At 58.3% G+C, this 68,132-nt stretch overlaps 4 protein-coding genes and 1 long non-coding RNA gene across 6 annotated transcripts; 1 reads left to right on the top strand and 4 right to left on the bottom strand.

Annotated features, from left to right (window-relative positions):
* Positions 1-901: 901 nt before the first annotated feature.
* Positions 902-3,911, bottom strand: SLC7A4 (solute carrier family 7 member 4; the record flags this gene model as incomplete). The annotated part of the gene is made up of 4 exons (XM_080628530.1): positions 902-1,098; positions 1,541-1,649; positions 2,154-2,830; positions 2,930-3,911. The coding sequence occupies 4 exons, from the start codon at positions 3,909-3,911 to the stop codon at positions 902-904; spliced, it is 1,965 nt and encodes a 654-aa protein (XP_080484656.1).
* Positions 3,912-7,921: 4,010 nt separating this feature from the next.
* Positions 7,922-12,139, bottom strand: LOC308226815 (protein DGCR6). 2 transcript variants are annotated; one of them, XM_080628853.1, is made up of 5 exons: positions 12,002-12,139; positions 11,774-11,934; positions 11,193-11,293; positions 9,790-9,930; positions 7,922-8,087 (listed from the first exon to the last, which is right to left on the bottom strand). In XM_080628853.1, the coding sequence occupies exons 1-5, from the start codon at positions 12,124-12,126 to the stop codon at positions 8,004-8,006; spliced, it is 612 nt and encodes a 203-aa protein (XP_080484979.1). In that variant the 5' UTR covers positions 12,127-12,139; the 3' UTR covers positions 7,922-8,003. The 2 variants fall into 2 exon arrangements, with proteins under 2 accessions (XP_080484979.1, XP_080484978.1); XM_080628852.1 differs by lacking the exon at positions 7,922-8,087 and adding an exon at positions 8,146-8,333.
* A 7,131-nt stretch (positions 12,140-19,270) lies between these two features.
* Positions 19,271-36,781, bottom strand: SCARF2 (scavenger receptor class F member 2; the record flags this gene model as incomplete). Its single annotated transcript, XM_080628923.1, is given in 12 exon segments — positions 19,271-20,475; positions 20,821-20,973; positions 23,843-23,964; positions 25,258-25,375; positions 25,468-25,571; positions 27,307-27,435; positions 28,209-28,427; positions 28,747-29,266; positions 29,548-29,649; positions 31,290-31,348; positions 36,410-36,604; positions 36,606-36,781. Coding segments are annotated over 12 exon segments (3,102 nt in total).
* A 2,037-nt stretch (positions 36,782-38,818) lies between these two features.
* On the bottom strand, positions 38,819-50,646 carry PRODH (proline dehydrogenase 1). The gene is made up of 14 exons (XM_080628303.1): positions 49,994-50,646; positions 49,545-49,753; positions 44,342-44,376; positions 43,868-44,017; positions 43,674-43,738; positions 43,176-43,292; positions 42,977-43,056; positions 42,653-42,734; positions 42,295-42,387; positions 41,922-42,068; positions 41,587-41,762; positions 41,398-41,496; positions 41,159-41,247; positions 38,819-39,750 (listed from the first exon to the last, which is right to left on the bottom strand). Exons 1-14 carry the CDS (start codon positions 50,642-50,644, stop codon positions 39,563-39,565), a joined length of 2,181 nt encoding a protein of 726 aa, XP_080484429.1. The 5' UTR covers positions 50,645-50,646; the 3' UTR covers positions 38,819-39,562.
* Positions 50,647-50,657: 11 nt separating this feature from the next.
* Positions 50,658-56,517, top strand: LOC308226523. Its single transcript, XR_013957910.1, has 2 exons — positions 50,658-50,894; positions 52,197-56,517. It is a non-coding gene; the product is annotated as an uncharacterized lncRNA (long non-coding RNA).
* Positions 56,518-68,132: the final 11,615 nt, after the last annotated feature.

Below are 68,132 nucleotides of genomic sequence, written 5' to 3'. Positions count from 1 at the left end.
GCCAACTCACAGAGAGCCTGGGGGGGCATTACAGGGAGCTGAGCCCCCCACAGCAGGGCAGGGGAGGGCAGGCTGTACTGTTGGAGTGCAGGGGAAAGAGGGAGCCCAGCCCCGGGCACTGCTGGGGACCTTTGGGGACAAGACAACAAATCCAGGGTCCTGAGCACCCACACGCAGGGCTGGGGCAAGAGCCTGGCCCTGGCATCACCTTCCAGCCAGGCACGGCCAATGCCAGCCAGGAAGGTGCAGTTGGGATTCTGCTGCGGGGTCCCTGCCCAGCCACTCACTCTGACCATGTTCCTTCTCCATCCCATGTCCCCACATGCTTCTCAGCCCCTTCAGCTCTAGACATTCAGGAGCGTGGCCCTGGGGATGGGGACAATGGGAATGCCAACAGGGAAGCATGTTTGTCCCCTATCTCCTTCCCCAGGTGGGCACAGCATCAGGCAGAGGGGTCTGCAGGGCTGCAGCCAGGATGAAACCCAGGATGGGCAGTGGTGGGGTACCTGTCCCAGTCCCCAGGGGTCCTCAGCATCCCTGGCTCTGTGGATGGGCTGGCAGAAAGGAGATCTGTTGCACAGTGCCTGAGTTTGCTCAGGGAAAGGTGGTGAGGATGCAGCTCCTTGTGAGCAGGGCAGGCACTGGGCTGAGGGGGCTGAGACCCAGCTCCTGGGTGCTGGGGATGGGCAGGGAGGGAGCCAGCCCCACACGCACACACTCTGGGGGGCACGGGTAGGGAAGGGTGAGCATCCTCCTCCTCTTCACATGGAGCCATGTGCCCAGGGCAGACCCGGCCGCTCCACTACCGAAGGGACCAGGAGGAGGGGGGGGGGGTCTCTGGCCCTGCCATGGGGAGGGGCTCAGGAGCTCCCGCAGCCCGGTGCCCCCGTGCCCCGGGGGGTCATCTCTTGCCGTCGGCGGTGTCGGTGTCGGTGTCGGGCAGGCGGGCGGGCTGGGCGCTGGGCTGCACGGGCTGGACCCTCTCCTCCAGGCTGCCGCTGGGGAACACCACGTAGCGGGCGCTGAGGCGCTGCTCTCGCGGCTCCCGCAGGTTCTCCTTGCTGTGCCAGATGCCGTAGCCGAAGTACACCAGGAGCCCTGCGGGGGGACAGCGGCTCCAGAGCCCTGCCGGGACGCGGCCGGCGGCCCCGCGAGCGGCACAAGCAGCGGCTCCGGCGGGGGCTGCGAAGCTGCTTGAGGGAGAGAGAGGATCCTGCAGATCCTGGGCACCCGCGGCCCCAGGGAGGGGGAGCCCCAGCGAGCTGCCGCGGGAGCAGGGGGTGGTTCTGGCCCAAAGCTTGAGGGAGGATCCAAGCCTCACAGGGACAAGCCAAAACGCTCCATAAGCCTGAGAGAGTCAGGGAGGTGCTGGGAGATCTCAGCTCGTGCCTCCAAGGGAGAACTGGAGGCAGAAAGGGGCACAAAGTGCTTTATAAACCCATCCCCGGGGGAAAGAGCTGCCAAAGCCACCAGATGGCTTGTCCAGCACCAGGACCAGCTCGGTCCCACTCCCTGGCTCGCGCTGCGCAGGAGCACTCACCGAGGAGCAGCCAGATGGCGAAGCGGAGCCACGTCATGTAGCTGAGCTTCAACATCAAATAGACGTTGAGGAGGATGCTCAGCGCTGGAGAGAGGGGCACGAGGGGGATCTGCGGGACGAAAAGAGCCGGGGGTGATTGAGACCTGCAGGACCATGCTCCCCCTCCTGAAAACTACAGACACAAAAGGTGGCACTGGTGAACGTGGGGGACAAATGACTGTCACGCTGGGCTTCCTGAAAGGAAGGACAGCCAAAAGGAACAGTGGCAGTTGGGGAGCCAGAAGCTGGGAGCCAGGCTGGTGGGGTAGGCATGGCTCTGGACTGAACAAGCTCCTGGTGCGACCCAGAGCCAGCATGGTTCTTGCTGGAGCAGCCAGGCCAGGGCACGGCAGGGAGGTGGAGTTACCACTGGTGTCACCATCCACATTGCTGCGCTCAGGCTGGAACTGGAGGGGGGGGCATAAGGGGCATTAGAGTGGTTTGGAGGCTGGAGAAAAGAGCCTCAGTGCTTTCACCAGACCAGTGTGACCAGGACCTCCTGCGGATCCATCAGAGCTGCTCCCACCCCACCGAGCCCAGCAGAGGGATTGTTCCTGCCTGGTCCCCAGCGTACCTGGAAGGTCTGTGTGCTGTGCTGCTGCTCGTGCGCCCAGATGAGCAGGAGGCTGAGCAGGAAGCCCAGGCTGAAGAGGACCAGCAGCAGAGAGTAGCTCCAGGTGGGCAGGTGGAGGTGGACACTGCCAAACACCAGGACGGAGCATAGGCAGATGGCTGACACCATCAAGGTCACCACAGCCACCGTGACCACCTCCCCCGGGTAGAAGTCGCTAAGGAACTCCAGGTAGGGCTCAAAAGTTGCCTTCAGCTGCCCTGGCTCTCGGTGCTCTTTGCTTTTGTCCCTGTCCACCAGCTGGAGCTTGTCGGAGAAGGACTCGTACTCCTTCAGCTCACCGGCGGACGGACCCTCGTGGGGCTCAGGGCTGGGCCGGCCACCAGCAGCCGGCACAGGGACATCCCCCTTCTGCTGCTGGAAGCGGAGGACGATGATGCTGGCGGCCACGAAGGTGTAGGCCAGCAGCGTGCCAATGGACAGGAACTGCACCAGGGCCTCCAGGTCAAAGACAAGGGCCAGCAGTGCCATGAGCAACCCGAAGACTACGATGCCAACGACGGGCACCTGCGTGCGGGGATGCACTCGGGAGAAGACGTGGAAGAAGAGCCCGTCCTCGGCCATGGCGTAGACAATGCGTGGCAGGGAGAAGAGGTTGCTCAACAGGACCGTGTTCATTGCTGAGGGGGGGGCAGGAGAAGGAGGACCATGTCAGAACCACACCACCCTGGATCCCAGCCCCCGTAACGAGCAGCGCTCCCACCACTGCCTGTACTCACCACAGATGGAGCCAGCAGCCACCAGGAACCCTGCCCAGGCGTAACCCCTCCTGTAGAACGCATCTGCCAGGGCAGAATCCGGGTCCAGCGTGTGCCAGGGCACCATCAATGTCAGCACCACTGACACCAGGATGTAGGCGCCAGTGGCCAGCCCCAAGGAGAAAGCAATGGCCCTGGGGACAGCTCTCTGCGGGTTCCTGGCCTCTTCACTGGAGGCCGCGATGACATCAAAGCCCACGAAGGCGTAGAAGCAGGTGGCTGTGCCGGCCATGATGCCCGACAGCCCGTACGGGGCAAAGCCACCTTCCTGGGCACTCCAGTTCTTGGGCTGCGCGAGGATGAAGCCCATGATGAGGATAAAGAGGATGACACCCATGCTGATGGCTGAGAACACGTGGTTGAGCCAGGAGGACACTTTGGCCCCAAAGGAGATGAAGGCAGTGGCGACCAGCAGGATTGCGGCCGCCAGGAAGTCAGGGTAGTGAGCCAGGAATGGCACATGCCAGGTGCCCACGTGGGTCTCAGTGAAGTTCTTTATCTTGTGGTTGAAGATGGAGTCGAGGTAACCGCTCCAGGCCCTGGCCACTGCGGCTCCCCCGATCATGTACTCCAGCAGCACGTTCCAGCCGATGAGGAAGGCCCAGATCTCCCCCACGGACACATAGGTGAACATGTAGGCAGAGCCCGTCTTGGGAACACGGGCTCCAAACTCAGCATAGCACAGAGCAGCCAGGAGTGAGGCAAAGCCAGCAATGATAAAGGAGACAATGACGGCAGGGCCGGCCATCTCCTTGGCCACGGTGCCTGTGAGGACGTACAGCCCGGAGCCCACCATGCCCCCGATGCCCAGCAGCGTCAGGTCAATGGTGGAAAGGCATCTGTTGAAGGATGTCTCCATCATGTCGTCCTCCAGGGTCTTCACCCGGTTGAGTTTTTGGCAGAAGCGGGTCAGGTCGGTGGAGCGGGGCAGCCATCGCGCCATCCTGGAGGCAGTGGGTCCTGCCCTCGGCCAGACCCTGCCTGGAGACCTGGCAGAGGAGCAGGAAGGTGTCAGCATCCCCCCTGCAAGGAGGCACTGGGTGGTGGGGACAGGGTGGAAAAGGCACCAGGGCACATTCAAAGTGTCTCTCGCTCCTCAGCCAGCACTGGGCTCAGCACTGGAGCGTGTCCTCCCACGGGTGGTGGCTCAGGACACCCAACCACCCGTGGGGACCCATGCTTGTGTGCCAGGAGGGAAGGAACCCACAGCACCTCCGAGACAGCATCTCCGAGGCTTTTGTTTTTAACCAGAGCTGCATTAAACCCAAACCAGGCTGCTCTGGCCCTGCTGAACGTTTCTTTGCTGCTTCCCTCCCACCTTATTCAACATCTCCCTGACCTGGTGTGCCAGGAGCCTGAGGAGGGTGGGATGCAGCATCCTCAGGGACACTGCTTAATGGTGGACTTAGCAGTCTTGGGATAATGGTTGGACTTGATGATCTTAAAGGTCTTTTCCAACCTGGTTGATTCTACGATTCTATCTCCCCTGCTTGCCCAGGGATAGCCCAGGCGTGGCTTGGCGTACAGCAGGAAGTCCAGAGCAGCTCCAAGGGAGGACGTGGAAGATCCTGGCCAGACCAGGAAACACATCAGGCTCCTGGAGAGCAGGAGGAGGCATCTGGCATCCTCAGGTGCTGCTTTACGGCTGCTCCATGGGGCAGCCAGTGATTCCAGGGATGCTCTCCCCTCCTCCCTGTGCTGGGATACGTGTATCCCAGATCCCCAAGCCCCAGGTCCTCCTCAGAGGGCTCTCGGTGCAGCCCTGCTCCCTCACTCCATTGGTCCCAGAGGCCAAAAGGTCCTGGAAAAGCCTCCGTGAGCTGCCGATATGACACTAGACCATGGGGACAAGGGGCCTGTTGGCACCAAACGCGCTGGAGGCACCCCCAGCCCCTCTCCGGACACCCGTGCACGGGTTGTGGGGGGTCAGTGTCGGGGTACCCGACTCCAATGCACCCAACAGGGGACACGGAGCTGGACGGGGCGGTCACCGTCCCCCGGGCCGAGGGGCGGGATTCGTGCCCCGATGCCCCCGCTCCCGGCCCCGCCGCGCCCCGCGCCGCGCCCTTCTCCCGGCCCCGCCGCCCCGGAGGGTCCCGCTCCCCGGCCCCGCTCCCCACCTGCTCCGCGCCGCCGCCGCCGCCGCCGCCCGGCTCCGCCTCCCCGGCCCGGCGGAAGGGCGGGACCCGCGCGGCGGCCGCGGGAGTCCCTCGGGGCGGGGGGAGCCGGCGGTGCCCCCGCGGTGCCAGGGCCGGGGACATCGGAGGGGGCGGGAAGGGGGGAGAACCCCCCGGCATGAGCCCCATTGGGCACCGGGGGGTGCGGAGGGGACAGCGGGGATGGAGGTGAGAGCCCAGCTGCGGAGGAAGGGCTGAGCCCCGGCTCCGGGGGGATCCTGCCCCTCCCTGCTGTGCTCTGCAGCTGGGGCCTGGAGAACAGGGACCTCCTCCGTGCTCAGGTTCTCGCCGTGGAGAAGCAGCCGAGGGTGAGCTCTGGAGTCACAGAATCAACCAGGCTGGAAAAGCCCTTTCAGCTCACCCAGTCCAACCATTCCCCAGCACTGCCAAGGCCACCCCTAACCCATGGCACTGAGGCCTCGTCTCCACGGGGTGTGAACCCTTGCAGGGACGGTGCCTGCAGCCCTGCCCTGGGCAGCCTGTTCCAATGCCTGAGCACCCTCTGGGGCAGGAATTGTTCCTCAGCTCCATCTAAACCTGCCCTGGTGCAGCTTGAGGCCATTTCTTCTTGTCCTATCACTTGGCTACTGAGCACTAAAGCTGATGCTTCACCCCAAATGTCCCTCCTGAGTGGTAAGCCAACTCAGAGCCCACCGTGAAGCACACAGGGCTCTCACCTGCGCAAATACATCCTCATCCATGCTGGACCATCTCCTTATGCAGAGGGGACCTCACTATCCCCCTCATCAGCCCAAAGTACATGAAAAGGAAGCAGGAACCAGGACTCGTCCCTTTCTACCACCCATTATTGCCCTTCCTCCCGCTGATGGGTGACTGTGGGGCTGGCACAGAGATGTAGCTCTCTTGTTGGTCACCTCACACCACACCACGGAGCTCAGTTGGCTCATGCATCCCCTCTCCATGTGGCTTCTGGCACACAAGGGGACTCAGGCAGGAGCTGCCACCAAAGTGGTCCCCAGCCTGGGGCAAGAGCTTGGGAGCTCCACAGGTAGTTGAACCATGGAGCTGACAGCCCAAAGCCAGTGATCCTCTGCAGCACTTCCAGCTCCTTTGGGTCAGCCACGAGGTCCATCCCCAGCCCAGCCATCACCAGCAACACCACAACTGAGGGGGCTGAGCTCTGCTGAAATCATGCTGACCCAATGCCCCTGCTGTGTCCTGGTGCTTTATTCCCTTTCCCAGCAATCAACCCCTCCTGCCCGCACCACTGCTCCCACCTCACACACGAAACCTTTCCAAAACCCACACCGAGCACAGGTATGAGAAATGCCCGCGTGAATGGGCTGCCTGGCACAGCATCCGCAGCCAGATGGTGGGAGCCGGAGGCGGGAGAGCTGCCGTTGTCATGGCAGTGCCGGAGCAGCCTCCCGGGATCCCGGCAGCAGGGGGGATGGCAGCTGCCAGCTCTGCAGGCAACCTCTGGGTCCAGGTGGGCTCCGCTCCTCATGGCACAACCCTGACCTCCTGCACCAGCTGCTCCTGAGCTGCTCCAGCCCCACCATGGGCTCTGCTGCAGGAGAAGCTGCTCCAACCCCGGCATCAGGCAGGCTCCCTTCCTGCAATAGGAGCCATTGTTCATCCCCGACCTCCTCATCCTCGCCCCTTGGCAAGCAATTTCCTTGCAAACAGCTCTGGCCACTCACAGAGGAACAGATTCAGCACCAGGGACTGCTCCGGCCTGCCGTGTCCTCACAGGCCCTATGGTGTCTCCAGAGGGGAATGTTGTCCACTCTGTTCCTCGACAGTTTAGCAATAGGGTGCAGGGCTCCCAGCAGAGGGTCCAGAGGCAACACAGCTCAAAATGGTTCATGGGGATCCTGTGATGGTGCAGGGCCCACATCAGCCCACTTTCCAGCTGGACAAGGCTTGAAGCAACCTGCTGTAGTGGAAGGTGTTCCTACCCATAGCAAGCGGTTGGAATCGATGAGGTCCCTTCAACCCAAACCAGTCTGGGATTCTATGATGACTTTATACAAGCCTTGCTCTGGGAATGCCAGAAAACCCTGAAATGGTGACCCAGGTACAATCATAGCTCTCCAGCACACAACGGCCCTGGGTCTTCAAGCAACCCCCAACAGCTTCTCTGACCTGAACTTCACCCGTGAACACCAGAAGTGCTCACAGCCTCCCCCTGCACCAACCCATCCCTATGGGCAGCCCACACTGCCCGGCCCCACCACAGTGCCTCCACACTTGAAGTGATCCCTTACCCAGCTTCCAGCCAGTGTCCCCACTCTCCCATGCACTGCATCCTGGTGTCATCAGTCCTGACAGGTCTTAGAGACACTCAAAGTTCCCCCCCAGTTTAATCCAGTGCCCCAGTGCCCACTCACCAAGCAGGGCTGCGGCAGAGGTACTCGCAGCCATGGACACTGGGAAAACTGCAGCCCCCGAGACAGAAGAGAATGATTTTATTTCTCTGCATTTGGAAACTGGTTTAAGGAAAAGCCCTCAGGATGTCTCTGCTGCCCAAGTTGAGTGGGACACTGCAAACACAGCCCAGTAATGCTGGGCAGAATCCCAAAATCCTCCCCTGATGCTGGTACCTGCTCAGTGTCTCTGGAAGAACCTGTTCAAGAGGCTGTTTGTGCCTCAGCACACACAGAACCATCTTCTTGTAGAGAAACTTGGACATTTTTCCCAGCTGCCAACCATCCGTGGATGGTGAGTCCACCTCTAACTCCTCACCTCTCCCGTTCCTTACCCCCAGAGACATCAAAGTGTCTCCTCAAATCCAGAGGATTTCCCCACACAGTAAAAAGCAAACGCATGAACAGTCTATTCATTAGAGGGAAATGAGAAGGAAACTCCAGAAAGAAACCAGCAGATTTGCTTGTTCAGGAAAAAGCCTTCTCAGACTCGGATTCCTTCTGCTGTAGCTTCCGAATCAACTCCAGTAAATTCATCTGTAAAGTCAGCTCCTGCAAAGGGAAGAGATGATTTTGCAAGAACAAGATGATCCCATTCCCTGCTGCAGGAAGCAGAAAGGACGGGTTTGAACCACCCACTCAAGAGCTGCTCATCGTCAGGGAACAAAAGAGAAACCATGGAAATACCAACCAAAGCCTTTCTCTGGTGCAAGTGCTTCTGGAAGATACAGGGCAGTAATTTCTCAAGAGATCTGCTGCAAAGTACGGCTCTTGGGAGTTCCAGGGCTTTAGGATACACTGAGGATTCAGAAAGGTTCTTCTTGACCATGACAAATGCAGCAGGAACCAGCTGCAGGTTTCCCCTTCTGGAGCAGCAGCACCCCCTTGCACACCCACACCCCATGCCATCCTTCAACAGCATTTTCCACACTCTGATCCTTTTCCAGCATAGAAAGGCAGGAAGCAGGAGGGATCACTATGCATCCTAATTGGAGTCTGTGTGCAGCACACTGCTGTGCTGGGGCATCAAACTCCTTTTAGGTGTGCCACTCCCCTTCAAAAACTCCCCTTTTCCAGGAGTGAAGACCACTGTTTCCTATAGTCAACACACTCAGCGTATGGTTTCCTTACCATCTGCTTGTTCTTTAGTTACATTTAGCTCACAAGCCACTTAGACTACCCAGTGGAGCAGCAAATCCCATGAACACTGCTCCGTGACTCAGGCTTGCAGACATTCCCTTATGGAAATAAAAGAAGTCTATTTTGGTAAAAACCTATTGCTTGCATAAGCAGGTATTTTATACAACAGACATAGAGGAAACACCCCAGCATGTGGAGAACAGATTCCAGGAGGGATTTCTTAGCCCAAGGTGGCGTTCACAGGTACATGCCAAGGTCTGCATCTGCTTTGCCAGCTACTGTAAAGGCAAACTTAAACCTCAGCAAATAGGAACCCTGTGAAGAGTTATCACTTCTAAAAGGCAGGGGCAGGAAGGGAGAGAAAGAGCTGCTTTCATTGTACCAGTGAGGAACAGCAGCACAGGAAAAACAAGAGGCTTGTTCATGGCTGCACAGCAGAGACTCACGTGGGGTTTAGAGGGTGCCTGTTTAACTAACTTGGTTTAAGCCACTTTTTCTCACTAGCAGGTCTTTATGGAAGTGAGATTTAATCAGCTACACCTCCCTCCCTGTTAAGAACAGCCTGCTTCTGCATTCCCTGCAAATTCCTGCGGCATTCCAAGGAGACTTTCAAAGTTCTATTTCCTCTGCTCATGAGTTTTGGAGCAGATGCACTGGGGAAACCACAACCAATGTTCTAATCTCAGCCTGAGATCATCATCTTCAGCAAGTCACATGCAAGGATTAACAAGAGGCTTCATAAAGACTTTGCCAAGGCAGTTTGCACAGTGAGCGAGGTACAGAAGTGATAAACCTATGCAGCTTCTTATTTAGGTATTATTCAGCCCCATGCAGGAGCCACAGGATTGCAGCACAGCCTTCCTAACCCATCCACTAGGAAAAACACAGCAGAGAGCTGGGATGTTGCCATGCCTCATGGTTTTCTCCTTCTTTGTTACAAACCCAGTACTAGGTCCACAAAGGGCACGTTGCCCATCAGCTGACGTGGCAAAGGATGGGTCATTCTCTCTGATCCAGTGATTCAGAATTCATTAAGAGCAAGATCTTGTTAAACAAATGAAGATGCTGATACAAGTGTGCTGCCAGACCTTACACTCCCTGCCCAAACACCAACCTGTGGGTTAGTGGTGATGTAGAAGCCAGACACACCAGCCTTCTCCAGAGTGCTCTGTTGGTCTATCACTTTTTGGTCCAGTTCCAGGACTATCTTCTCATCCATCATCCGTTGTTCCTCTCGAATTCGTTGCTCCACAGCCTGATAAAGATGACAATCAATGGAAAACCGTGGAATATCTGCCTTCCTCCTACCTTCTCTCACCTCCAAGTCTGTTACTGGAAATGAAGAGCAACACAACCCTGAAGCACTCCTGCCCCAAGGACAGCAGAAGGGAGCAATTATGGCCCTGGGTTTTGCCTCCTCCAGTTGCCATGTCTTAGCAAAACTACCACTCCAGAAAATGCAGGGAAATCTCTGGGACCATCCTCCTCTCTGTGTCTGGAGGCCAGAAAAGATCATGAGCAGCAGATCAGTATCTGAATAGCTCTTCCTGAGGAGCCAAGGTCTGAGCTATGGCTGAGGATGGGCTCTGGAGAAGTCCAAGGAACGACTTGGAGGAGCAGCAGAACCCACTGAAGCCCATCAAGGTGCCAGCTCAGACACTCCCCTCAGCCTCTGTGTTCCCTGGACACCAACACACAGAGCTGGGGCTGAAAATCACACCCAGATCACAGCTACTCACTGTAACTCAGGAGCTGAACTCCTCAAAAACCCAACTTCAGAACTGGAACCCACTTTATGTGGTACTGACAAGAGCAAGCTGAAGCCTGGCTTAGGCCTATGGTGTGCTGAGGCCCTACTTGTGGCAGGCTGGACATTACCCTGGACTTCAGGAGTGGTAGCACACTCTGGGAGCGCTCCCATGGTGCAGAACGGAGCACTGCCACCCGACTATGGAGGAAACCTCAACCAGCCAAACATGATGGAGAGGTAAGAAGAAAGAAGAGGACTGCAGGGGATGAAGAGAGCCCAGCTCACATCAAAAGCCATGTGTGTGTGGAGGCAATACAACCTTACCAGGCTGCACTGAGCAACAGAACCCACATGCAAGCCACAGGGAAAGTTAGTAAGTGACAAATCCCATCTACAGGAAAGACATGGATCTGCTGAAGAGGGTCCAGAGGAGTGACACAGAAATGGTCAGAGGGCTGGAGCACCTCTGCTATGAGGAAAGGCTGAGAGAGCTGGGCTTGTGCAGCCTGGAGAAGACTCCAGGCAGTTTTATTGCAGCCTTTCTGCTACTAGAAGAGACATAAGATGGGGATACTTTTTAGCACAGCTGGTTGCAGCAGGACAAAGGGTGATGGGTTGTGAGCACGAGGAGGGATTCAGGATGCGAGGAAGACATTTGTTACCATGAGGGTGGTGAGACAGGGGGTTGGAACTGGATGAGCTTTACGGTCCCTTCCAACACAAACCATTCCATGGCTCTATGCCAGCAAGCCCAGGCGGGACCTCACCTCCATCTCCCGCTGCTGGGCAGCGCGGAGCAGCGGCAGGTTGTGGGGCCTGCAGCACTGCTGCGCCTCCTTGTGCCGGTGGAAGAGCTCCTGCTTCATCCCTGCAGCAGGACAGGCAGCGGGTCAGGGCATGGCACCCTCACCTCTCCCCCCCCCGCCATCCCTCCTTGTGCCCCACAACCTGCCAGAACCCAGCACCACACCCGCCTCCCGTATACCCCGGACCCATGTACCCCCGCAAGTACCCATCGACCCCCTCCCAGTACCGACCCCACAGCCCTAGTGCCCGCCCCCAGTGCCCTGGGCCTCCCCTGGTCTGTGCCCGCCCCATGTCCTTCCCAAGCGCCCGGACGCCCCCCGGATGCTCTGCACCCCCCCCGGTCTCCCTCCCCGGTGCCCTTCCCCCGTTCCCCCTCCCCACAGCTCCCCCTGGTCTCCCCCCGTTCCCCTCTGCCTCCCCCAGGTCCCTCCGCGTTACCCTACGCCCGGTTCCCCCTCGCGCCTCCCGGTTCCCCGCGGTGTCCCCCGCCGGTTCCCTCTCCCCGTTCCTCTCCGCCCCACCCCGCCCCGTCCCCGCGGACCGCGGTGCTCGCTGTGCAGCTGCAGCCGCTGGCTGTAGAGGTTCTTCTCGGTGAGGTGCTGGATCTCCAGCAGCCCCTGGACGATCTCGAACACGGTCCCGTCCAGCAGCGCCAGCGCCAGGTCACTCAGCGTCGTGTAGGAGAGGCGCTGCTGACAGGGGCTGCGGGCGCGGGTCAGGGTCAGCGCCGGCCGCCGCGCCCCGCCCCGCTCCGCCGCGCCCCGCTCACCTGGGCAGCGCCTTCACCAGCGCCTGCAGCTCGGACAGCAGCCGGTAGTGCCGCTCCTGCTGCCGGGACCGCGCCCGCGCCTCCGCGGCCTCCAAGCCCCCAGCTCCAGCCCCGAACCGCGACATGGCCCCACCGCACCGCGCCTGCGCCGCACCGACACGCCTCCTTCTGCCCGGCCACGCCCCCTTCCCCGTGCGCGGTCCTAGTGCCCTCCGCTCAAGCCGCTTTCCGGGGTAGCCGTGGTTGCAGCGTGAAACCATGGAACCATGGAGTTATCTGGGTTGGAAAAGCCCTTTAAGCTCATCCAGTCCAACCATTCCCCAGCACTGCCAAGGCCACCCCTAACCCATGGCACTGAGGCCTCGTCTCCACGGGGTGTGAACCCTTGCAGGGACGGTGCCTGCAGCCCTGCCCTGGGCAGCCTGTTCCAATGCCTGAGCACCCTCTGGGGCAGGAATTGTTCCTCAGCTCCATCTAAACCTGCCCTGGTGCAGCTTGAGGCCGGTTCCTCTTGTCCCATCCCTTGTTCCTTGGGAGCAGAGCCCAGCCCCTCCTGGCTCCATCCTCCTCTCGGGCAGTTGTAGGGAGCCATCAGGTCCCCCCTGAGCCTTCTCTTCTCCAGACTGAACCCCCCAGGTCCCTCAGCCCTTCCCCATCACACTGTGCTCCAGGCCCTGCACCAGCTCTGGTGCCCTTCTCTGGCCCTGCTCCAGCACCTCAATGTCTCTCTTGTAGTGAGGGCCCAGAGCTGATTTGAGGTGCGGCCTCACCAGTGCCCAGTGCAGGGGGACGATGATGATTATCATCATCTTCATGAGCAGAAGAAGCCACCACCTCCCACCTGCCCCCAGGGCCCTATGTGTAGGTGGTGCCCAAAGGCTGGGGTGCCTCTGAGCACTGCTGTGGTCAGTGCTCTCCTGGGGGTTCCTCTCCACTCCATCCCTTGTGTATGCATCACTGACATCAGAGGAATTCCACTCTCCAGCCTCGTTGCTTCATTCATTCACATCTCAGCTTCATGGTTTCAGTCCAGCCCGTGAGCTGGGGGCCATTACCTATGGACACCTTTTGTAACCTTATCTGGGTGTTCCTGCTCTGGCAGGGGGATTGGACTAGATGATCTTTGGAGGTCCCTTCCAATCTCTAACATACTGTGATACTGTGATACACCAAGTCAAGCCATGTTTGTGGGTTCACTGGGGAGCACTGGGAAGGATGAGACACCCCCCCCAAGCTTCCAGGATCCCTTCCAATCCCTTAAACATGCGGAGTTTATTAAGTGCATTTCGACTTCAATTGCACTGCTGGGGTGGCCACGGTTCCTTTCAGTGAGCGCTCGGTGCAGGTGATGAGATCAGTGCTCAGCACAGGCCGAGTTGCAAACTCATTTCAGCAGCGTGCACAAGAGGCTCCTGGCTTGAATTAGCACAATGAAAGATCTGCCGAAATGTGCTAAAATTGCTTTAGAAGCAGAAGGTTTAACATGACTTCAAAGCGTGCTGGAGGGGAGTAGAAATGGCTGTGTTGGGAGAACGTGGAGCATCCCCAAGCAAACAGGGCATCCCCAAAACATCCCTGGACATACATTTCCTTTTTTTACTTTCCTCTGCTTGTGCTGGGGCACTTGATGATCTGAAAGATCTTTTCCAGCCTGGCTGATTCTATGATTCAATGATTCTATGCCTTTTCCCCTCCCAGTGTCACATCCCCATCACCATGGTATGGAGCAGACCCTGCCTTGATCTTGCCATCTTCACCGTCTTGCTGGGGCTCCTGCTCTCTTCCCAAGGCTGTTTCAAGGGTCAGTTGAAGCCTTGTGCTGTCTGGGCATGGGAAGGCTGTCTTGACACCAGACCCTCAGCAGCAGCGTCTTGACCTCGACCCTGAGAAGCACAAGACTGGAGAGGAGTGACCGTGCATGAGGCTCTGCTGTGGGGTGCCCGGGAGGCAGCAAGGGGCTCAGCCATGGAGCAGGGAACATGCTCCAGGGACAGCTCCAAAGGCACGATCCGGTGCCTTTGTGCCCCTGTTGAAGGTGTCGCGGCTGAGGGGTGCAGGGAGGGTGCCGCTGGGGCCCCTGCTCCACTGCGGACATTCCTCTCCCTTGCTTTGTGCTGCAGGAAGTCTGTGCTTCCTCCCTTCCCAGTGCTGCTCCCGCTCAATCGCTACCAGATGTGGTTCCCATGCGCTTCTCATTACCCTGGCCGGCTCCAGGCGCTGCCTGCTGCAGGCTGGTGGGCTGGAGCCTGCAGAGCCTGGAGATATGGGGGACCTGGAGCAGATATGTGAGCTGGCATGCATGGCAGCAGGCAGCTGGCTCCGGTTTGTATAGGGCTCATGCTGCCTTTGGTGTTGAGATGGGATGCTGGTGGTGATTGCAGGGTGGACTCGCTGCGGTGGATGGAGCTGGAGCTGAAGGCCAGGGCACTCTGATGACACATGCATGAGTGGACATTGGGCTCTGAGTTGAGAAAAGAAGCTCAAGGAGCTGAAGTGCAGCCCTGTCGCTCACTGGGGACAATCTGCAGCCCCAGGCAGGATGAGGCCTCATGCATGTGCTATGAGGAGTGAGGAGTCATCGGGAGAGCAGGATGCTCCTTGCCGCAGCACAGAGGGAGCCAGAGGAAGGGGTTTCAGCACCAGCCCTCCAACTCCATTTGGCACTGGGTGCATGGTCACCCACCACAGCGGCTTTGCCACCCATCCCCAGCCTCCTTCCCCCTTTTTTGGTCCACTTGAACCTTGTGTCTGGCCTCAGCCTCGTGCAGCTCATCCCTGGGTGAGCGTGTGGCTAGGGCCGCCGGAGCCTCACAGCCTCAGGCTCACCGGATTGATTCCAATTTAAACAGTGCAGAGTAAAAGTGTTTCCCCCACTCTGGCCTCTGGAGCTGAATATCTGAACGGGAATTTCACCCCTGAGCTGCAGCTAAAATAAGATCTGGATTGAGGTGGTCGCTGGCTCGGTGGTGCCGGGTGAAAGTTTCATGCTCCCTTCCTGATGGCTGCTCATGGAGCTGGTAGAGCAAAGGCATGGAAAAGTGGGGTCTGACCTGCTTGCATAATTAGAAACGTGTTAGAAAACATGGCCGGGCTTTGGCTGTCCAGCTGAGCATCCATGGGGACCCAAGGAGATGCTGCACACACACATCCTAACTGCACATCACCCCCTGAGAGGAGATGGGGATGGTCAGCCAGGGTGAACTCATGTTAGTTGTAGCTCAGCAGCCCAGGAGCTCCTCGTGTTTCCCCTCCCTGCAGAGCAGAGGAGTTGTCAGAAGGTCTGTTTAATGCGGGGTGTCAGGTCTCTACCACCCCATGGATATCCTGATCCTGCTGGGTGAGCCAGGCATGGGAGCTGCACAGGGGCTCTCGGGTCACTGCAGGGTGCTTCATACCTGGGAGGGAGATGGGGTGGGAGAGAGAAGAAATGGGGCTTGGCCTGCAAGGACCGCAAAAGTGCAAAGGATGTAAGGGATGCAAAAGGTGCGATGAATGGTAAGGGGTGCAGCAGACCACAGCCAGCCCCTTCCACCTCCTGTCCCGAGGCTGCCCCTGCCTCTTTGTTTCAGCCTTTTGCACTGACCCAAACCTGTGGGTCCTGTCCAAGAACTGCTCCAGAGGATTCATCTCGCTGTGCCCCTGCAGCCACCAAGTGAGCAGACACAGCTACAGGACACACTCCCTTCCCTTAAGGATATTGTCAGGGTCTTCAAACATCCCTTGTCCCACCAAGGTGGCTGCTGCTCCTGCACACAGGGCACCCACTGAGCCCTGGTGCAGCTTGGGGAAAACGTGGCCAGCAGCAGCAGCGGAGGCCGATTATGTAATGAACCCCAGCCCCTGGCAGAGCACTGACACTGAGCTGTGATTTGTGCTTCCATCTGGGCTAAAGGAGGCCAGGCACAATGTGGTGCGGGGGTAAAGCAGGTAGCGGCGCTGGGGATGCCTCTGCCTACCTCCTGCCTGATTATTGTTCCTCTCCTGCTAGAGTCCGCTCATGCTTCCTGTGCAGAAATAGGGATTTTTCACAAGTGATACCAGATAGAGCTTCCAGAGGCTGGAATGAAGGCTCAAGCACTTGGATCTGCTCATACTCGGCTCTGTGTGCTAGAAACGCATTTGTGGCCCCAAAGCACTGCAGCTGATGAGCTTCATCCATTTCCTCTGTGCACTTCATTACGGCAAGGGCTTGACTGGTGCTCTGGATCAGGCAGCCCTGAGGAGAAGGACTTGGGGGTGTTGGGTGAGGAGAAGCTCCCCATGACCCGGCTTCAGTGAGCGCTTGAGCCCAGAACCCCCCGTGTGCTGGGCTGCACCCCCAGAGCGTGAGCAGCAGCTCAGGGAGGGGATCCTGCCCCTCTGCTGTGCTCTGGGGAGACCCCCCCCTGCAGCCCTGATCCAGCTCTGGGGCAGCAGCACAAGAGGGACGTGGAGCTGTTGGAGCGAGGCCAGAGGAGGCCATGGGGATGCTGCGAGGGCCGGAGCAGCTCTGCTCTGGAGCCAGGCTGAGAGAGCTGGGCTGGGGCAGCCTGGAGAAGAGAAGGCTCCTGAAGGGGAGACCTGAGAGCAGCTCCAGTGCCTAAAGGGGCTGCAGGAAAGCTGGAGAGGGGCTTGGGACAAGGGCCTGTAGGGACAGGCCAAGGGGAATGGCTTGAACCTGCCAGAGGGGAGACTGAGATGAGCTCTTAGGCAGAAGCTCTTCCCTGTGCGGGTGCTGAGGCGCTGGCCCAGGGTGCCCAGAGAAGCTGTGGCTGCCCCATCCCTGGCAGTGTTCAAGGCCAGGTTGGACACAGGGGCTTGGAGCAAGCTGCTCCAGTGGAAGGGGTCCCTGCCCGTGGCAGGGGGGTGGGACTGGATGAGCTTTAAGGTCCCTTCCAACCCAAACCAGTCTGGGATTCACCCATATGTCCAAGGTACATTCCAGTGCCTCCAGACTGGCCATTCTTGGAGTTCGGTCTCCTAGGGAAGGCAATCAGGGACCTTTCCATCCACTTTTGGGACAAAGAAGAAAAGCGCCATTTCCCCATGTATAATGCACACACTTGAAGACACCACGTGAAATATCAGTTGAATGTGTACTTATATCCCCATAGCCCTGGCTGGTGTGGTGCTGGTGGAGCTGATGGAGCTCCCTAAGCACCTCACAATACCTCCTCCAGCATAAGATACCCCTGGCACTGATGGGAGGCACATTCCCAATACAATGTTGGGAGCCCGCTGTCCTGTCCATGTTTCATTCCCATTGGAATTCCTCTTCCGAGTTTATTTTTGGTAGGGCCTGAAGCAGGATCTGGATTGTTGGCATCGGGCTCCCTTTTATCACTGCTTGCCAGCCAAGCCAAAGCAAACGCGCTCTTGTCCAACCCAATGGTTCCTTCTTCAGGTTGGGAAACTGGTAGGGAATAGGAAGCAGATCAGTGTTGCAGTGCTGGTGAAGAAGATCGGCCACGGGTGCTGCTGTGCACCTCTGCTCCCCTGGATGAGGTGCTGGTGGAGAGGAGGGCTGGCGGCTGTGGGGCAGGTCCTGCTCCATCACAGCATCATCTGCCAGCCTCACCCACTGCTCCCCCCTGGTCACATGCAATGCATTTAGTGAAGCCATCATGCTGTCACCAAAGGCGACCTGTCTGTCAGGGAAGGTGGCTCCTGCTCCATCCCAGGGGAGCAGAAGCCCTGGATTTGCTCCACATTACTACCTCCTCCTGTAGATGGGTTCTGCTGTTTTTCCTTTGAGGTCAGTGGTTTCTGCACCTCCAGGAGAGCAGAGCAAAGCAGCTTAGAAAAGCAAATGGAAGTCCTGTGGGACTCAGCTGTGAAACTCAATGAGTTCTGTTTGTCAGCCTCTGCTCGTTTGTGGAACCCTCAAGAAAGTCCCTTCAGCAGTGTCTATCTCGGGGTGCTGCCAGTCAATGATTTCCAAGCATCCTGCACGCCCCAGTAGGATGCTTGGAAAGGAGAATCACAACCACACTGTGTGGACAAACTAACCCCTCATGATACTCAGGAGTGGCAATGCCTCATCCCTTGCGATGGCAACGTCCCTCATGGCCTGTGGCAGCACATGAAGAAGCATCTGATCCACCTGAGCTGGAAGTACCCTGGTGGAGGTACCTGGAAGCTATGGTGGACCTCAGGGTGACATCGGCTTGTTGCTGCCCTTCTCCAGAGGAAGGCAAATCTGGTGGTGGGGGACGCTGGGAAGGTCATGGGCAGCCACCTGAAGGAAGCTGCTGATGCTCCACCCAGTAGGGTCCAGTGTGGGCCTCCCAGTCAAGAGGGATATGAAGAAACTAGAGAGGCTGAAGGAGAACAACCAGCATGGACATGGAGCTGGCACACTCTGAGGATGCTGGATATGCGGGATGAGGGGCTCCTCATCCTGCCCCAGGGCTGGTCCTTGCAGTCCCAGCAGGGACCTGCCTCCCTGCCTGTACCTGCTGTGAGTCCATCCATGTCCCACTGCATCCTGCTCAGGACCAGGCTGAGCATCCCAGTGAGGCCGGGTGCTGGCCAGCACGTCCCTGCCCTCAGGGCAGTTGGAGCACAGAGAGACAGCGCCTGGCTATGGAAGAAATACACTTTTATTGGGAAGCGCTCTGCAGAGGTGCCAGGCTCTGTCGTACCGAACGATCCCTCCAACGCTGCTGGGTGGGAGTGAGAGCCCAAAGGACATTGGCTCTGGCCATAACCAGGGCTCTTCTCCAGGCCAGAAGCAACCCCAGGGCTGGAGGGGAGGGTGGCATCGGTCGAAACCAGCTCGACCCCACGCCGGGCATGGCACGGCTGCGGCAGCACCAGCGATGGAGCCGTGCCTGGAGCCCAGGCTGCCGGGGCAGCGGCTTGGTGCCGGTGATGGGCGCGGGGTCCCCGCACCCCACTGCACCCCAAGCATGGGGTGTGGGAAGCGAGCGGCTCCATTACTGCAGAATACACTGTGGGTACAAGCGCTGCTTATGCGGTCAATAATACTGCTACAAAAAGGGGGGGGATGCCAAGCACGAACCCCCCCGGGGCTGGTGGCCAGGCCAACTCCCTGCGGTCCTGGCAGGGAGCAGGCAGTGGAGCATGGATGGGGAAGACCAGGTCCTGGAGCAGGGGAGACTAAAGGAGAGAGGGGGATGAGAGAGACGGAGAGAAGGGGAATTGGAGGCTCAGGACTGCTCCCGTGCCCCCTGCCCAGCCCAGGCTCCCATGCCCACCGGCCGTGCTGGCAAACGTCCTTCCTCCGGCGCGGGGCCGGCTGGCGCGGGGCTGGTGCTCAGCTCCCGGTCACTGCACGGCCTGAGCGGGCGCGGCGGCAGCTCTGGGCGGCTCCAGGCTGGCTTCTCGGCTCTTCTTTCTGGGGGGCTTTTTGATGGGGGTTTTCTTGGCCGTCTGCTCGCCGGGAGGAGCCGGGTCCTGGCTGCTGCCGGCGCTCGGCTTCTCCCCCAATCTGTGCTCCCCGGCCACCGGCTCGGCCGCCCCGGGGATCAGTTTCTGCAGGGGGGGGGAGGTGGGCAGCAGGGGCTTGCTGGTCTTCTGGCCGCCGGCGGCCGCCGAGCGCTTGGCTTTCTGCGGAGGAGTGGGCTTCTCCCGCTGCACGCCCACCCCATTCGCCCGCGCGCCTCCGTCCCCCTTGTTGAGGCTCTGAGTCTTTTCCTTCAGCTGGGCAGCCAGCTCGGAGGCCAGATGGGGATGGAGGGGCTCGGAGCGGGGTTTGCCAGCGCCGGGGCTGCGCGGAGCATCCCTGGCGTCCCCAGCCCGCCGCTCTGGCTGGAAGGCGCCCATCTTCCGGAAGGCGTTCTGCACCACCCCGTTGATGCTCTCTGTGGGCTCTGAGCTGGCTTTGCTCCTCTGCTTGGGCTTGGAGGGCGACTGGGGCTCCCCGGCCAGGCTGGCTTTGCCCTCAGAGACACCAGGCTCCTTCGGTTGCTTCTGTGCTTTCTCCTTGCCCCGCGCGCTGCCCCTCTCCTCTGCCCTGCCCTGCACGCTGGCCGATGTCTCGCTTGGGCTCCTCTTCCTCTTGGCCAAGCCCTGGCCTTGCTCGGGGCTGTCGGACCGGGCGGCCGCTCGCTCTGGGGACCGGCTGGACACCGGCAGCGAGTTGGATTGGCTGGAGTTGTACCTGCCGTGGATCCAGGAGACTTTGGGCTTTGTAGCTGGGTCTGGGGGACGGGGCTTGGTCCGTTCTGGGGACGGTGGCTTCCCGGGGCCGCGTGGCTCTGCGGTGCCATCCTCCTCCTCCTTGGACTGCTTGGAGAGACGGGCAACCCGGGCATAGAGCGCAGCACCGGCTGAGCCCGAGCCGCAGGATGAGCGCTCACTGTCCGAGGACTTGAGCAGAGGCGTTTCGCTGCTGTCGGCCGGGAAGGCTCGGACCGAGCCCGTCTCCTTTAGGAAGGTGTATTCACCCGCTTCCTCCCCGCTGGCCGGCGCCGCCAGCTTGTCCCCGGGGCTGGCGGGTGTCCCCCGGTCCCTGCTGTCACCAACACTCTCTGCAGGAAGAGAGCACGGGGGGCGTCAGCAGGGGCTGTGCCCGGGGAGGGGAAGGTCTGAGATGCTCCTGCAGCACGATGGGACAGCATCCCCCTCGGTGTCCCACACCCTGGTGTTGTTCCCTGCTCCCTCCTCCCAGTCACAAGAAGGCTCTTAAAGCGACCCTGGAGGAGGGAGCTGTGAAACCGAATGGGAGGGAACATCGTCCCCTGCATCCCTTCTCAGGGGATGGGGAGCCAGGGTAATAGTCCCCACCACGCAAAGGTGATGCCCCTCCACTGAGCAGGAGATAGCCCCTGGAGATAGCCCTGAGGAGCCCTGGGGAAGCACTGTTCCCTTCTCACCTTCGTGGGGGACGCAGTACACCGGCCCCTCATCCGTAGTGTCGAAGGAGGAGAAGGAACCGCGGGATGACCAGGATGGGGAAGGCTGCTCCACCACAGAGGGCGGCTCGATGAAGCTGCAGTTCAGGGTGTTCTCCAGGTCGTGGTGGGCAACTGCAAGGGCAAAGAACTGCTGTCAGTGCCAGGACTGCCAGACACCCCAGCCCAGCCAGGAGGGTGGTCATAGAATCACAGGACCATGGCAGCACCCAGCTCAGTGGAGGGGACTGACCCATCCCGAGACTCAGGCACCTCCAGGTGCTCTGATAACCAAGAAGCCCCCAGCACCTGGCCTGTATCAGCACCAGTGCGGCAGCAGGGCCAGGGCAGTGACTGTCCCCCTTCACTGGGCACTGGTGAGGCTGCACCTCAAATCCTGTGTTCAGCTCTGGGCCCCTTTGGGGGTGACAATTACCCCCAGGTATTTGTCACCTCTGCCCACACATCTCAACACCTAAGGCGCGCTGCAATTTCTTGGTTGGACTGGGGGATTCTTGCACATCCCTGCTTTACAATAAAATAACTCTCAGTGTCATTGCGATGTCCTCCTCTCCCAGAACATTGATTCTTTATTAGGACTGCATTAAAGGGAAGGCAACGATGCCCACCTGCCCCTGCCCAGTTTGGCTTCTTGGAGAAAGGAAAGAAAACCCCAATACAGCGATATTGCAAGAGCAAATGGCTGCAGAGGGGAGGTGGCAGTTCCAATATGGCTTTTCTTTAAAACAAACCAAAAAGGGAAAATTAAAAGCAGCTGGCTGGAAGTAGATGAAGGGAGACGCTTCCTGAGAGGAGGCGTGATGAGCGGCTGGGACCCACGGCCACAAGGCGCCTCTGGGACCTCAATGAGACCCAGGATATGGCCAGAAGATACAAAGAGGATGTGCAGCACACCCAGAGGGGGCTGCGGGCTCCTGCGTGGTCCCTTGGGATTTACTTCCCCTGGACGATATATGCCCCTGGCTGATGGGGCTGGGAGAAACATGGATGCTTCTCACCAGTCCCCTCCTGCCATTGCTCCCCAGAATCTCCCAGGGCCACAGCATGAAGGTGCCAACCCCAGCCCTGCCTGCACAGCGGCCCAAACCCTGGCAGTGCAGCCACAGGGGTCAGCCCAAGCTGTGGGTGGCCCTGCTGGCTGCCAGCTCGGTGCAATCCCCAGGGAGATGCTGTGGGTCCAAAGCTGATGCCAAGGCTGGGAAGAAGCTGTCCAGGGGCACACCTGCGGCTCCTGATAAGCTTCAGGAAGACCTGGTATCCCGCCTGGGAAGTTTTTACCATGTGTGGGCTTGTGCTCGCTGTTATTGACCACGATCATGTTTGAGCTCAGAGGGGAAACCCACCCAGTGCCAGCAAACACATGGCTGGGGCAGCAGCTCTGCAAGGACATAAGTGGATCCAGAGCAACCATCTGCTGGGCATCCGCGGCTTCAGGCAGCACCGGTTTACCCATGACATCCCCACAGGGTCCTGAGCACCTCCAGCTCTGACGTGGCCTTTGGGATGGGGCATTTCTGCATCCCTGGACCCTCCTGCTGGGGCAGGACCAACATGGCAGCAGGCTACTGTGTTGTGGCCACTGTGGCTTCCAGGTGGAGCTGTGTGCTGACATGGCACCGCGGTCACGGGCACCACCGGGATGAAGCTGCTCCAGGCACTCAGCAGCTCCCCCTTGCCCGGGGGGTCCCCAGACCCAGCGGGGGCTGGAGGCGTCGTTGCACCATGCACTAGAGCTGCCAAAACCCACTGGCTCCAGTGCGCGGGCTGACGTGATGAACAAGGCAAGCCCTGACCAAAGCCTGTTCTCTTTTCCTAACAACCCCCAGCCTCACCACCAGGCTCTGGGAATAGCCACAGCCCTGCCAGGACACGAGGCCATCCTGAGCATCCCTCTGGCACCGTCCTCACCCCTTCCCGGGCCCACTGCCGTCCTGTTTACACAGAGAAGCTGGATGGGCTCCAGCTGCCTCTGGGCTGGCGCAGGGAAGGCGCAGGCAGCCCCCCTTGAGCTCCCCTTGCCCTTGCCGCACACAGGCACCCTCTGTCCTTCCCGAGCCCTGCCCGGCCCCTTCCACAAACACGGCCTCTGTTATCCTTGCAGTAGGAATGTTTCTCTGGCCCCGACACACCCTGCTCCATGGCAGGGCTTTGCTGTGCCCCACACGGCAAGGAGGCTGTGATGAAGGAGCTCAGGAACCGTGTGCTGGGATGGGGCCATGTCTCACCCGGAATGGGGGACCTGGCATCATGCTGAGCGGGATGTCGCGGCTCAGGACATCCCACTGTCACTGCACACCCAGGGAAGGGAGGCTGAGCCCCACGGCAGCGCAGCACCCTCTGGTTTACTCAATGGGGTCCTCTCTGCGGCAGCGCATCCCCAGCTCCTCACACTGGGATGAGCACAGGGAGGGTTTGGTGCAGAGGACGCTGTTCCCCAGCTGCCTGGGTCCCCAAAAGCCCTGACAGCTCTAGGTCAGGCCCTTTGCCACATGTGAGCATCCCCTGCAAGTGCAGTTTGTGCCCAGGCAGTGGGGGGAGCTCACTCAACATCCCTGCCCTCTATCCTCACCTCTGCTGCACGCAGCAGCAGGGTGGGCTCTGGCCCCTGCTGGGATGCTCAGGCTCCACACAAAGGTTGGGCAGGGTTAGGTCCGGACCAAAAGGCCAAATGAGGCAATTCCATGGTGCAACAGGGACATTTCCCCTACCTAGGGAACCTCAAATCCCCACAGAGCAGCTCAGCAGAGCTCCGGTCACCAGGCAGCCACCCTTGCAAAGCCCAGAACATCCAGAAGCTGCAGAAAGGGCTCAGCCCCTGTGAGCCACACGCTCACACCAAGCAGTTTGATGGAGCTGGGGACCTGTGTGTTCCCGTCCCTGCTGTGCTGTGCTCGCTGCCTGGGCTGGGGGCTGCGAGTCCTGCTCTGTCCTGTGAGGGGTCAGCCCCTGGGCTGTGGCTCTGTGCCCCCTCCCCAGACCTTACCCATGACCTTGGGCAGCTTCTGGCGGCGCAGTGGGATGCGCGGGAGCTTCATGCTGATGCGGCTGAATCGCCCACACAAGCGTCTCGGTGGCTTCTTGGCTGCTGCCGGGTCAAGGCCGGAGCTGCAAGAGAAGGTGACAGCCGCATCAGAGAGGCACCAGCAGCCACCCTGCGGTGGGGACAGCGTTCACAGGGTGATGGAGAGAGTCAGGGCTTCAGGGGTCTGCAGAGACAAAGGGTGTTAGGGGAAAATAATGGGCAGGTGAAAGGGGGGTTGGAGACCTGCCGAGGGTGCTGCCAGCCCGGCACCGGCTCCCACCACACCGGGATGCAGAGCAGTGCCAGGGGGTGGTGGCAAGGCTGGAGCCGGCCACGGCTGTTGGCAGCCCAAAGCACCCAGAACGCCCAGCCGAGACCCCAGAACAAACACATGGCTTCTCTTTATTTGCTCTCTGGTTTTGAGGTGTTTTCAAGCAATTATCTGCAGCCGCAGGAGCGAGCGGCTTCCCGGGCTGATACACAACCTGTTCTGTGCCCGTCACTTGGGATGCTCCACAAGGCACTGCCGTGGGGGTGGCACTGCCGGAGACCCGGCTTTTGGGGAACACTGCAGAGGTCCAGGCACTGTGGGAGAGAGGGAACTGATCTCCCCTCTTCCTGTCCAACACTTCACCGCAGGGCGCTGCGCCAGTGCTTTTCTCTGTGGGTAATTGCCTGCAGCCCCCAGGGCTTCTGAGCCAGATGTGCGGGACAGGGCTGAGCTGGCATGGCTGCAACAGGAGCTTCTGGAAAATTCCAGAGCAGCGGCTGCCAGCATGAGAGAAGGGATTCACCGTGGCCGGAGGAACTCCCACAGCCTGGCCCATGCTGAGCAGCACAAGCCTTTCCCTCTGCAATGGGGATGTCAACCGGCGCTGCCAACACGCTGCCAGCATCAGCATCCCAGGCTGGCAGTGCTGCAACCCATTGCCCCCCTCCAGGACTCAGGCCATGGCCCAGTGGGTTGTTCTTGGGGGTCTTGGTCACATCTCGATGCCCTCACCGTGTTTTAGGGTTCCCTTTGCAGATGAGTTCCATCCTCCCAGATACTGGAGAGGACCCAGTAGGTCTCCATGAAGTGGTGGCCCATGAGAGGGAAACAGTCAGGGAAGAGGCTCACCTCGAGTCCCTCCATCACCCCCTGCTTGGGTGCTGCCCTGAGGATGCAACAGGACCTGCTCATACCCCTGGGACGTGCAGGACACACGGTGCTGCTCTGCCTCAGTTTGCCTGCAGCACTGCTGTCTCAGTGTGGTCCCTGCATCCCCATTCTGGTCGCACCCATGCACTGGTCACCGATGTCCTCCAGCTGCCCCCTTCCCTGCCCAGGCTTTGTGTCAGAGCCCGCCTGGAGCCCGCCTGGCCCTGGTACTCACCCACAGGCTTCGTCCTTCTTGCGGCAGATGCAACAGCAGCAGAGCAGGGAGAGCAGGAGGATGAGCAGCAGTGCCAGGAGCGCTCCTGCGCCGATCACCCCCATCCGCTGGTTGGCCTCTGCAAGACAGAACAGGTGGCTCAGCCCCATCCAGCCCCGTGCACCCCCAGTGCCCATTCTGTGCCCATCCTGTGCCCATCCCGGCTCTCACCCATGTGGCAGGCGCCCGTCAGCGGGTCGCAGGCACCATCGTGGCACCTGCAGGCTTCAGCGCAGTTGGCTCCATAGTGGCCGGGCGGGCACGTGAGGTTACAGCTGGGAGGAAACAGTGATCATGAGCCAGGCTGGAAAAGACCTTTAAGCTCATCCAGTCCAACCGCTCTCAGCACTGCCAAGGCCACCACTAACCCATGGCACTGAGGGCCTTGGCTACACGGGGCAGTGGATTCAGGGATGCTGGTGGCACTGCTGGGCACTGAACCCTCCGGCAGCTGTTCACCAGCAGCAGCGTCCCAGCCGGAGCGGCTGCAGCCGTAAGGAGCCAGCGGGCCCTGGCCCAAACCTGCTCCTCTGGGAATGTCCCAGCCCTCGGCACCGTGCCTTCAGGCGGCTCGGCCCATTTCACACTCCAACAACTCGCAAAGTCCAGCCTCGTGCCTGCCAGGCGCTAGGTGCTGGCTGGGCGCACACCGAGCCCAGTGGCTGCTCCAGCGGCTGGGAGCAGGGATGGTTCCCTGGCAAAACTGCTCATCCCACCGCCCAGACCTGCATTTCCTCACATTCTGGGAGAGCACAGCGCAGTAATTTGCTTTCCTGTCACCTCTGGTCCTGACACCTCTGGGAATGATGTGGAGGAGATACAAAACTCTCTGCACGCCACAGGTACTTTAGTATCCTCCCAGTGCAGAGCTGAGAGAACCCCCTGCACGGGGAGGACATCGTTCTTGCCTTCCTTCCACAAATCATCCCTTTTTAGCAAAATTATACACTGACAAATGCATGAGTTTGCACATAGTCACAGGGAGCAGCCTGAGCCTGGAGCACATCCATAAAGCACAGCTCAGCCCACAGCTACAGTGCTGCTGGGGATGCTGCTGGGGCTGTGGCTGCATCCTGAGCATCCCGGTCCCCACACTCCTTGTGCTGTGCTGGGGTCTCAGAAGTTTAATCCATGTGCTGCTGTCCGGCACTCTGCTGAAAGCAGCACCAGCACCCACCTCCCTCCACCTCTGCTGCCAAAGGTGGACACGATGCCCCGGCCTGAGCTGCTGCCAGGGCCCATCCGGCTCTTTTAGCAGCATGAGGGGTTGGTGAAGACCCCCAAAACCCACCCAAAATCCAAACATTCCTTGTTTATATGTCCTGAGTGAAACACTGGCATGGGCAGGACCCCAGCTCCGAACCCCTCTTCTGCCATCACCCCTGCAGTTAATGATGGGAAAATTCAAGCAACACCGGCACTGTGGGAGCTGTCTGCATGCCCCAGGCAGAAGGAAATGCTTTCCTGCCTTTCCACACAGTCCCACACTGGACAAAACCACCAGGGAATGCAAGCAGGATATCCAATGTCCCTGTGCCCCCTCCTTGGGCAGGAGGAGGGCTGGTGGGCTCTTCCCAGGGGTGAGGAAGACTCTGGCCAGAGCTGTAGCTTGCAGCAGGAGCACCCTGTGGATGCCATGCCTGTGAGGCTTTTTGCTATTCTGGGATGTGGTTCTCTCTTTTTGGCTAGAAATTCCACCCTGGACTTAAAATCCCCCAAGAAACCACTGTTTTGTCGACAGCATTTGTTTTTGCCAAACAGACATTTCCTACAGCAAAGTCCCTCTCTTGCTAAGGGCTCCACAAGCGTGTCCCTTCTCCCCCTTCCAAAATTCTTCTCAATTATTGCCCACGAGTGCTTCCGCCACAGGAAACCTTTTGTCTGGGAACCCCCTTGGGCAGGAGTAGGGCTGGGGGGGTCTTCCCAGGGGTTAGGAAGACCCCAGCCAGAGGGTCCAGACCCCAGGAGCCCTGGGGTGCACCCCAAGCACACCCACCGTGCCTCACTTACTAGGTGCCATGGGAGCCGGGGTGGCAGAGGCAGCGGCCTGTCTCGAAGTGGCACTGGCCATTGACGCAGTCACTGCAGACAAAGGCGCAGTTCTCCCCGTACGTCCCGTTCCAGCACTTCGTTTCACACCTGAAATGGGAGGGATGAGGGCAGGCGATGGAGCATCCATGGATCCTGAGGAATGCTGGCATCCATCCCCCTGATCCTCCTGCCTGCAGGCAGGGAAATGGGCTGTGTGTTATCATCCCTGTTTGGGTGCTTCAAAGCCCTGGAACTGATCCTGGGCACAACAGCCTGCGGGAATGCATCTGAGCTTGAGAGCTGAGCCCTGCCATGAGCACCCAGCTATCGCGGAATGGACTCAGCCAGAGATCAATGTGATCAGACAAAAGCCATTTATTACAGAAAACTAACTCTTTATATACTATTGTTTAAAGTTGCTTACAATAACTTGGCACATTGTGGTTGGATACATATCTTTAAGGCCCTTAACAACTAACATATAATTGGTTAAGCACAGGTGTGAGAACCTGACCTTCAAAGCTTGCCCACAGTCCACAATTTAGCAACTCAGTAAATTCCAACTCCTTCTTATCTTGCTGGGATTGTCACTCCCAGTGCCTCACTCCCATCCTCCTTCACCTTTAGCTGTCCCTTGGTTCATGTCGAACTCCACGTAGGCACTTGCTGATGTGAGTATGTGGCCGTTCTTTGCCAGAAAATCATCCACACCCAGCACTGCATAGGGGCATAGGGCAGGGGTCTCACAGGCTCCCTCCAGTCTCATGGCTGTGCCAGTGGGCTCAGCCCATCCCTGCCCTCCCCTTCTGGCTGCACAAAGCCGGGCAGGGAGCAGGAGGGATGCTGGGCATCACCCGCCTGGTCCCGGTTGCAGCACTCACCGGTCTCCGATCCAGCCGGGGTTGCAGTGGGAGCACTTGCCGTTGATGTGGTTGCAGGTGTGACCATCCTTGCAAGGGGGACAGAGCTTCTCACAGCCCTCTCCATAGAAGCCAGGTGAGCAGGGCTGGTCGCACTTGGTGCCGTTCCAGCCCGCCTCGCAGGTCAGGCAGCGCCCATCCGCCACGGTGCACGGCTGCAGGCTCTTGCACTGCCCACACCTGCAACGGCAACTTCCCTTTGTTCAACATCTCCCTTCCCTCATCTTTCTCAGCCCCTTACCTCAGCAAAAAGGGGGCTTTGATAACAGGGAACAGAAAATATGGCTCTAATTATTAATAATCTACCTTTACTATCTCGTTTTCTGGAACTGCACTCAGAAGTATCAGTGCAAAATACCTCCTTCCCCTCCCCGGGAATGTCCTGAATTCACAGTCTAGGCATGACTATGACTGTGAGGGGGAGCCCATCAGCCTGCACAGCATCCCTCAATCCTCCTGCCGCCACCTCCCACTGAGCCCAGGGGATCCGGGCACTCACCGCCTCCTGCAGCCCTGTCCATAGAATCCCGCGGGGCACGGCTCGCGGCAGTACTTCCCGCGGTATCCCGGCTCACACGTGCACGTCCCGTCCACCTGGTTGCACTTGCCCTTGTAGCACTGGCAGTAGCGGTCGCAGCGGGGCCCGAACGTCCGCTCCCGGCACTGGCAGCGCCCCGTGAACTGCTCGCAGGGGGAGTTGTTGCAGGAGCACTGGTTGTTGCAGCCACGGCCCCACCAGCCGGGCTGGCACAGGCAGTTCCCTGTCTGCTGGTCGCACTGGGAGTTGTGGCTGCAGTAGCAGGAGCTGGAGCACTGCGGTCCCCACCAGTTGGGCTCGCAGGTACACTTGCCTGTCTTCTGGTCACACTTGCCATGCTTGCAGAGACAGAAGTTCTCGCACTTGGGACCCCAGCGGTTGGGGTTGCAGGTGCACTGCCCCGTCACGTCCTCGCACTGCCCGTTGGGGTGGCAGCTGCACATCTCCTTGCAGTCGGGACCCCAGAACTGCCGGGGACACTCTGAGGGCAGAGCCATCAGCCCTGGCACTGCCTGCAGGAAACAACCCCGCCTCCAGGGGAGACCCCAGCTCCCAACGGGACGCTCAAGCACTGTGACCCCCCTCCTCTAGTGCAGTGACTCCCCTGCTCTACTGCGCTGGGTCTCAGAGGAGACCCCCCCAAAGGGACGATGCCCTGGCCACAAAGCCAGAGCAGAGCATCCACCTCCGGGAAGTCACCCCGGGATGAGCTAACCCCCAGTGAACCCCACCGAGGACACCCCGTGCCATGCCGGTACTCACTGGTGTCACAGTTGGCACCAAAGTAGCCGTGGCGGCAGCGGCACTCGCCGGGCCGGACGCACACCTCATTCTCCTTGCAGGTGAAGTTCCCCTCGCACACAGCTGGATGGATGGACAGGCATCAGGAAGGAGCACGATGACACTGGACCCATCCCTGTCCCCAAACACACCCCGGCCCCGCAGGGTGCGTGGTGGCATTCCAGGTGCTGTGGCACAGTGACTGTCCTGGCAAGCAGCCGGTCAGGCTGGATGGGACCTCGCCAAGAAAAGGCCACCAGCCTCCTGCCACCCCATTCAGCTCCATCCCTGCCACCAGCCTCCTGCCACCCAGCCCAATCCGTCCCTGTCTGTGTCTGCACCCAGCAGTGGCTCAGCTCCTGTGTCATCAGTAGAAGCACCCCTGTGCCAGGACTGCCTGTGGGCACCGGAGGAGAACAGGGACATGGGTTGGGGGGGTCACAGGCAGTCCCCTGTCCCCTCCACTCATTACAGACACAGTGGTGTCACTGCCACCCCACCACTGCCTCTCCTCCTGGGCCAGCAGCCCCTCTGCTGTGAGGGGTCCCTGTGCTGGGGCAGGAGCAGGATGTGGACAGGCAGCATCGTGGTGCAGGCTGGCACAGGCAGGTCCTGCACGGCCCTAGATGAGCCACCTTAGAAGCCACACGGGAGAGCAGACCACCCATCCCATTCACCTTACCTGGGAGCTGTTAGACCTACGGTGATGGATACTATAGAACCCCCTAAAATAGACAGATTACACAGGTTAGGAGCAGTGAGTCTAAGGGTTAGAGCGGGTTGGGGGGCAAGGAGATGGGGAAAGCTTGCTGGTGGGACCATCCTCCCCCCACTGTCCTGGCAGACCCTGTCCTCCCTCATGCCAAATGTACCATGTCCTGTTCCTGGTGTGCAGGCACCCAACGCATGCAGCGAGCGGTTACAAGGGCTCATGCACGGTGGGTTAGTTGGTTACGTGTCCTGGCTGCTGGCTGCACACTGCTGGTGCCCCAGGCTGGTGCACTGAGCTCCTCCGTCTCTCCTGGGGCAAGGAGAGTCCCATGGCCAGCCGAGGCTGCGGGGATAGCTCAGGAAGCCTGGAACAGCCCCGTGCCTGTGGATCAGCGCAGAGGATCAGAGCTCCAGGGCCTCATGCTCAGCATCCGTGCCCCTGTAGGAACTGTACCGCCTGGCGTGGCCCTGGCTGGAGCTGCCCCAGCAGCTTCTCCTCACTGGGGCCATGACAGACACGTGCCTGGTCTCGGCGGCTCTGCCTTGGCTCCTCACGCTGCTGTGGGAAGTCTCTGGGTCCCATCCCTGCAGCTGCACCTTCCCTGTCCCCATGCTTCACCCTGGGGAACCCTGGCTGGCCCTTGGGTCCCAGAGCAGCACCCCCAGAGCTGGCCAGCATGGAGAGAAACCCCCCAGCCTGCGAGCGGGGGTGATGCTCCATGCGGAGGAGCCGTCTGGTGCCTGGTGCACCCCAGGGTGTCACCGTGGGTTCAGGGGATACCCCAGCACCCCAGCACTGGGGCTGAGCACCCATTCCATCCACACGCTGCTGGCTTCAAGTACCACAGAGAGGCAGGACAGGCCTCGGCATCCCCAGGGAGCCTGGCTGCAGGCAGAGGTCCCCGCTGTGGGGCACATCAGGGTGGCCTCTGACAACAGCAGTGAGGCCAGGAGGGCTTAGCAAAGGATGGGCAGATGAGCAGCGTCCAACACAGGAAGACACCAGTGCTTACCTATTAAACACTCGCTTCCTTGTTGCCTCCATCCTGGGCAGCACACGAGCACTGTGGAGCTACAGAGGGCAAGAAAAAGCACCATGAACGGTTATGACCCTCAGAAAGCCCTAGTCTTTCCCAGAACTCCATGGGAGCATCAGTGCCATGATGGTGAGAGGTCTCACTCCCGGTCAGTTGCAGCCTGGTTGGAGGCTGCTTCCTTTGTCTCCCATGGGACAAAGAACGCTGCTGGCTGCTCCTCACCACGCAGAGCTGTTGGGGGCTCCCATGGGCACTGAATTCAGCCAGGAGTGAGGCCAGGATTAGTTCCTCTTCGAGCCAGGAGTGGCGAAACCAGGAAAGGTGTGTTTGGAACCATTATTGACAAAAGAAATCCCCCAAACCCCTAAAAGCTGGGAAAAGAACGTCTCGAGCACAGCTCCTGGGGGATATCCCCCACACAGAAGCTGTGTGATGCCAACTGCATGTGGCTGGGATGTATTCCTGAGCCCTCGGATGCCCAGGAGTGCCACCACCTCCAGGGAGCACCATGCACAAGACCATCACCCAAAGCATTTTTAGCACAAGCCTGACACTGGCCAGCACCACGATGGGGTCTCAGAACCCCTCGGAGGCTCAGCCAGAGATGCTCAGGTCCTTACTGGGATGGGACACCCGGGGACACCTCACCCACACTTGTTCAATGACCCCCAAGTGACAGGCTGGGGGCTCCCAATGCTGCAACCCAGGTGTAGGGAACACACTCCCTGTTCCAGGACACTGCAGGAAACCCCCTCATCCCTGGGGGGGCCTGCTCATTCCTGCATGGACCCTGCTCATCCCTGGTGGTACCATACTGCCTGGTCCCGGCCAGCCCTGGGGGCGATGCTGAGAGCTATAAAGGACCCGAGTGGGTGCTGCAGTCAATCCAGGGCCGCTCATTCCGCGGCACAGCCTGGAATGCGTTTTGCTCTTTCTTTTTTTTTTCCCCCTTTTCCTCTTTATAAGTAACAAACGCAGAAGAGGAGGAGACAGTGAGGAAGTATCCGCTCAAACCCAGTGCAGTCACAGGATCTCGTCTGGCTGCCAGACAGCCTTGTCCTGGGGCCGGGGAGGGAGTGAGAGAGCTGCCAGCAGCCCCCGGCCCAGCACCGGTACTGGGGGCACTGGAGGGAGGTCCCAGCGCCCGCCCGGCCCTGCCAGGAGCAGCGCGTCCCCTGCTCACAGCAGATGGGGAAAAGTTGGAAAAGAGGCAGAAAAGAACCACAAAAATGACTCAAGGCCTGGAAAGAATGCCTCGCAGACGAGCCCAAAATAGCTCCATCCTTCAGCCGCCGAAGTGGCTGCAAGATGCTACGACGGCAGCCGGAGAAACCCCCCGTGTGGGGACAGCGGGGCTCAAGTGAGGGGGCTCTGCCCTGGGCAAGCACACAAGGGGATGCAGGGTGTTAAGGGCAAAGGGGGGTGAACCCCCAAACCACCTCCCCAGAGACCGAGTGGGCTGTAGACAAGGTTCTTCTCTGCACGAGGCTTGAGGCTGCCCCCTCCTCAGTGTCTGCCATGCTAGGGTGCAGCAGGAAGGGTCTGTGGTGTCCTGACCCTCTCAAAGCAGCCACTGTCCCACCTGGGCCTGCCTTTATTGCTCCTCCCTCTGGAAATTCAGCATTTGGTGGTTTTTCGATGAAACCACAGCAGGTTTGCAAGGGGAAACCCTTCTGCTTGGGAAACCTCCTCCCTCGAACAGCTTGGCTTGGCTGCCAAAATGGGCATTACAGGGGAAGCACCAAAAAGCATCACCTGTGATGAAAGCCCCACGGCTGACGGTGGGTTGCTGCTAAAACAGTGGCAGGAGGGAGAAACCCCTCCCCGGCCGTGAGCTGGAGGAGGTGAGCAGCACCGTGACCACCACCAGCCCACTCACAGCACTGGGATTGTGTTTACCTTGTGGCTGACAGCTAATCCCTGCTTCCCTGTGCCCGCTGCTGGCATCCGGCACCCCTCTGCTCAGCCCCAATCTCCTCTATCAGTGACTTTGATAGCAAATAAACTCACTCCCATTGCGAGCAGAGGCAGCTGGGACGCAGCACGGGTCACTGGTGCTCCCAGTGTAGCACACAGACTGGTCCCTGAGCACAGCCAGCCCCAGGTAGCGGTGGTGCTGGCTGCAGCATGACCCATGGGACAAGGGTCTAAAACACATCTTCTGGTCTCAGCTCCTGCAAAGAGGGCTCGCTCCATACATCCCATGACCACTGGAACTGGGGTAACTGGGAGATCTGTTTAAAAGGTCCCTCGTGCCCCACAGGGTCCTGCCACTGCAGACATGCCGGGTGCAAATCCACCTTCTATTCCCTCTTCTCCAAAGCACTTCAAACGCTGGGAAAAGAAGAAGGAAAAGCTGCCTCTAAGACCTGTCCAGGATGTGGGAGCCCTGCTGATGTGGAAGAAAGGAGCAGGGATGTGGGGACAGCCAGGGCCGTGACCTGCAGGGACAATTGCTCAATGCGCAGTGCATGGCCACATCCTGCTCGTGCCGAGCACCAGCAGCACCTCCATGGATGCTCTGGGGGCTTCTATGGAGGCAGAATATTTTTCTTGTGGATGAATTGCTTCCTGAAGCACATCCCCTTCACCCACAGCTATGGAGGGGGCTCCTGAAACCGGAGGGACAGCTCCAGACAGCCCCCCCTAAAACAGTGAGGAGTGGGCTTACACCCCCAGAGCAGAAGAGAGACCCTGGGGCTTGGGTGGGAGCCACTGCCGTGGTCCCATGTCAGATGGTCCCATGTGAGACCTCCTGCTCTCAGCACGTGGGCACGCAGCGTGTCCCCACAGCTCACAGCACTGCTGTCCCCTCCCCAGCCCCGTGGCCATCCCCAGTCCTCCCCACCCCACTGCTTCTCCCAGGCAGCACCCTGGCACTGAGCTCCTTCTTTCTCCATATCACCCATCACTTGGTGCCACCCAGCTCCTCCCATGTGGCACACAGGGACCATTGGGTCCCAGCCAGCAGCATCCCCCCTGGATGATGCCAGCTCCAGGTCCCCGACTCAACCCCATCCCTGGGGTGCAAGGCAGAGATTCCCTGGAGCAGGACTGTGGAAACTCTTCAGGCAGAGAAAGAAAAGGAAAAAAAAGTTTAAAAGCAACGCTCACCAAAAGAAAGTGTTGGTGAGAGCAGGATGGGGACAAAGCAGTGCCCAGGCACCGGCCTGCACCCCAAACACCAGCGTCGGAGAGTGGCACCCCAGCTTGTAACTTGGTTATAAAAGAACTTCAAAATTAGGAAGGAAAACTTTAACACCAAATTGCCCACACACATCCCTTTTCTTCTGCCCCACATAGTTCCTTGGATTGTTGCTCACTAGCCAGGTCTCAGGAGGTCACAGAAGGAGCTGAAGCAGAATCCTCCTCTCAAGTCCCCCAAAACTCACGACTGGCATCCTCGAGGGATGGAGGTGTCTGGCAGAGCCTCACAACCACAGATCCAAACAGCAGCTTCACCCAGCTTGGGTGGGGGACACTGGGACCTGCCCCAAAGCCCCAGGGCCAGGGAAGGACCCACAGCACTCCAGTTCTTGGGGCCACCAAGGTGGGTTTGGATGGTGACACACTGGGCATCCTCCATGCCAAGGAGGACATCTCAAGGGCTGTCCCCTCCCCACCTTGTCTGGCACCCAGGCTGCCTCCAGGCCCCACGGGAGGATGGACATCACCCCCTGCACCCTGTCTGCTTGCTGGTGAGTGCCTCGTGTCCAAGCCCTGCGGCGCTGGGTGCAGCATCCCTCCAGCAGGAATGGCGCAAAGGGGAGCACTCAGACACCCCATCCCCAGCACGTGGGGCTGGATGCTGGGAACAGGGCAGGGTAGGGGGGACACTGCTTCATATCCCCGCTGCCACCCCAGGACATGGTGGCAGTTTTGCCGGGACAGATGATGGGCAGTGAGGAGGAACCACTTCCTGCATCCCACATCCACAGCAGTCACCGCTCTGGCTCCTGAAATGCCTCCTTAGGAAACTCTGGCTGTAACTTGAGGAGGGGGCACCAGCCCCTGCGGCCCTGCTGAATGGAGCCATTATGCGGCCCCTCTCGCTCTCAGCACATGTTTTCCTTGTGGACTCATCTGACCTCACAGGCGAGATGTAAAGGTGCATTTATGGCCTGGGCCCCCCAGCAAGGGCAGGGGCTGGAGCTCTCCCAGCCAGGAGGCAGCGGCTGTGGGCACTCTCCCCCTTTGGCTGGGGCCAGCCTGGCCAGCACCAAGCCCCAGCACTGCAGAGAAGCTTGGCCCGAGGCGATGCTCTGCAGAGTGACCTGTGGTAGAGGCAGAGCTCAGGGAGTGAGGACAAGGCAGTGCCAGCTCCCAGGGCTCTGTCCCCATCCCGAACAGGAAGGCAGGATGTGACCCCCGGGGGCAGCCAGGTAGTGCCAGCACCCACTCGTTGAAGCCAAAACCGAGGGTGCTGGAGCTGCCAAGTCCACCATCTCGAGCAGCCCTGGGCAGCTCCACTAGGATACCCAAAGCATCCTGCATCCTGCTCGGCCATGGGACTGGCTGCAGGGGGTGCAGGACCCGCCCCCCCACAGTGCAACCCGATGCCCGGAGGCACCCAAGGTCGGCTCCCCACAGCAGAACCGGCCCCAGGGATGCAGGATTGGTTCCCCACAGCACGACTCGATGATCACCAGAGGCACTCAAGAAAAGGTCCCCGCAGCAGGATCGGCCTCGGGCTGTGCAGAACCGGCCACTGAGCCTGCAGGACGGGGTCTTCACAGCACTCCCGGCCGCCGCGAAGTGCAGGACCAGCCCCAGGGCATTCAGAACCGGCTCCGCGGAGCAGGACTGCCCTAAAGGCTAGCAGGACCGGCCCCGGTGTGCCCAGAACCGGGTCCCCGCACCTCTCCCGGCGGTCAGGACCGGATCCCCATCCCCGGCCCCGCACGGGCAGAGCTCCTCGCCCCTTCCCGGTGCCCGGCTCCCCCCGTCTCAGCTCCTCACAAGCTGGATTTCACCCTAGAAGGCGCCCAGCGGCGGGTCCGTGTGTGTGTGTCCCGTGTCCCCCCCTCCCCATCCCGCCGCACCCCGCGCCCCGGCCCCGCTGCTCGCGGGGTCCCGTCCCGTCCCGCCGCTCCTACCCTCCGGCCCTGCAGACGTTCCTGCCGCGGGGGCTCAGCTCCTGCGCGGCTCCTTGGCTCAGCACCACCAGCACCAGCACCAGCGGCAGCTCCGCGGCTCCGGCTCGGGCGCGGCGGGGCGGTCGCAGCCCGCGGGTCGCCATCACCGTCGGAGCGGCGGGGCCCGGCCTGACGCGGCCCATCCCATACGGGGCGCTTCCCCCCGCCCTTCGCTCCGCCGCCCGCCCCGGCCCCCCCGTGCCCGCTGCCCGCCCGGCCCTGGCCGCTGCTCGGCGGGCGGAAGCCGCAGTGCGAGCTCTCCGCCGCCGCCACCCCCCGCACCCCCCCGGCAGCAGCGGGAGGGGCCCCGCCGCCCGCCAGGAAATTCCGCATTGGTTCCCGTGACGGCGGGCCAGGCTCCGGGGGCCGCGCCCCCCACCGCGGGCAGCACCGCCCCGACGGGCCCGGGGGTCCCCCGGGTGGGCAGCGCCGAGGAGTGTGCGGAGGGATCCCCGAGGGAAGGATGAGGGGTCCTGGCTCCCAGCTCAGCCCGGGGCTCCGGTAGCTCCTGGGAGTCCCGTGGCTCCGGCGTGGGGACGGTCCTTGGGTCCGGCGGTCCCTGGGATGTGGCAGCCCCAGAGATGCAGCAGCGCCGGGATCCTGCCGAGCCGGGGTTCCGGCAGCCCTGGATGCCCAAGAGCCCTGGGGTTGGGCTGTCTTAGGTGGCCAACAACCCCAGCGTCCATCTGCCCTGGGATGTGGCAGCCCCAGCTGGGCTCCTTAAGGGGAGACCTTGGAGCAGCTCCAGTGCCTAAAGGGGCTGCAGGAAACCTGGAGAGGGGCTTGGGACAAGGGCCTGTAGGGACAGGCCAAGGGGAATGGCTTTAACCTGCCAGAGGGGAGACTGAGATGAGCTCTTAGGCAGAAGCTCTTCCCTGTGCGGATGCTGAGGCGCTGGCACAGGGTGCCCAGAGAAGCTGTGGCTGCCCCATCCCTGGCAGTGTTCAAGGCCAGGTTGGACACAGGGGCTTGGAGCAAGCTGCTCCAGCGGAAGGTGTCCCCGCCCGTGGGAGAGGTCTGGAGCTGAATGAGATTTAAGGTCCCTTCCAACCCAAACAAGGCTGGGATTCCGTGTTTCTATGTGCCTGACTGTCCCAGGGTCCATCTCTTGATGTCTGGCATCCCCATGCCTCTGGCAGTGCTGGGCTCAGCCTGCTTGGGAGTCACACAAGGACCTGTGGAAGCCAAGTGACACCCACAATAGTGGAACCAAGAGACCTTGACCCTGAACAGGGACAGCAGAGCTTCAGAGCAGTCACTGGTTAACCCACCATAAGGACACATCTGTGGACCTGGGGGACACATGAGGCACCCCCAGCAGTCCCACAGCTCCAGCCTGGTCAGTGACCTTCCTCAGTCCAACAGTGCAGCAACACCAAAAGCGCCTCATGAGCATGGTTGGTGTCATCCATTACACACCGTCTGCAGGCTTCAGGCCTTTCGAGCTTCAGCGTGGGGCTACCGCCAGAGCTGCCACCACTTGATGCCTCCTCTTCCTCCAGGACAAGGAGAAAGCAGCTTCCAGCAGCAAGAGCTCAAACCAAGCAGGGTGGGAAAAGGTTGAGGTACAGGGAGGGTTCAGCTGGGTCAGCGCACCCAGATATAGAAGGGGCAGTTGCTGCTTTGTGGCTGAGCATGGATCAAGGATGCTGGGAACATGGAGGTTGTGGGGTGGCAGGGCATCCAGCAGCACAGGTGAATGGGAGGCAGCCCCCTGAGCCCATTCTTTAAGGCAGGGGAGTCTCAGCTGGAGAAACAGCAGAAGAGGAGCACCTCTGGAGAGCCTGAACTCCTACCCTTGGCTTGGGGGTGGCTCACCAGAAATGGAAGGCCTGACCTGCTGCCCCAGCTGCCTGGCAGGAGAGCCCAGAGCTGCTTGTGGTCCTGCAGAGCTCCAGCCAAGCCAGGGAAAGCTGCTCCTAACTCGAGGCGGTGGCAGCCTCAGTGTGAATGGCCCCAGGAGCAGAGCTCGGGGTGAGGAATGGCTCTCCCACAGCTCCCATCCACTCTCCCCAGCCTGGGGGATGCTCCAGGGCTCCTGGTCCCCTCCAAGCCCACTGCAGAGCTCCACAGCTTCTCATTCCCAGGAAGTTTGGCCTCACTCACTAGATCCTGTCTCTGGCTCCATTCCGCAAGCCCTGGCCTTGGCCAAAGTGTGCAGCTGGAGGGGGCTGAGAGCAGGCACAAACCCCCCCTTCAGGCCCCGGGGCAGTGATGCACAGCCCAGGGACAGATGGTTCCCAGCAACTTCCAGGGGTGGCTGCCCCATCCCTGGCAGTGTTCAAGGCCAGGTTGGACACAGGGGCTTGGAGCAAGCTGCTCCAGTGGAAGGGGTCCGTGCCCGTGGCAGGGGTTGGAGCTGGAGGAGCTTTAAGGTCCCTTCAACCCAAACCAGGCTGGGATTTTGTGAACAACAGAAGAGAGGAGCAAGAACAGCTGTGATTTAATCATCACCGTTCTCCACCAATCCAGTGTACAGCAGAGCCGAGCTGTGCTCCAGCTCTGGGCGCTCCCCCCTGCCTGCAACACAGACCTGACCCAGGACCAGAGGTGGGCACCATGAGCAGGGCAGGGACAGCGCAGGGCAGGGGCTGGCTGCCTCTCCCTGCTGCTCCTGCCCCACTGGACAAGCCCAGGCTCTGCTGAGCCCCATGGGATGGGCTGTGTAAAGCTGGGGAGCAGCCAGGTAGCAGCTGCCCTGGGTCAGGCAGCAGGGACCAAGCGTGTCCCTGCCCAGTTCACTGGAAGAAAACAAGCCCCAGCCCTGTCCGAGCCTGCAGGAATGTGTGGCTAACACCAGCTTGTCCCCGATCCCGTGGCAGACAGCAGGCAGCCAAACCTGCTGCTGCAATGGGAAACCCCCAAGGCAGCGCTCGCACAGCACGGCCCCTGAGACAGCCCAGCTCAAGGCCCTGGGATGGGGAGACAGCCCTTGGGGCAGTCCTACAGTAGTGACCTCTGGGAGGTGTGTGCGGTTCAAAGAGCAACAAGGACATATCCCCTCCTCGGGAAAAGGGTGCTGGGAGCGCAACTGCAGCAGGACTAGGCTGGGGAATGGCAGTATTGGTCGTAGGTGAAGGCACAAGAGGTGCTGGGCTGGAGGCACAGTTGAGGTTAGTGGCTGGAGCTAAAGAAGGTGCCGGCAAGGAGCCGCCGCTTGATTTCCCTCCAGAGAAGGTCCCGCTCCCGGTTTGCCCGCTCCATGAAGCTCCTGTTTTCCTGAGCCCGGCGGGACAGGTAGGGCAGCACCTCCTGCACCGGCCCGTAGGGCACATACTTGTAGACAGGGAGGCCAGCCTGACCTGGAGGAGAGAGGGGGGTTGGAAAGGACCAAGAAAGCCAAAAAAGGGGGAAGGAAGGAAAAAAGAGAAAAGAAAAAGATGAAAGAGGGGGAGAAGGAAGCCAAAAGCCTCCCCCTCACCTCCCATCCCTCCCGTGCCCCTCAGGCTGTGCCAATGAGTGTAGGATGCGGGTGGGAGGGATGCAGCAGCTGAAGGCTGTGGTCCAGCACTGGGGAGGGGAGCCTGGGAGCAGCCGGATGAAGCCGAGCCTGCTCAGCACAGGGAGCTTGGGAAGGTGCCGAGGTCACCAGGAGCCCTGGGAATGTCGGGAGCCGGGGCCGGGCCAAGGCAAGAAGCGTTCAACCAGAAACATCAAGTTAACACATTTTTGCAGCATGAGCAGAGGAGACTGCAGCCAAACCCCGCTGGCGAAGGGAGCTCTGGGGCAGAGCCGCGGCCGGGCTAAACAATGGCCCCTCTGCCTCCCACAGCCTCCCCGGGTGCAGGGCTCTGCTCTGGCCACCAGTGCGGGCAGGGGGATCATTCTCTGACCTGGATCCTTGCATGTCCTTGCATCTGGGCCTCAGCAGTGCTGCGAGGGCCAGTGGCAGAGGAGAGTACAAGGTCACACAAGAGGCTGTTGCCCAGTACCTGGTGTGCAGCTCCATCAGAGCCAGAGGGTACAAGGGAGGTTTGTGCCTGCCATGACCAGCCTCTGCCCCACCTCAGACAACCCAATCTCTGCTCATAGACCAAAGTGGGAATCTCCCTGCACAGCCATCATGGTCTTATGGGACCTCCAAAAGACAGATGTGATTCTCCACCTACATCCTGCCCAAGCCCTGTGCAGGAGTCACAGCATTCCACACAGCTGGGAAAGGGAAGGGGCAAGCTGGAGAGATGGGACGTGCAAACCTCATGGAGTTCAATGAGGCCAAGTGCAAGGTCCTGCCCTGGGTCCGGGCAAGCCCCAGCACAGATGCAGGCTGGGGGAGACTGGATGGAGCAGCCCTGAGAAGGACTTGGGGGTGTTGGGTGAGGAGAAGCTCCTCATGACCCAGCTTCAGTGTGCGCTTGAGCTCAGAACCTGCTCTTTGAGGGTGCTGAGGCGCTGGCACAGGGTGCCCAGAGAAGCTGTGGCTGCCCCATCCCTGGCAGTGCTCAGGGCCAGGTTGGACACAGGGGCTTGGAGCAAGCTGCTCCAGTGGAAGGGGTCCCTGCCCGTGGCAGGGGTTGGAGCTGGAGGAGCTTTAAGGTCCCTTCCAACACAAACCATTCTATGAGTCTATGATAGAGGTCACAGGGCACTGTTCTCAACCAGTGGTGCTCTCACAGGCACATCCTGGCTCTGTCCATCCTGCAGACCCCAGGGGTGACTTTCATGGGGCAGGAACACGACTGCCACGTCCCTGCTGCTCCCAGCACTCACCCAAGGGGAAGGTGATGTGGTCGCACATGCCCAGCAGCTGCCCGAAGTATACCTTCTTCTCTGAGGGGTGAATGCCAAGCTCCATCATCCTGCAAGCCAAGCCTCGGCATGAGGAACAGCAGAGATAGCAGAGCACACAGGGCAGCATCCCATTGGGTGAGCACAGGAGACCCGACAAGCCACATCTCACTGCAGCTCTGCTGGATCCCCAGTCCCTGCCATGCCTGCCCAGCAGTCACCTGCGCAGGGTGAACTTCACCGTGTCCTCATTGTGAGATGCCACCATCACATTGGCTTTCCGGCTGTGCTTGATCTCCTCCAGGATATAGTCCAGGCACCTGCAAGGCAGTACAGGGGTTCGTGGTGAGGCCGCTGGAGCCTGTGCCTGGTGGGATGGGAGGGAGGACCATGGCTGGGGCTGCCCCTACCTGTGGTACATCTCATTGGTCTTCTCGTAGGTGGGGTTGATGGGATACTCATAGCCTATCTGGGCCGCCCGCTCCCGCTCCTGCTCCATGTAGGCACCACGGACCAGCTTGGTGCCGAAGTGCCAGCCCTCCCGGCGCGACAGCTCCACGTCCACCGTCACGTTGTCATAAGCCTCCTGGGACCAGGGGGAAGAGATGGCACAAGGTCATTGCAACAGTGCCACCAGGCACTGTGCCTCCAGGCAACCAGCCCTGAGCTATGCATCACCATGGCTTCAGGAGCCGAGGTCTCCATCCAGCAGGTCCTTCCTCCCCAGCCTGCAGCTGGACCTCACCTTCAGGTAGCACTGGTAGGTGTTGAAGATGATGGCCCGGTCCCTGTTGAAGCGGCGCTGCATCTCCAGGGTGAGGCGGCTGATGGCGGGCTGGAAGTAGCTCTGCTCCGCGTCCACCATCAGCCTCACGCCCGTCTCGGTGGCTCTCTGGGGGGTGACATGGGGGGTATGTTCACGGGGGCACCTGATACCTGTGGCCAGGTTGGACGGGGCTTGGAGCAATCTGCTCTGGTGGAAGGTGTCCTTGCCCGTGGCAGGGGTTTGGCACTGGATGAGCTTTAAGGTTCCTTCCAACTCAAAGGATTCTGATTCTATGTCACCCTCTCTGTGTCAGGGCCTATGCCCAGCTTCCTCGGCCCCAGCCCTGCCTTACCTTGGCAAGGACATCCATCCGCTGCAGCATCCTCTTCATCTGCAGATCCTCCTCTTCAGTGAAGTGGGAGAGCAGAGGCTCAAGCTGCCCAGTCTGAAAGCAGAACAGGTTGTGGCACCCTGCCTGCGTCCAGCCTTGCCCGTGGGGCAGAAACAGCCCTGGGGGAAGCCCATCCCCGGGGCTGCTGCTACCCCAGCTCCCAGCACCCACCCTGCCAACCTTGTGGCTGCACACAGTGGGTCACAGTGCAGCCAGGCTCTGCCAGCACAGACAGCAGCCAGCACCACGGCCACCAGCCCATGCACCCGCACCCTGCTCCCAGTGTGGCTGCTCCAGGGTACCACTGATGAACACACACCTGCATGTTGGGCACAAGCAGCAGCTTGGAGAGCTTGGTGTGGCTGTCAATCAGGCTGTTCCAGTCCAGCAGGTCCACGGTGCTGGGAGCAGAGAACTGGCTCTGTGCTGGTGTCTTGCAGGGGTAGGGAGGTCTTTACCTGCTCCCAACCCTCCCAGCAAGTGAGGTGCCACCCTGACCTGTCTTGTCACCTCCACCCAGACCTCCTCTATGCTTGGTCGCTGAGTCCAGTGCTGCCCTTTGGAAACCTCTCTTTGCTGCTGCACCACAGCCCGAGGAACAGAGACAAGGGCCCCCAGTGTCCCCAGCTCACAGGCAGCTTACCTGCTTATGCCCAGGTTCTCGCCTGTGAACCAGCGCTGGGTCTCTGCCTTGGTCGCGATGCCAAGGTTGGCCAGGGCCTCCTGCCACCAGAAGGAACATCAGTGCCACGGGGCTGCAGTGTTCTTACTGCTCCAGGCTCAGGGATGGTGCAGGTCTCTCCGGCAGCACATCCATCTCCCTCAGGCATCACCCGCCTCACCCGCAGCTTCTCTGCCTCCAGCCGCATCTCCAGCGCTGCCCGCCCGGCCTGGCCCTGCTCCGCAGCCATCTGATGGAAGAACCTCCGCCACTTGACCAGCACCTCTGAGAACTGCAGCTGTGGAGGGAGCCTGAGCTGAGGCACCCGGCCTGGAGCACCCCATCCTGCCACAGCTTTGCCAGACCATACCCCAGTGGCAGACCCTGACCCTACAGCAGTGCACCTTGGACAAGCAGGTGCCAAGCCCAGCAGTACAGGACCCCTATGCCCTCGGAACTTTACACTTCCGAGATCTTCTTGTGTCCCCAGAAGCTAAGGCAGGGTCTTCAGGGTGGTCTTGGGCACAAGAGGGACAGTCTGTTGATGTCCACTGCCCTCTGCTATCTGTAGAGATGCTGCTGCCGCAAGCCTGGCACCCCAAAGTACCTGCCCCACAGAAGCATCACCCACGGCCTTGGCTCTGCCCCACGTCACCTTGGTCAGAGCCCTGGCACTCACCAGGAACTGAGGTCTGCCCAGTGCTGTCAGCTTGATGGCCAAGAAGCCGTCCTCAGAGCTGTCACCTGCATGGAGTCACAGCAGCAGAGCTGACCTGAGGCAGGGTGCTGGGGCACCACGGTACGGCAGCGGGCTGCAGGGTCCCTGCAGTCCCCAGGCCCAGCGGGGCTCCTCAGGACATGTGGAGCACTTACTTGAGGCATCAATGCAGCGGAGGAAGCTCTCCATGTGCTGGTCACACATGGCCTCATCAGCATAGAAATAAGTGCGGGCGCTGATGACCCCACTGCGGCGGTCCCCAAATCCTGGATGGGCTCGGTATTGCTTCTCCCTTTGCTCTGCTCCTGGAAAGGAAGAGGATGGAGATGGGCCCCGCAGCCCTGTCGAGCTCCTGGAACCTCCCACGGGCTTCTGCTGTGGGTACTGGGGAGAGAGGCTCTGGCTTGGACCTCACCAGAGCCTTTGCAGGCTGCAGAGCACCCAGCCTGCCCTGCTGCCCAAGCACAGGATGAGCCTCTGCTCATTTGGCCAAGAACCACGATGCTGCTCATCCAGCTCATGTTTTGAGGCTGCAGGAGCTGGATCCTTCCCCCACACCAGTCATGCCCTGCCCCATCAGCTGGGCCTTCAGGCTATCTCCTATCAGCAGGAGAGGCTGGGTCACTCACCTCCCATCTCCTTCTCGGCTGCAGAGGTGCAGGAGCTAAGAAGAGAAACAGGGAAGATAAGGACCAGGTCAGCAACTCCCTGCAACCCCACGCTGGTGGCCAGGGCAGCTCTGAGGCTCCCCTGCTGCTGCTCTGGACCTTGCATTTCCCTCACCATCCCATCACCAATAGGTCAAGTGATGCTCAGCCTGAGCTCTACTGCCAGGTCAGATGGCACAAATGCTATCAGATGCCACAAACTCATGGAAAGCAAAGGATTTTCACCATTCAGGTGAGTGTTACATGGAGGCCCTGAGGCAGCACAGGGAGGATGCTCTGTCCCAGGGTTCAGAGCTGCTCTCAAACAGCCCATCCCGTGGCAAGGACAAGGTCAGCCTTGGTGAGGCCAAGGGCTCATCCCCAGCACACCAGCTCATGCTTCTCACTGAGTGGCACCAAACTCAACCCAACACCTCCCACCTTGCAGGCAGCAGCATCCAGACCAGGAGCAGGGAGCTTGATGCAGGGCCCATCAAGCTGTGGATCCTGTGCTTCAGCTCAGCTGCCCCATGCTCCTCTGTGCCTTGGCAGTAGCTGGTCACTTACAGACTCAGCTTCAACTCCAGCTGACCTCGGATGTAATTTCAAGCCCAAGCTCTTTGCCACAGCGATAACAGGGCTCTGACAGCCTGGGGGATACTGGCCAAGTCATGAGATCCTCCTTGGGCAGCAAAGCCTTCTTGATGACACCCTCATCCAGCCCACAGACCCTGGGTCTCACCCAGGAGCACTGCCAGCCCCTGGATGGCAGCCCTGAGTGACAGCAGAGCCATCTCCTCCAAGACATCTCTGCCTTGGAGTCACTGTCCCAACACTGCTTGTACCCAACAGTGGGAAAGAACACAGCGAGCGAAGCCACCCATCCGGAGCCAGAGGGCTTGCACAAGAGAGCGGAGGCACGTGACGTGGTCTCAGAACGTGTTGTCCCACATGGAAACCCTGTGACAGGGATAAGAGGCTGCTGGAAGCATAAACAAGAGAGAAAAGCCCTTTCCTCCTGCTCCCTGGAGCCAGGAACAGCCCCGCATCGCTCAAAGCGCAGCAAAGCCTGGTGTGAACTGGGGCAGGAGCTGATGGAGCTCGTGGGGAGCAGCAGGCACCGTGTCCAGCAGGCTCTGCTCACTGCCTTTGCTACCCTGGGGACAGGCCAAGAAGCTTTCTGCCCCCAAATACAGAGGGTGGAAGAAGAGGAAGTGAAGTCCATGATGAATCATTGAACGGTTTAGGTTGGAAGAGACCTTAAAGCTCCTCCAGCTCCAACCCCTGCCATTGGCAGGGACCCCTTCCACTGGAGCAGCTTGCTCCAAGCCCCTGTGTCCAACCTGGCCTTGAACACTGCCAGGGATGGGGCAGCCACAGCTTCTCTGGGCACCCTGGGCCAGCGCCTCAGCACCCTCACAGGGAAGAGCCTTTTCCTTATCTCCAACCTGAACTTCCCGTTTCAGTCTGAACCCATCACCCCTTGTCCTGTCACTACAGTCCCTGATGAAGAGTCCCTCTCCAGCATCCTTGCAGCCCCTTCAGACACTGGAAGCTGCTCTGAGGTCTCCAGCAGCTTCTCTTCTCCAGGCTGAACAGCCCCAACTTTCTCAGCCTGTCTCCATACGGGAGGTGCTCCAGCCCCTGATCATCCTCCTGGCATTGTCTGCACTCTCGAACAGCTCCATGTCCTTCTTACGTTGAGGACACCAGAGCTGCACACAGTGCTGCTCATAGGGCCTCATGAGAGCAGAGCAGAAGGATGGAGGATCCCTGTGGAGCCAGCAGCGTGGCGCAGGGGAAGGCTTCAGCTGGACACGCTACTGTGACTCTGAGAACATGCCAAGAGAGATGGGTCCTGCAGGCAGGTCCCATCCACAGCAGCTCTGAACCCCAAAGCACACCTTGTGTGCAGCATCCAAGATGCTGAGGACAAGCTGCAGGGAGCAAAACCTCCTCTGGCCTACCTGGGGTGAATGCCAGCCACAAGATCAGCAAACATCACCCTTGAATTTGAAGTGGTTTCTGCTCCTAAAGCCAAACACACCCTTTTCAGCAGCATTCCTGCTGCATGACTGCATGGAGCCCTGGCATCCCAAGAGGGCATTCGAGGCAGTGCCATGGTGCTCGCTTTATTGTTCGGCATTGAGCAGAATAAAGGAAGCTCCTTCCAGCTGCAGAAACAGCTCTTCCTTGAGATCACCATCTGCTTTCTTTGCAGTGTTAGTCTTGGCCAACAAAGGCATTCCTGCTCTAGCCAAGTGCCACTTCACTCAGCTCATACCTGCCCATCCCTCCTGCACACTGAGAGCAGGGCACATCTCCAGGCACTGCCCAAATGCTCCTGGCAGGCTGTGACCAGGAAGGAGCCACATTCAGGACCCAGCAGCTCACAGTCACCCAAACCATGCACAAAGCAAGTGCTACAAAGCAGGTGATGAGGACTTGATGCAGCCCATGGGGTTGCAGGGGGGTGATCCGGCTGACACAGCAGAGTGCGGCTGTGGGGAAGTTTCTGATCAGGCTCCAATAAACAGTCTCAGGAGAAGCACAAAGATCCCTCTGTCAGAACTAAGCAGGAATAATCCATTTCACCCATGGGTGCCATGATAACAGTGCATTTGCTTTGCTCATCAGCAAACAGGTCTGGCAAAGCGGATGAGGGCACACCAGGGAGAAGCTGTCGCTCAATTACCACATCCAAGGAAAAACCCCTGGTCACATGAAGCCCAGGCTGGAGCTATGGGTAAAACTGTGCAGCTAGGAATAAAGCAAAGCTCTTGGCAGAAGAGTCCTTCAAGCCCGTCCACGTGTGAGCTGCCAGCATGCACCAGCCAAGAACCTCCTTGCACAGCTTCAGACTGAGCAGAAACCACCCTGTGATCCTGGGGACCCACAGCATGTGCATGAGTGTGCTGGGCACAGGAGGAGGGGAGGTGTCAGCTCTGGGAGGCTGGTTGCCAGGCAGGATCGTAATCCCATGGGACAGATATCAGGTCTCCACGCAAGAACTCCCTAGAGGGAGCAAAGTCCACACACTGCATGGCAGAGCTGCTCAGGGCACCTGACAGTGCTGGGGGCAGGAGAAGGGCATTTCCCTGCTGCCATCTCCAGTTTGCTCCACAAGAGCTGGGAAACCCAGCATGGCTCTGCCTGCTGGAAACAACAGCAGACGGCACCAGGAGACCAAAAACCTGCTGGCTGCATCTGGTTTGTGCCTCTGCCACAGGGTGAAACCCCAAAGTGCTGGCAGGAGGGAAGGGTGCAGCTCCAGAGCCCAGCACCCATGAACTGGGGCTGCTCATCCCTCTCAGCCTCCCACAGTCCAGCTCAGCAGTACTGGCAGTTTGGGATTTTGCCCCGAACACAGCCAAGGAGGACCCAGAGTGATGCTTGGCATGGGCCAGGGTCTAACAAGCCCTTCCAATGCCACCCACTGCTCATCCCTGCTCCATGACATCCCTGGGTGATCTCCAGGACGGCACTTTTCACTCCTTACTGACGATCTGTTGGAGCAAACCTACTGGGGCTTAGGCAGCGTGGCATCAGGGGGAACGGGGTCCAATGCAGGGCTGTACCAAGGTGAGAATGACCCACACAGCACAGGCAAAGCTCACCTAGCAAGGAGCCCCACACATGCAACCCTTAAACCTGCTCCAGCAGGAGGACCAGCACAGCCCAGAGAGGTCCCAAACCACTGACACCCCTAGGAAGGATGCAGGTGCCCTTGGTGATTAATCATAGGCACAGCCAGGCAAGAAAGGGCAGCACCAGCTCACCGGAACCAGCTCAGCCCCACGGTGATGGACAATATCCATGGGGAAGAAGCAGCTGCTCCTGAACGCACCACAGCTCCTCACCTTCCAAAGACCCACCCCCAGGCCGCAGCAATGTATTTGAAAGCATTTATATATTAAACTCCCAAAGCACAATCTGCAAGAAGCGGCTGGACGGGTGCAGCCCTGCATCCCTGCAGCTCCCACACCAGTGCTGCCCTCATGAGTGGCCTGCACACTGCTCCCATCCCAGACAAGCAGGATGCTCACACAGATGGGGATTACTGGCAAGCAGTGGCAAGAAGGGAGCCCCCGATAAGCAGCACCCAGGTGGGGAGCAGTGATAAGGCTCCCAGCAGTGTCTGGGAGGAGACAGCAGCATCTGCACCCCCACACTGACCCAAACCCCACTTGCTAGGCACCTCAAAAGCCGTTTGTGCTGTATTGTGAACGGGCGACCAGCATGTGGCAGCCGGATGGTGCCCCCACTGCACACAGGGACACGGGACTGCTGCAGCCTCGCCCGGGGAGTGCTGCATCATCCCGGTGACCGTGACACAGCGATCCCTTGAGAGGAGCTGCGCAAGTGGAGCCCGAGGTGTGGAAGACTGCCAACGGCTTTGGGCTGGAGCCTGCCCTTTGCAGAGGGTGGGAGGCCGGGAATGCTGCCTGGGGTGTGCAGGGGGGAAGCACCCCCGGCAGGGCAGCACCCAGAAGGGAATGGGCAATGGGGGGGCAGCACCCAGGAGGGAAGGGGCAATGGGGGGGGGCAGCACCCAGGAGGGAAGGGGCAATGGGGGGGGCAGCACCCAGGAGGGAAGGGGCAATGGGGGGGGCAGCACCCAGGAGGGAAGGGGCAATGGGGGGGGCAGCACCCAGGAGGGAAGGGGCAATGGGGGGGGGCAGCACCCAGGAGGGAAGGGGCAATGGGGGGGGGGGCAGCACCCAGGAGGGAAGGGGCAATGGGGGGGGGCAGCACCCAGGAGGGAAGGGGCAATGGGGGGGGGGGCAGCACCCAGGAGGGAAGGGGCAAGGGGGGGGGGCAGCACCCAGGAGGGAAGGGGCAATGGGGGGGGGGGCAGCACCCAGGAGGGAAGGGGCAATGGGGGTGGGGGGGCAGCACCCAGGAGGGAAGGGGCAATGGGGGGGGGGGGCAGCACCCAGGAGGGAAGGGGCAATGGGGGGGGCAGGTCCCCAGCAGGGTGCTGGGGGGGGGGCGGCTGACGGCACTCGGGGGGTGCTGGTGATGGGGCGCTCGCCCCGGGCGGCGTGGCCGTGACGCATAACGTCCCGCAGCCAATAGGAGCGGGGGGGATGGGCGGACGCAGCCAATAGCGGCTCGGCCAAGTCCCGCGCCCCGCGCGCGCTGTTCCGCCACCACCTCCTCCGGGGTCCCCGCGCCCGCTCACTCCAGCTCCTGGCGCTCGGCCTCCTCGGCGCTCAGGTCCTTCTCCACGCCGTAGTCCAGCACGGCGCCCACGCCGAAGGCCTGGTTCCGCCGCATGAGCGGCTTGATGGCCTCCTGGTCCTCCCCGGCCACGAACTGCCCGTAGAAGGTCATCTTCATCAGCCGCTCGAACAGCGCCTGCCCTAGCACCCGCTGGCCCAGCCGCAGCAGCTGCGGAACAACAGCAGATCAGTGACCGGCAGAGCCGCGCACCGACAGCCCCCCGGGACCAGCACCTCCCGGAGCGCGCATCCCCCGCAACGAGAACCCTCCGGGCCCGACACATCCCGGAGCGGGCACTCTCCCTGCAGCGAGAGCCCTTCGGGAACGCTCCGGGGCCGACACCCTGTGCCCCGGTCCAGAACCGACAGTTCCCCCCCGCGCGTCCGGGGACCAGGTCCCGCCGCTCACCTCCCGGTTGTGCTCCACCAGCGGCCGCACAGCGCAGAGCCCCAGCACCACGAGCCCGCGCAGCAGCTCGGCGCTGCTCTTGCTGCGGAACGCCTCCCGCGTGTCCCCGAAATCCACGGCCGGCGGCGGGTCCCGCTCCGCGCCCCACGGAGGCTGCAGCGGAGCGGCCCCGCGGGGCGCGGTGGCAGGTGAGGAGCGCGGGCGGCCGCGGACGCCCAGGCGAGCGGCAGCGCAGAGCGCCCGGGCTGTGAGCGGCGGAGCCATGGGCACGGCGGGGCCGCCCGTACCGCGCCACCGCCTTAAGTATCGCCCGCCCGGCACCGCCCCGCCCCGCCCCGCCGCCCGGCACCGGGACCGCGCTGCCCCGCGCACCCGGTTCCCATCCCCGCGATCCGCTCCATCCCTCCCGAGGAGGGCACAGAGGGGCAGGAGGGGACCCCAGGGTGCCCTGGGTGGGGCTGAAGGAAGCCCCATGCCCTTGGGAGGGGCTGGGGGGACACAGAGAGACCCGTGCCCTTGAGGAGCCCCAGGGAGTGCTATGGAGGTTCCGAGGGGGGACCTGAAGTGGTCCCCATCCCACTGAAGGGGCCCGAAGTGAATACTGGGTACAACCCTGCAGGGGTAAGAGGCTCCTGACTGCCGGAAGACCATAGGGTCCCCCAAAGCGGCCCGAGCCCAGCTCCTCAGTGACACCTTGTGCTTGGGGATGCGCAGCGCAGGCAGAAGCCGCGGCAGGCAGCAATCTGCGAGCTTTGCTGCGATGGGAAGCCACGTCCTGAGCGGGGTGGAGGAAGAGCCCGAAGCTTTAAGCACCTCCAGCAGTTGTGATGCGAAACTTATTTGTCCCAAAGCAACCTCCAGGCCAGCAAACGGCAACCACTGAACGTCGGTCCCTGTCTGGGTGAGCAACTGATACCTCAGGGTCAGCAGTACATGAATAGTTACAGCAAATGTTTTTTTCTCCGTGCCCCAGCACTGGCATTGCTGTAATTAGCAGTGAAAACACGGAGGTTCCATGAACTCATTTGCAAGGTTTCCTTTCGAGATGTCCCATCCTTCCGTGGTGAGAGCCAGCTAGTGACATTGAACCCGCACAGAACCATGTGGCAAGCCTGCTATGGGAAAGCATCTATTTCCTTCAACATATTCCTTGTGCTGCCTTAACTCTTTCATGCTACTGAGAGCAAAATGATTCTGCTTCAGCTCCTTGCTGCAACAAGGTTATGCACAAGAAGTCTTGAGCTCCATCCTCCTGTCAGGCAGTTGTAGGGAGCGATCAGGTCCCCCCTGAGCCTTCTCTTCTCCAGACTGAACCCCCCAGGTCCCTCAGCCCTTCCCCATCACACTGTGCTCCAGGCCCTGCACCAGCTCCGGTGCCCTCCTCTGACCCCGCTCCAGCCCCTCAATGTCTCTCTTGTAGTGAGGGGCCTGGAGCTGAACCCAGGATTCGAGGTGCGGCCTCACCAGTGCCCAGCGCAGGGGCACAATCCCTGCCCTGGCCCTGCTGCCGCACTGGTGCTGATCCAGGCCAGGATGCTGGGGGCTTCTCGGCTGCCTGGGCACAAACTGCTCCTGTTCAGCTCCATCAATCAGCACGCCCAGGTCCTATTCCATGAGCAGTTTCCAGCCACTCTTTCCCAAGTCTGGAGTGTTGCAGGGGGTTGTTGTGGCTCAAATGCTGGACCTGACACTTTGCCTGTTGAGCCTCATCCCATTGGCACAGCCCATGGATCCAGCCTGTCCAGACCCCTCTGCAGAACCTTCCTCACTGTCATCTTCCTCCAGCCCAGTGCTCAGGAAAGGCCAATCCTGCTCCATCCTTGGGACCAGGGCTGGATCCTCGCTGTCTGTAGCTCTGCCCTGCAGCAGCCCTTGCCAAGCCATGCGCCCCACTCCCAGCATCCATCCTCTGCAGTTTCCCTGGAGAACACTGATTCAGATCACTGTGCCGGGTGTTTCTCATGCTGATCATGTGCCTGACTCATGTCCAGCACTAAAGTGCTTCCGCCTCAGGCCAGTATGTTGGGAGGGACATCTCCACCCTGCCAGCAAGCAGGCAGGGACTGGGGAGCAGTGCAGACCCTCAGCTGGTACCTAGGTCAATGTAATAAAAGAGGCTGGCTCTGAAATGGCACCTGGGAAATATCCTGGGCAGAGAAAAACCCATCAGGGTTCCCACATTGGGTAATTGTTTCTTTTGCAGAGGGTCGCCCTGGTTTTCCATCAGCTAGAGGTGGCTCATCCGAGATGCTCACGAGTGTGCCTGGAGAAAAGGGAAGCGCAGTGAATGCCTGGAACAGTTTTGCTGCACTTAGAGCTGAGAAAGGATCGTGCTGAAAGGTTTCTGTGGAAATGGGGTCTGGGAACAGGCACAAAAAGCCTTTTTTCCGAGCTGGCAGCCTCAGCAGGGGGTTGTTCATGAAGCCGGGACGCCAGAGTGCCCGCATGGAGCCAGCACGGCTTCAGGCCTTTGTAAAGGATTAAACACCTCATGCCTGGGCGGCATTTCTGGGAAATCAGTGAGGGAGAGAAGCACTTGGAGGTGGAGGCAGGGCTGGGTGAAGAGAAGGGGCTGCTGAGCTCTCTGTCCCCACAGAGCACGGCCATGGCCCCTGAGGGAAGGGTGGGAGCAAAGGGGCAGCCCTGGGCAGGGACTGCAGGAGCTGTTGGAGGTGTGTGCCTCCAAGGACAGCTCACCAACCTGCACCTTCCAAACCTCACCGCTTCCTCCCAGGTGATGGGACGTGGTGGCATGGGTTAGTGGTGGCCTTGACAGCGCTGAGGCATGGTTGGACTTGATGATTTTAAAGGTCTTTTCCAACCTGGTTGATTCTATGGTTCTATGACAGTAGTAAGGGACTCCTCTACTCCTTTTTTCAGCCTTTTCAAGACTGGCTAGACAGGGTGCTGGGACATCTGGTCTAGGTCATGGTTTGACAAGAAAAGTCAGACCAGCTGATCCTTGAGGTCCCTTCCAACCTGAGATTTTATAATTCTATGCTCCAAGGCATGAACCAGAACCCTTGCGCAGTCAGGAAGGGGCTGCTCAGAGCTGCCCATCGCTCAGGAGGTTAATGCACCTCCTGAGGAGCAGAGGTGGTCAAACCACCTGTGGGCAGGATGGTCCACAGGTGTTCCTGCTGCTCCTCAGGTCACATGGAATCCCAGGCTGGTTTGTGATGGAAGGGACCTTAAAGCTCCTCCAGCTCCAACCCCTACCACGGGCAGGGACCCCTTCCACTGGAGCAGCTTGCTCCAAGCCCCTGTGTCCAACCTGGCCTTGAACACTGCCAGGGATGGGGCAGGGGGTGCTCAGTGCGCGGCCTGGGCATGGGGGAAGATGAGGAGGCGATAGCGTCTTGCTGCCGCTGAGTGTCGCTGCGGCTCCACCGGTGCCGGTACCGGTTGTACCAGTGGTAGCTGTGGTGCCGGTGGTGCCGCTACCGGGCTGCGGTGTGGGTGAGCGCTGCTCGGTTCCCGCAGCATCCCCTGCTCCGCAGCCGGTCACGGCCCCGCACAGACCCCGTGCCCCCGCCGCACCCCCCGGTGCAGAGCAGGGCAGCGCGGGGTGTCTCACCGAAGTCCCAGCCCGCAGCAGCCTCGGAGGGGCTGCACTGCGGCGGGGCCGTGCTCAGGCAGCCTCGGAGGGGCTTGTCCTGCTTTGTGTTCGCTTTGTCTTGGTTGTCTCCATCGCCAGCCCCGCGTCTGGGACCCCCTAAATCTCTCCCTTGGATTCATAGAATCCCAGCCTGGTTTGTGTTGGGAAAGACCTTAAAGCTCATCCAGTTCCAACCCCTGCCACGGGCAGGGACACCTTCCACTAGAACAGGTTGCTCAAGGGCTTGTCCATCCTGTCAATTGCATTTTATTGCTGCTCCCAGGGACAGTGGCTGGAGCTGCTGCAGAGAGCATCCTGGGATGAGCTCCAGCCCATCTATCACACACTGACTTGGCATTTATGAGGGATCTGAAGTAATAAATTCTTCTTGCGATGTGCCTCGGAGTTGGTGTCAAGGACGGGCTCGGCAAAGCCTCTGCAGATGCTGTGTGCCCAGAAGACAGTCCTCACCTGTTCCTGTTTCTCTTGGGAGCATCTCTTGGTGCAGAGGATGGACAGCAATGAAGGGCCAGGCTGGGGGTGGTGGGAGATGGATGAGAAGAACTCATCTCCCAGACCTCCTTTTGGCTGCTCAGCATCACCAGAGGGCATCGATAGGAAACACGGAATGTTCCCACAGAGCCAACAGTTGGGGCCCGGTGCCACATTTCTCCCCCCATTCCTGGATCACGGTCCCAAAACGGATGAGAAACAATACACAAATGGTCCAAAGTTTGGCGTTTTTCCCAAGAAGGGGGCTGGGATAAACCTGCTTTTGTCGTGACATTTGCTCGGTAAGAAAGCTCTTGCTGGCAGTGCCCAGCACTGCTGGTGCTCAGCACAGCACAGGCACCCTGACAGCAATTTGGCTGCTAAAGCTGCTAAAAATAAAAGCTCTTCCTTGTTTTTTCTCTCCTCTCCAAAGAAACATCACAGCATCGCACCTTCTTCTCATCCAAACCGGCAGCGCTCCTCAGGCAGACGGGCTGCATGGGACTAGATGAGCTTTGAGGTCCCTTCCAACCCATATCATTCTCTGATTCTATGATTCTATGCAGGGTGCTGAGCTCTAAAGTTGTGTCATTTTGGTGTTTGGTGTTCTGTGATATTTCATTCAGAGAATGGGGAATTTTCTCTGGTCCTGAGAGAAACAGGGAAACAAAGGTGGATCAAACACCTGAAATATCCAGTTAATCATAGAATCCCAGGCTGGTTTGGGCTGGGAGGGAAGTTAAAGCTCCTCCAGTTCCAATCCCCTGCCATGGGCAGGGACACTTTCCACCAGAGCAGGGTGCTCCAAACCCCATCCCTGGTGCTTTTTGGATCCCCCCAAGTGCCACGCCACATTTGATGTGCCCACCAGCCCTGCTGGCCCCTGCTCAGCCCTGAGGACATAAGAGGCATCCCTCCGGCCCAAGATGGGCCCTTGGGGCACCCAGCCTGCTCCAAGCCTGCGCTGTTGGCTTTGAGCTCCCACTTGTACCCATCTCCTGCACTTTCACTCACATTGTATTTCCCTACCTTGTTTATGGGAATGAACAGGAGCACCTTTTAGAGAAGCACAGGGGGCTTTGCCCAAGATGTATCACATCCACTGCTGCCGCTTCCTCCACTACACCAATTACCCTGGCAAGGAGGGAAACCAGATCACAATGACATGATTTGTTCTGGCAAACTGTGCTGGCAGGTTTTTACTCTGCTTTTATCCCATTATTGTGCTCTTGGTGTTTACAAATGGATCCTTCAATAATTTGTTCCCAGAGTTTTGAGGAGCTGCTGACCTGGAACTCCCACAGTCTCCAGCTTCCTGGTTCTCCCTTGCAGACGCCTCCACGCTTCTCTGGGACCTCTTGAGCCTTCAGAATCTGTCACAAGCTGCTGCTCACTGTTCCCATATTGCTTACATTTCTCAGGGTAGCTTTTCTTGACCCCTGACTATTCATATACCTCGATCTTGGCATCCTGTAACTACTTCCTTCCTGACATTGACCTCATCTCCTATCCCCTTGGTAATGAAATAGTTCTAGATAGTGGTTACAGCCTTATGCTGTGAAAACCATGGCATGGAAAGCACCGCTTCCTTCTCTATTTGACCTCTTTGGTGCTTCTCTCCATCTCTCCATCACAAGACACGACTGCTGCCTCTCTTTTCTCTCCATTACACTTCCAGGAACTTCTTCTGTTGTTTTTTATGCTCCTCGCTGGCTATAACTCACTTGGCTCCTCGGCCTTTCTCAATCAACTCCCATGCGCTTGAGCTTTCCCTTTACACTCGTCCTTACACCCTCATTCCCATTTTTATAGGATTTCTTTTGATTTTCAGGACACTAAAGTGCTCCTGATGCAGCAATATTGGCCTTTTACTGTTGTCCTGTGGTTCCTCTGCACCAGGATGTTTAGCAGCTGTGAACCTGATAGACACTCTTTTAGTAACTTCCCTCAGTCCTGAATGTCTTTTTCCTTCAGGATGCCCCCCCCAGGGGCTGTTGCTGGGAGTGGAGCATCCCCACAGGTTTGTTAAGTTTGTGTTTGTGCAGATACTGTCTTGTTTCGGGATGCTCTATTTCTTTTACTGTCAAACCCAGTGAATAATGCTGTCTGTGGTTGCTGTGCCCCACATGATGCCCTGCTGGTCCTTCCATACTGCTCAGCTGCAAGACTGGAAGAGCTGCCTGCATCCACCTCCCCAGTCCCAGCACTCTGGAAAGGGAAGAACAGTCAGGGATCATTCCGAATGCTGTCTGGGTAAGGCTGTGTCCTCCTGCATTGGTTCCTTGTGATGGAATGTCAAAATGAGATGGTTTAGATATAAAAAGTTGCTGTTTATTCCGCCAAATGCTTGCTGAATGAGGCCTTAACTTGAGAATAATTGCAGATAAAATGAAGCTATATTTTTGATGAATAAATTGTTCTTCTTTCAAATGTGCTCAATTGGAAGTTTAGTGCTATGATAAATCTTCACTAACTTCTGTTCCTGAGAGAAGCAGCAGACAGGGAGGGAACGTGCCCAGCCCCGGTGCGGGACAGATGGTCCATGCAGCAAACCTGCAGGAAAACAGAGCCTCCTCCTGCCAGGGGAGTGATGGGAACTGCCAAGGCTGAGCATGGGCACGCTGGGGTCCGGCAGCCCTGAGGGTAAACGGGTGGGAATGCAACAGAGGTGGGTCAAAGACTAGTCGTCACCAGGAGGATATGTGCCCAAAACGATACAACTGCTCTCTGCCAGAGTCAGTCTGTCCACTCATCCCTCCATCCCCCCCTCTCTCCATCTTTTCATACCTCCATCTGTGTACTGGGTGTGCATGGGAAGGTTATGGTAGTGGGTGGTCTACAGGGGTGGCCTCTGTGAGAAACTGCCAGAAGCTTCCCCTGTGTTTGGTGGAGTTGATGCCAGCCAGCTCTTAGACAGACCTGCTGCTGGCCAAGCTGATCCCATTAGCGATGGTGGCAGCACCTCTGGGATAATGTATTGAAGGAGGGCAAAACCCCTGTGCAACTGCAGCCAGAGAGAGGAGTGAGAAAACGTGAGAGCAGCAGCCCGGCAGACACCACAGTCAGTGCAGAAGGAGGTGAGGAGCTGCTCCATGTGCCAGAGCAGAGATTCCCCTGCAGTCCATGCAGACTATGGTGAGGCAGGCTGTGCCCTGCAGCCCATGGAGGTCCACAGTTGAGCAGATTCCACCTGCAGCCTTCCAGTGTCTGAATTGGGCTACAAGGACGCTGGAAAGGGACTCTTCATTGGGGACTGCAGGGATAGGACAAGGGATGATGGGTTCAAACTGAAACAGGGGACGTTCAGGTTAGGTATAAGGAAGTTCTTCCCTTGGAGCAACCTGCTCTAGTGGAAGGAGTCCTGCCTGTGGCAGGGGGTTGGAACTGGATGAGCTTTAAGGTCCCTTCCAACCAAAACCAGTCTGAGATTCTATGATTCTATGACCCAGGGCCACTGGTCCTATTTGGGGACATGTGCTGATGTGCACCAGGGGAAGAGCACGGCGTGGGTCAGGTCCCTGACCTGGTGCTGCAACACCCAGAGCTCGGAGGGCCACACGTCAGAGATGTGACCTCAAAAGGGCAGCTCTAAGCTGCTCTGCTGGAGGAGAAGCTTAGCACTTAAAGCTGATTCCAACAGCTTTTGCCTAAAGTTTTAAGCCCCGTCACTAATCAGCAGCTGCTTTATGGCTGCTGTAAAAGAACAGAAAAAAATCAAGACATCTCCCGAAGGTGGTGGTGGGGAAGCGCTTCCCAACTCATGCATTCATCACCTGCAGTGCTGGCATTTACGAGCGCATGGAGCCATAAATCCATGCGGGGCTGACAGCGGCCCGGGCCTCGGTGCTGAAGGGGAAATGTTGTGTCTGAATCTGTGTCCTGCCCTGAGAGAAGCTTTATTCATGCTCCACACGGTGAGCCCGGCGCACCCGAGCCCTGGGACACTCAGCTCTGGTTTTGCGGGCTCTGCTGCCTGCTCTGACCGGGTCATTTTCTGCTCCAGACCCCCCTGCGGGCAGGAGAGCGGGGCTGTTGGGAGGGAAGGGCAGGCACCAAAGCCTCCTGTCCCCACCAGTGCAGCACCGGGGTCTTTTCCATGTCAGCCACGGACGTGGCTCAGCTGGGGTGAGGGGAGGCCGAGGGAACGGCTCGATCCCCATCCTGGTGAGCACAAGCAGAACGAGATGCCCATGAAAACCGGCAACGGGTGTCAAGGATACCTCGGGCACCAGCGCTCCAGCAGCCCTGCTGCCAGCGCGAGACCTCACTCCAATGCCTTGTGAAATACTGCCTTTGCAAACCTAAGGGAGCTCCACGCGTGTGTTCAGGGGAGAGGCCTGAGCCATCCCCAGCTGCCACCTTCACTCCTATTACCCATAAATTAACATATCGTGAGAGAGCTGTCCAGAATAGTGAGTAATCACAGCTTGTACGGAGTCACAGAGGGATATGGGCACAGCACCTCTTACAAATCACTGCAGAGACCCTGCAGATTAAATCCTTCTTCCCCCCACCATAAAGGGCTTCATTGTGCTGGAACAGTAAAAATATCAGGAGCCGTTATTAATGAGGATGTGCCACAACTGCTGACTCCAATGCAAACGCATCTCCATATGGTCATTACAGTTGAAGGGCAAACCCAATATTTTATGTTTCTCACAGTTATTGTTCATCAAATGTTTATGAAAATGCATAATGACTGTGCCTGATGAACTTGTTGTTCAATGAAGGGAATGAGATGAGGACCCACGTGCATTTCCAATGCAAATAATCAAGACCATTAAATTAATATCTTAACTATGTGATACATTTCCAAACATTTTCTAGAATGCATTTTATTTTTATTTAACCTAATGCCATGTTTATCTGCAGCTCATGCGGGGATCTGTGCAGTAAACCCACAGCAACACTCTCAGTTCTGTTTTTATTGCCCTTTTGGAAGCTGCCGAGGGCCCAGGTCCCATTGCCTGGTCCCTGGAATGTCTGATGCGCAGATGTGCCCCGAGCAGGGCTCTTCATCACTTAGCTCAGGAACACAGAATGCATCACGGTGCCCACCCCCCTCCTCCAGGCCCTGTATGGGTTTATTCTCCTCACCCCAAGGAGCCTCCTGTCAGTTCAGGGCCATGCACAGGCTCTGCAAGTGACAGCCAGTGCTGGTTTCCCCCAGCAAGCAATTCATTAACGTCATAGCAATGTTCATTAACTTCACCTCCTCACTCTGCAACTGACCACCTGCACCGTGTGTGGCCGTACTCAGCTCCAACGAGGCGGTGGCTGCATCTGCCTGCCATGGACAGCATCCCCCCTTTGGCATGGGCATGACAAACTGGAGATGGCCACAAAAGAGCTGCAGGAAGGGCAAAGGGGTTGGAAAACCTGCCTTGACCTGGGAGGTGAAGGGGCTGGTTGTGAGGTGGGCTGCCCACAGTGCAGGGTTCCTCGCTTTGGGAGAGCAGTGCCGGGCAGGGACAGATGCTCATCTGGATGAACTGAACAGCTCAGAGAGAAGAGCCTGAGGTGCAAACAGGCAGTAAGATGGGTCAGACCAGAAATAAAGAGCATGAACAGCTCAAGTTAGAATGTGTCAGATTTGGTGTCACTGAAATCTCCCCGAGAGCTGGATCAGTCTCTGCATCAGTCCTCTGAGGTCAGTGGGGAAAGAGGGTGAGAGATGGTGTGAGCTAAACCCTGTGGGTTTGGGCTGTGTGGGGATGGTGGAGCAGTTCCTCCACATCCCTTCCCCTTGCCCGCACCCATGTCCATGTCATTTTGAAGCCGCATGCCCCGTGCACCTCCAGTCTCCTCCTGCACGTCCCTCATAGTCCTGCTCTCCCGGAACACCGGTGCTCACCCCACAGCCCAAGGACATTTCCTGGGAAGGGGTCATGAGGTGGTTTCGGGAGCAGCTGGTGGTGTCCTATCACTGTTCTCTCGTGGCTGGGTCCCAGGCTCAGGCTGTGCACATCGCTTTAGGAAATCAGGGCAGTTTCTCTCCAAATCCATGCCATAAACCAGCAGTTGGGGTCCTTTCTATTCCACCTCCTGACTGTGCTATAAACAGCAATGTCCCTGCATGCAGTTAACATGTCAGGCAAGGAGATTTGAGGCTTGTGCTCCTCAGCAGATCTGCTAACTGCTCTCTGAAACGCAGCTACGGGTAACTCAGTAATAACCAATGCCCCATTAACAGCCAGTGAGGCCTTGCAGAAGCTTTCGAGAGGCCTGCTGTAATTAGCTGAAAGTTCTGTAAACTATAAATGCACAATTAGAGTCTGTCTAATGAACTGCGGTGATGGAGGGGGGTGTGTGCACAGTGCCCGGGCACAGGCACCTCCCTGGCTGAGAGCAGCACATCCGAGCTGCACTTCATGTTCCACTTGCACAAAGGTGTTTTATTAAATGGCAGTTTGAAACTTGACTATATGAATTTTCCATTGGTTGCACAGCTAATTGTGAACGAGCCCCGGGGCACCTTGCTCCCCTGCCTGTGCGTTGAGTTCACCTCAACAGTGCACATACTGCAAACATAAAAGCTGATAGAGTCACAGGCTTGTCACCTGCGTGTCACCCCTTTAGTGCAGTGCTGAGTGCTCACCCCTTGCACCCAAAAGGGACAACACATCTGCTCTACAGAGGATGGTGCTCTCAAGGGTTTCCATTCATGGCTTTTGGTCCTGAGAGCTCATGATTAGTGCTAGGCTTGTCACAAACAGCCACCGTCAGCGCATGTGGGTCTCTGGGAGCTGGTGTCCCACCACAGCAACCTGCTGGTGTCCATAGCCTCATGCTTGCTTCAGGGATAGTTGGGCTTCTAAAGGAGCAGGATTATTCTCTTGCTTGGAATGAAGAAGTGCCTCTGGCCAGGACCTTCTCTGTGGTAGAGGTTGGACTTGATGAGCTAAAAGGTCTTTTTCAACCCAATTGATTCTGTGGCTCTGTGAGAGGATGTCCCTGGATGGGCAGGTCCCGGCTCCCAGGTCCCTGCTCCCAGGTCCCCATTCCCTGAATGGGCAGGGCGGTGGCAAGTGGCCGCAGGGAAGGTGGGAGCTGTCTAGTGGCCAGGATGGGGATGGTGATGCTTCCCTTCACAGGGATGTGGGACATGTTGCCTGGGGGACTGTGGATAACAGCGAGCGTGTGAGGCAGGCTGCTGGAGCAGGCACAGGGTGCAGCATCACCCAGCAGGTCTTTGGGGTGCAGGGATGTATGGACTCAGCCACATACACCAACAATGGCCACAGAAGCTGTGCAATGTCCTTGCCCCAAGCACCAGTGTCCCTGCTCCTGCTGCACCATGGCTGAGCCTCTCTGCTGAGCACAGAGATCGTTGCTTTTATAGGCACTACAGCAGTCATCACTTTATTCGAATGGAGGCTTCTTATGGTTTAATATCATTAAATACAGATGCAACTTGTGTTCTCTAAAGCCATAATGCCCCTTCCAGTTACTGCCTTACAATTAACTGGGCTATAAAGCTTTCAAACATATTGCAGACACTAATTCAACTGGATGGTGAAGAAACATGGTTTTATTGGGCAATTACAGTGTTTGGAACATGTTCCAGTCCGTGTGATATCTTCCCAATGGTAACAGGGGCTATCAGGCCATGACACTAAGAAAGGGTCAAAGGTGCTCTCGACAAGCCGTGTCTCCAGGCTGCAGGGATGGTTTTATTTACATCTTAATAAAAAGCTTCCCAGGAGGGATGTCAGAGCTGGTGCAAGCAGAGAGCACAGCGAGCTGTGCACACCAGAGCTGTGCTGGGTCCTTATCTGCTGTGGTACCTGCAGGTTGTCCCAGAGACAGTGCCTTTGCTACTGACATGGGAGACACATGACACAACAGGACATGACACGACACAACACACACCAGACACGTAGGCATACCTGTGTATGTATCTGTCCCATCTCCGGCAGTGTTCAAGGCCAGCTTAGATGGGGCTTGGAGCAACCTGCTCTAGGGGAAGGTGTCCCTGCCCATGGCAGTGGGTTGGAACTGGATGATCTTAAGATCCCTTCCACCCCAAACCATTCTGTGATTCTACGAATGTCCAGTCCCTGACTGGGGCTGAGTGACAGCATGGCCCAGACAGCAGTTGGGGTCTGCAGGGGCAATGCTTCCCCATTCTTGTGTCAAGAGTGCTTCGTGCCACAGGACAGCTTGGGTAAGGGATGAGATGGAGCCTGTTCAGAGAATCCTTGATAAAGCTGTGCCAAAAGGTAGCAAAGGAGGCAGGTGTGGTGCCCTGGTCTCCATCCTCCCTGGTGCCATTCTCACTGCACAAAATAATGCCTCATCTCTGGATGGTTCCAGGGCAGGGGTGGGAGAAGTGCTGCCTTGTCACATGCGGTACCTCTGTGGTGCAGGGAACGGCCTCAGCCAGGCGTCCTTCATGCATAAGTCATGATCCCGCCTGTGTTCAGAGTGGAAGACCTGGTGCCACAAACTGTGGAGGCTCAGTGGGCCTGGGAGGTCACACAGTCAATGCTGAGGAAGGAAAAAGCAACCGGGCTGAGCCTTTACCCTCAAGAGCTTTTCCTGGTTGTCCCTGGAGGTCGGCCGCAGCGACCACCAATGCAAGCGCCATGGCCAGGAGCAGCAGGGGGTGGTTGTGGGGCTGTGGTGCTGGCATGGCCCTGCCACAGCTTCTGTGATCAGGAAGGTGTGAGGTGGGCATTTGTTCTGGGGCTGTCTTTGGCGTTAATAACCACAGTTGAGAAAGAAACTGGAGTTAAATGCTCCTTCTTGGCCACACTGATTTACACAGCCCAGACTGGGAGTAAGAGCAAGATATTGTTCATATTTCTCTTTATTCTTTCTCCCCATTTTTGAAATGGAGAAAATTTGTTAAGTCTTGAAGAAAAATGGTTTTATTTCTGCTATAACAGCAGAACTTTGTGTCCCTGTTTATCCTCCATATGACTGCTGCCCTCATGGTATTACCGTCAAGAAATAGTTACTCATTTGTATGTTTCTCTCTGGAGAGGAAGGTCATATCCTTCATGAATGGGAAAACTAATTGGAGAAGTAATTCAGCAGTTGCCTGATAGGTCAGATATTGGAAGTAAACACACAGGTTAGTGCATTATTGTGACGATGGGTTTGCTCCCCCAGTGAGTACTGAAGAAGGGGTGCTGTATTAAACAAGGATTAATTTTACCACCCCGTGGAGGAGCAGAGGGAATGTGCTCAGCAGTAGCCTGCACCCAGCTTGGGAGCCACTCGTCCATGGCTCCAGAGTAACTTCACCTCCTGTCCATGAAGGACACCAGTGTGTGGGATTCAGATGGGGCTGGCAAGCCCATCACCACGAGTGACGCAGGTGAATGGACATTCCTCTTCCCCAGACTTTGCAAAAGGTGCAGCTGCATCTGATACAGAGATGAAAAACCAAAGCCCCACTCCACCAGCAACGAGCCTCTCCCAGATGGCTTATGGCATCTGCTGGGTTTGGACACTTCACAGGCAAGGCACCGCTGAGCATTGAATTGTCGACATGCAGGTCCAGAACCACGTGAGAGGTGAGGAGCAGAAAGGGGAACAGTGCAGGAGGACAGAAATGGGACTGACATTTGAAGGTCATGACGGAGCTGGGCTGGAGGTGAGGAAGGAGGGGGAGGAATGGATAAGGGAGGTGAAGGAGACCTGAAATGTTCCATAACCATGACCGCGGGAGCCATAACCGCAGGCAGACGGATGAAGTGGGCATTTGTTCCAGACTGCCACACAAAGGGGTCAGCCCTGGCTGGAGGCTTCTGCATTGTCATGGCCCAGCCTGGCTGGGAAACCCGCCTGAGAGCTGGGGCTGAGCAGACACAGGTCAGCTGCTCCCCAGGAGTTCCAATGGACTCAGGAACTCCTCACACTGGATGTCAGCAGGAACAAGTATAACCTTGGGCACAGACCAGCTCAGGGAGTCAGAGCTCATCAGCAGCCATCTGGCCAGCGCTGCTGGGGGCTTAATGCTAGCAGGGAAAATGACATAAGTCAGGACCAAGAACAAACATTTTTGGGCAGGATTGACTAGAGAAACAAATCCTTACGCCAAAACCAGCCCAGGCGGAGCATCAAAGTGCCGCCTTCTCATAAAACAAGTTTTTTTACCAAGGAGTCCCCCTGGTCTCCGTGGATGACCTGGGAATGGAGCAGGAGGGGGACCTCTCTCCATCCCCTCTTCTCAGCCCTTTGGTCAGCCCTCACAGGGCAGGTTGTGCTGGCTGCAGGTGCTCTCCAGCTCCAGCCTGCTCTGTGTGACAGGCCTTCGAGCTTCCCTCTCCTGCAGATGCCATCTCTGCTCCTCAGGAGCCTGATGGGCACTTCAGTGCCCTTTGCTCCAGCCCGTGGTGCATTGGATTTGGCTCCCCCGTTTCTTTCTGAAAGGTAGCACCAGTTGGTGGCAAGTATCCTTGCTGCAGGGCTGGGGGGTTGGAACCACCATTAACCTGCCCATTGCCTGTGAGAGGAGGCACTGATCCTGCTATTTGTCATTTAATTTGAGTTTATTGACTTGTCTGTCACAGCCCGGGAGCTGTGGTGCTCAGCATGCAGTGCTTGGGGGGATGCTGGTAACAGTTATGTGCTCCTCCTGCTTCTCCTGGCCAGGCTGGAGCAAACCTGGGAGGCTCAGTGCCTGCAGATGGGATGCGAGAAGACCCAGGGGCTGTCACCCACATCACCCACAACATCAGGGTGACAGTGCTGTCCTCCACACGCTGGTTAGGAAGGCAGCCTCGCAGTGACTAATCAGTAAGGGGCACTTGTTGGCAGCTTTCTGCAGAACTCTGATGTCTGGAAGCACTTTTGCATCGCAGTGGCATTTTCTGAGCACTGACCATTGGGACAGGTGCTGAAGTAGGTGGTCAGTGTGCTGACTGCAGGTTACGGCATGTGACAGAGCAGGGACCTGCCAGCCTCAGGAGCTCCAGGGATGTATGTGATGATGATGATGATGGGTACCACCAGATGCTGCAGTAGAAGGTGTAGCACCAGGGGCTGCATGTGTGGGATAATTCTGGATTCTGAGAGCTAGAGCCTGTCTTCCTCCCAGGGTACCAGTGAAGAGTTTCTGCCAGAATCACTGCTGTGCTCAGCAGCACATGAATGCAGCACTCACAGTGACCCACGTGCAATCTGCAGTGGGTCAGACCTGTAGGGCTCCTTGGGGAAGCACTGAGCTGCAACAATCCACTTATGGAAAGGGCTGAGTTCTCTGGGTGATCCCAGCACCTCTCCAGCCCTGCCAAGAGCTCGATGTGATTTATCAATCTCTCCATCCTTTGTGTCAGCCACAAATTTTTATGAATGAGGTTTTAATATGTATGTTCGAATCATTGATGAGAATATTGACTACTTTAAGCCTCCTGCTGCAAAACATTGTAAGAAAAACAGATTTGATGACATCCGCTCGTCATGACTCTGTGTGAGCTCTTACCTGAGTCTCAGCCTGTCTCATGTGTTTCACCCTGATGCGGTCGAGTGCTCATTTTTAATCAACCATGAGGCACTAAGCCAGGCACATTCCCCAAGCTGAAGTACCTCATAGAATCGTTATCACATCTATTCAGTTACTTCTATCAACTGCACGTGTAATCTCCTCTGTGAATGCAATAAAGGCTGACAAGAAAGCTTTTCCATAAAACCAGATTGATTTGCATTAATTCTCCAGCTTCCTTTCAACTGACTCCTGCATCACTTCCCCTTGGCTTTGCCCATCTCTGGTGCTCAGAGGCAAGCTCATGGAGCCTGGGGTATCCCTTGGGATGGCAGCTTCCCCACTGGCCCAAGATTTATGGGGGGTGCTCCTGAGCAGCCTTCTCCAGACCTGCCCATTGTGCCATTCGGTGCTGTTTGACACCACCCTGGATCTTTAAACTGCTGCTTAGTTTTTCAGCGTCCTCTTGTAATACTGACACAAAGGCAGCCTACAAACATTTGTTGCATTTCTGCCCTGTCAAAAGTTTGGTCATCTCTATAAAGAAAACCTCTGCACTGCTTCTTTCTGTTCACAGAGTGTTTCAATTGCGTTCTCACTGCCATTCAGTCACTGAGTTGTGCATTTCTAATGGATGAGTGCAGTGTCTTGTATCAATTTTCTGTACTTCATAACTTCTAATTCAAAATCAATGGTTCTCTATTTCCCCCCTACGCTGCTTTTTGTTATATAGTGCTTTTTGTGTAATTTATTTCTAGTAGCTGCCTCCACTTCACCACTGAAGTTGATGGCATCTGGCCAAACACGGCCTCTTACTTGATTATGCACTTATGGCTCTTGCCCTCTAAGAAAAAAATCACTGTTTTCACTCCCATTTTTCTGTCAGTGGTTTGTGGTTCCCACTCAGTTCTGTTTGCAGTTCACCTCCCTGCTGAGATGCTCTCCTTTGGTAACACCAGGGGAGACACTCCTGGTTGTGAGTCCTTCTGTCTGCCACAGCGCTAGGGAGGAGCATGGCTCTATCTGCTTCTCCAGAGTCCCTTCTCGCTCCATTCCCAGAAATTGTACAAACATGATAATTACAGGAGTCCTTGAGCCACTTTCACCCTGGCAATGACTTTTCCTACCACCTTCCTGCTGGTACCTCTCAGCCAAATTAACTACTCTAGAAGTAGATTTCCAAGCACAACAGGTCCCAGGGACAACCTGTTCCCACCTCGTGTGTGGTTTTGCCATCAATATGAGGTGTTTGCTTTTCACAGGACTGACTATATCAGAGTGGACAGATAAAAGCCCCCTTGGGACTCATATGGAAAGACTGGCCCCCTCCAAAAGGCAGAGACATCCCCACACCATTCTGGAGCTGGATAGAGTCACTGTCCAACTCCAGCAAGCTGGAGCACTTCTTGGGCCCCTGCTCTTTGGGAGCCTGCAAGCCTGCAAAGAGAACAGGATCAGTTGAAATTAATAATTCATGAGTGACAGTAACAGTTTCCACCATTCAAGGAAGCAAAGAAAATTGTTCCATAAACATCTTTCTTTGCAATTTCCTACCGGTTACTTGAAATCTGATTTTCCATCCAGTTTGTTTCATCAGACCTCCCCAGAATGATTTGAAAAGTGTCGTTGGCAAATACCCAGCTGCAGCAGGGAAGAAACGACAGTGGGGCAGCTCCATCTCACCGGCCCCAGCAGAACCAGGAGGAGGAGCAAGTGGGTCACCAGCAGAGAAACAGGAACCAGAAATCGCGGGTGAGAAGCTGGGCCAGCACAACTTCAGCTGCATGGCACTGCCATGGTGTGGCAAGGTCCTTCCTCTTCATGGGGCTGGTGGAAGCAGCAGGTTCAGGGGCTGTAGGCAGCAGGGGGAAGCCATCTGATTGTGTATGAACCTGGCACATCACCTTCCCTCTGCATTGCCAGCGGGTCAGCAAGCTGGGGATATTTACACATCAAAGATAGGGAGTCTTCTGCAAATTGAGTCTCTGGAGGGCAAAGACTAGACAAAGAGCTTGGGGGAAAGGCCCGTGTAGTCCTTTGGCTGGATCCCCATGTCTGCCATGAACATTGCCACTGGTTTAAATACCATAGACTGAGAGCAGGAAAATGATCATCTGGAAACAAGTGATTCAAGGGGCTGGAACACAAGTGATGAATAAACTTCCACAGCTTGCAGTAAATCACTGCTCTGAACGTCCCTGGACATGGAAGCCCCTATGCTAGAGGTCTGGGGAAGGCTGGGAGGGCAAGCTGCTCACCCCAAAGGCCACATCAAGATTTTCCTATCATTCTGATACTGAGGAAGACAAGTGTTGAACAGGCAGAAGCCCTCATTGAACATAGTTGAAGCCTGAAAGTGCTTACGGTGTCAGCTCTTTGAACATAATAGGGAATTACATGAATAGGCTGGCTGAGTTTTAGAGCTAATAGTTCTGTTAAAAGCAGTTAGGATCAGGCCCTGCTCTGCGGTGCCTCGGCTGTCTCGTGGCCACGGCAGACATGGGTTTGCTGCTCTCTGACTCCAGCCAAGTAACACAATTATTTCTCTTCTGAAACAAATGCCATTCAATGAATACAGAAATTAAAGACAATTCATAGCCCCTGTCATGTCGAAT

The sequence above is a fragment of the Psittacula echo genome, assembly GCF_963264785.1.
Source record: "Psittacula echo genome assembly, chromosome: 13".
Taxonomy (NCBI): domain Eukaryota; kingdom Metazoa; phylum Chordata; class Aves; order Psittaciformes; family Psittacidae; genus Psittacula; species Psittacula echo.
This window is presented reverse-complemented; position numbering and strand designations above follow the sequence as displayed.

Excerpts from the sequence above, each read along its gene's own strand:
- LOC308226815 (XM_080628852.1), bottom strand. The coding sequence starts at position 12,126 with ATGTCGCGGTTCGGGGCTGGAGCTGGGGGCTTGGAGGCCGCGGAGGCG. Across the intron at positions 11,294-11,773 it reads GCTGCACAGCGAGCACCGCG|GGATGAAGCAGGAGCTCTTC; the intron begins GTCCGCGGGGAC and ends GTCCTGCTGCAG. Across the intron at positions 9,931-11,192 it reads CCCAGCAGCGGGAGATGGAG|GCTGTGGAGCAACGAATTCG; the intron begins GTGAGGTCCCGC and ends CATCTTTATCAG.
- PRODH (XM_080628303.1), bottom strand. The coding sequence starts at position 50,644 with ATGGTCTTCCGGCAGTCAGGAGCCTCTTACCCCTGCAGGGTTGTACCC. Across the intron at positions 42,388-42,652 it reads TGCTTGTGCCCAACATGCAG|ACTGGGCAGCTTGAGCCTCT; the intron begins GTGTGTGTTCAT and ends TTCTGCTTTCAG. Across the intron at positions 41,248-41,397 it reads GTGAAGTTCACCCTGCGCAG|GATGATGGAGCTTGGCATTC; the intron begins GTGACTGCTGGG and ends CTTGGCTTGCAG.